Source organism: Ranitomeya variabilis, chromosome 3 (assembly GCF_051348905.1).
Source record: "Ranitomeya variabilis isolate aRanVar5 chromosome 3, aRanVar5.hap1, whole genome shotgun sequence".
Classification (NCBI taxonomy): domain Eukaryota; kingdom Metazoa; phylum Chordata; class Amphibia; order Anura; family Dendrobatidae; genus Ranitomeya; species Ranitomeya variabilis.
The window spans coordinates 245,034,144-245,106,232 of NC_135234.1; the positions used below are offsets into that span (position 1 = coordinate 245,034,144).

Consider the following 72,089-nt stretch of genomic DNA (forward strand, 5'->3'; position numbering starts at 1 on the left):
AAGGATTTTTACAGCAAGGCCTTTCCAGGCATTATGCAATATATCACAACAAAAGGATCTTCAGGGTGATCCCTATTGACCATGTCCCCCTTGATAATCCTAATCGAGTCCAGACTCTTAACAGAAAAGAGATCTTCTGGATTCACAAGCTGAACACTATAAATCCCCATGGACTCAACGAAACAACTGATTTGTTCAATTGATTTGGATATTTCTATGGATTCTGCTCTGTTCCCCCGTAGAACCTCATTATTCCTCTGCACGTTATAACGTTTGTTTTTATTTATTTTTTTAGGGGAAAAAAAAAATCTCAGGGATTTTTTTGGAGGTTTTTTTTTTGTTTGTTTTCCACTGTTATCTCTTTGATTTCACAGACTCTTGTGAAACTACCACCAAACAAAACAATCCAATCAAACCCACCCATGGCTCAATGGTTCAAAACGTCAGTAGCAGGGTCCTGACAAAGAATAAATGTTTTAGCACCGTAGGTTCTAGAACTCCCGCAGCTTGCAAAAGTTATTCATTTGCTTAACTACTCTTTTTAATGTGTTTTTTTGTATTTAGATTTTTACATGTATGAGCAATGGTTTTAAGTGCTATACTCGATTATATTTTATGATTGTTTCGTGTGTTTTATGATGTACATATGTGTTTGAATATGTGTTTGTCAGATTCCCCGCCCACTGGGTGTGGTGTTTTTTTAAAGAAGGCGTCTCCATGTGCCTTCTTTTGCTATAAATACAAGACCCTGTATGTGTATATGTATAGACTGTCCTGAGGAAGTGGTGTGATCACCACGAAACGCATAGAAATAAAGTCTATTCTCTATTACATCTACTTGGACTTCTCTGGTACATTATCCTGACAGGCGAGCAGCGCAGTCTGATGCCCCATTCTCTTCACCTAGCAAAGGAAAAAGGAATTAATAGCATTCTGAACCTGTCCTGTACCGGCACTTAGATCCCCACTGCAGGGAGGAAATTAACTTTATTCCGCCCTGTAACGTTTGGGTGTCAGTTACGGGGGGGTGGCGCCGTCTGTGTATATACAGAGTGGTGGCTGTAACTGCGACCCCCGTCACTGACCGACAGCAGCTCATCATTAGAGCCAGCTGCCAGTCAGGGGTCGCAGTTACAGCCGCCGCTCTCTATACACAGACGGCGCCACCCCCCGTAACCGACACCCAAACGTTACAGGGCGGAATAAAGTTAATTTCCTCCCAGCAGTGTGGGTCTAAGTGCCGATGCAGGGCACGTTCAGAATCCTATAAAGCTGCAGATTACCTCCGTATCTGCAGGTTAATAGCTTTTTTTCCTGTGACAGGGTCCCTTTAAAATCTTCTGCATCTTGCCCTGTATTTCAAGTTCAATTTAGTTTTGCAATTAAAAGACAGGGTACATAATTTATGCCATAAAGATGAAGCATGCTTTGATCTTTGGTAAGTCTATACAAACATATAAAATTCTGACTATGCTGACGAGCTGAACATGAGAGCCACAAACTATGTACGGTATAACTAACAGGTATTAAATTACTCAGGCGTAATATGATCTTTTTTAAGGTACAGATCACTGCTATTATGAATAATTAAACACTGCTTGCTTCATTTCTCATCTTTCAGAGCCATTCTAAAAAGTGAGCAGAAAGAAGAGTCCTGTAATGTACAGTCAATGTTCTTCTTCTGCAGTTACGACTTGTTATGTAGGTGGCCTTAGCTGTCTACTAATTCTTAGCTTTGTCTCCGCCGTTCCTTCTTCCGCCCTCCCTTACCCTGAGAACAAGTAACGAGTTGGAACGATTTCCATATATGGAAAATTGAAGCATAAAGTATCTTTGGCCTGTCGGACTGATTTGCAGAGCCAGAAAAACACATCACAGGGAAACTTGCAGGGCAAACTAAGTTCTCATGCATAGCAAGTTTATTAAGCTTTAAACAATCTGTTTCACAATAGATTTACAGTCAGTCAAAAAAATAGATCTGTGCGAATAAAGCATCTTAAATAAGAGTGATACTCAGTACCTATCTATATGTTCTCACACAGCTTTCGCGCCATGTATCTGTTAACCAGTTCACAATGGAGAGGGTAACAGAGGAAAGTGCTTCATGCACTAAGTGGCAGGGAAAATAGGTTTTTTTGTACAACAAATTATAATTTACCATTTACTGTGGGTGTTACAGTATATAAAAGAATGGCAAAGTCCAGGTTAAGACAACAGGGACTAGTTAATTACAAAAGAGACCTTCAAAATGGGCTTCAGTTATATGCAATAATCATACATACAGGAAGAGTTCTTGAAAAATTCCCATTCCTCACTAATCCCTTATTGATCCCAGTAAATTATTAGTTCTATTATCAAATTCCCAGTAGGTAAAATTGTGTCTTGTCACTGCAAAGGTTGATCTAGTGGACATGTAAACAGCCAATCAGTCACATTGAATGCTTTCATTTGGAATGTTGGCTATGGAGGATTGCAGTTGGACCCTTATGCAAGTGAAATTATTGCTGCAATAACAGACGTGGATGTAGAAGCATAAGACGAGTCTGCTTGTTGTTCAAGCATGAGCCTTTTTTTTACTTCAGCCATTTGGGCACTTCCACCTAAAAAAAAAAAAAAAAAATGTCAATAACATGTTGCGAACAACATTGGTCTGTTGCTAAGATTTTAAAAGGAAATTCATCTTGTTTTTAATTTCAGTTAATTAACTAAAAATAAGCGTGCAAATGGGGCAATTAATTAAGTCTGGAGAAACTCATGGAACACAGTGATCTGCATAATGATGTTGGGAGAGATAAGGACTGGGGAATTTAAAGGGGAAATTCTCTGATGGACAATTGCTCCCTAAATGCTAATTGTCCCAGATAAAATAAAAAAACACGTACTCACCTCTAGGACCAGAGCTGTTCCAGCAATATTAGGGCTGTGTCTCCCAGTGATCAAGTGACATTCATATGCCAAGTACCACTGCTGCCAACGAGCAGCCGCTAATCAGTTGCGGCCTTCACACTTCTGTGAAACAGTAACCATTCCATCTGACAGAAATGTGTAGGCTGCAGCCAATCAATGGCTTATGATTGGCTGTAGCCAGTGGTGTACTGCTAAGAGCAGCAGACCACTATGTACCATGGGATATGTGAGTTGGGGGCTCATTGTGGAAAGGCACTGCTCCCCCCTCATTTCACTTGGCATGTTGATTTCAATGGTCTCTGCATACACAGGAGGCAAATAGTATCTATATAATCATCTAAGGGGCACTTCTGTCTGTTTGTCTGTCTGTCACGGAAATCCCAAGTCGCTGATTGGTCGCGGCAAAACGGCCACGACCAATCAGCGACGGGCACAGTCCGGCGGCAAAATGGTCACTCCCTACTCCCCTGCAGTGAGTGCCCTCTCTGTACTCCCCTCCAGTCAGCGCTCACACAGAGTTAATGGCAGTGTTAACGGACCGCGTTATGCCGCACTCCGTTAATGCTGCTATTAACCCTGTGTGACCAACTTTTTACTATTGATGCTGCCTATGCAGCACCAATAGTTAAAAGATCTAATGTTAAATATAATAAAAAAAAAAAAAATCATTATATACTCACCTTCCGGCGCCTTTCCCGCTCCTCGCGACGGTCCGGTCCATGCATCGCGGTCTCGCGAGATGATGACGTAGCGGTCTCGGGAGACCGCTACGTCATCATCTCGCGAGACCGCAATGCACTCTTGGGACCGGAGCGTCGCGAGGAGCATCGGTAAACGCCTGAGCTGGATCCGGGGAGGTGACGGAGGGTGAGTATATAACTATTTTTCATTTTAATTCCAGGGATATGGTGCCCACATTGCTATATACTACGTGGGCTGTGTTATATACTACATCTCTGTGCTATATACTATGTGGGCTGTGCTATATTATATACTACGTGGCTGTGGTATATATTACGTGGATGGGCAATTGTTGTGAATTTGGTTTCTGGCAGGGTGGATTGATTTAAATCACGCCGATTTAAATCATGATTTAAATCACGATTTAAATCAAAAGATTTTTTTCTATTTAAATCGGATCGATTTAAATCATGATTTTAATCATGATTTAAATCACTGATTTAAATCAAAAGGTTTTTTTTAATATAAATCACGATTAAAATGAGAAGTGAGAGCAGTGCGCATGTGCGCCCATAGTTACACGGACGAAACTAGGGGCAACGATCTAACGCCAGGGTGAGGGGGGGACCCCAAAGTAAGTAAAAATCTTTTTTGTTTTACTATATGGCAATAGGTAGGTGTTTAAAAGCAGCATGTCTTAATTGTATAAACTATTAATAGCCTCCACATTTTGTTCATACTGCCCCTTTAATTCCACACTTCTAGCTTGGTTTCACTTTTGGTTTAGTTTCTTTTTCCATTCAGTTGACATGCCCAAACTTGTTGGATAGTCAGCATCCTACAGAAACCTCTGGAAGAGCATGGCATTGTGAATGTTACACATATACAGCCTTTATTCTACTGAGTTAAACAACTCAGCTTTATCTCATGATGGAAGAACCTTTGGATGGTAAAATATTTTCCTCAAAAAGCAGTTTATTGAAAAAAATCCGATTTAAATCAAAAAAATCTGATTTAAATCAAAAAAATCCGATTTTTTTGATTTTTTTAAAAAAACATTGATTTTTATCCACCCTGGTTTCTGGGCTCCCCCGGTGGTTTCTGGTGGTACTGCACTTGTGTGCTTCATCTCCTCTGTTCACCTGTTTCCATCAGGATGTGGGAGTTGTCTATTTAGCCTTGCTCCTCAGTCATTTCTATGCCGGCCAACAATGTTACCAGAAGCCTTTCTGTTGCATGTTCCTGCTCCTAGACTACTATTAGCTAAGTTGGACTTGTAGTCCTAAGATTGTTTTGCATTTTTGTTCCAGTTCTCTGTGTTTGAATATTTCTGAGGCTGGAAGCTCTTGTGAGCTGAAATTGCCACTCTGGTGTCATGAGTTGATATTAGAGTCTTAAAGTAATTTCAGGATGGTGTTTTGAGAGGGTTTTCAGCTGACTGTGAAATTCCCTTTTCTGTCTTCCTGCTGTCTAGTAAGCGGACCTCAATTTGCTAAACCTATCTTCATACTTCGTATGTCAATTTCCTCTAAAATCACCGACAATATATGTGGGGGCTACTGTCTGCCTTTTGGGGAAAATTTCTCTAGAGGTAAGCCAGGTCTGTATTTTCCTCTGCTAGGGTCAGTCAGTCCTCCGGCTGGCGCTGGGCGTCTAGGGATAAAACGTAGGCACGCTACCCGGCCACTGTTAGTTGTGCGGTAGGTTTAGCTCACAGTCAGCTCGAGTTCCCATCTTCCAAGAGCTAGTCTTTTTGTATGCTTTACTACGGTCTCTTGCCATTGAGAACCATGACAGGCAATATACTACATTGCTGTGCTCTATACTACGTGGCCTGGGTTATATACTGCATGGGCAGTGTTATATACTACGTCTCTGTGTTATATACTACGTGGCTGTGCTATATATGACGTGGCTGTGCAATATATTATGTGGCTGTGCAATATACTATGTGGCTGTGCAATATACTACGTGGCTGTGCAATATACTACGTGTCTGTGCTTTATATTACATGTCTGTGCTATATACTACGTGGCTGGACAATATAGTACATGGCTGGGCAATATACTACTTGTCTGTGCTATATACTACGTGTCTGTGCTATATACTACGTGTCTGTGCTATATACTATGTGTCTGTGCTATATACTATGTGGCTGTATTATATACTACGTGGCTGTGCTATATACGACGTGGCTGTGCAATATACTACGTGGCTGGGCAATATACTACGTGTCTGTGCTATTTACTACGTGGGCTGTGCTATATACTATGTGGCTGGGCAATATACTACGTGGCTGTGTTATATACTACATGGCTGTGCTATATACTACGTGGCTGTGCTATAAACTATGTGGGCTGTGTTATACGCTACTTGGCTGTGCTATATTTCTCTGCTGTATCTGTGCATCATGAATCGTGGTATGTGTTAAAGAGGAGGGCCCACTGAGACTCACCTGGGGCCCTCAAAATCCTGGGCTGTGCTATATACTACGTGGCTGGGCAATATACTACGTGGCTGTGTTATATGCTACGTGGCTGTGCTATATACTACGTGGGCTGTGTTATATACTACGTGGGCTGTGTTATACACTACTTGGCTGTGCTATATTTCTCTGCTGTACCTGTGCATCATGAATCGTGGTATGTGTTAAAGAGGAGGGCCCACTGAGACTCTTTTGCCAGGGGCCCTCAAAAACCTGGAGCTGGCCCTGGCTTCACTGATTGGTCACGCCCGGCCACGAACAATCAGCGACAGGTGCAGTCCGCCCGCGAATTGGCGCGGAATTTGAACCACGCTTCGCTAATTGGTCGCGGCCGGCTGGCCGAATCCTGTGTATAAATTGCATTATTCTGAAAACTTCATAAATAAACTACATACATATTCTAGAATACCCGATGCGTTAGAATCGGGCCACCATCTAGTTGAATATAATGGTGGAATAGGGAGTGATCATCTCCTTGCCTCATCAATCAGCCTGTGCGTCTGAGTCTCAGTGCAGCCAGGGCTGGTGTTAGGGGCAGGCAGACTAGGCAGCTGCCTAGGGCTCCCGCTCTCCCAAAGGCCACCAACTAGTGGCATGCAGCTAGCAGCGGTACACCGTGCAGCCGCTATGGGGCCCGTGAGTGAGGAGGCGCCGTTGCCCCTGCACTACGCATTCAACTTTATCAGCATCATAGATGCCGATACAGTTGAAAGCAATAATGGAGGAGAAAGTGCCAGATGATGCTCCCTCCCCCATCTTTCCCCTCTCCCTCTGACACAGCAGGTGCGCGTTGACATCACTTCATCGCGCACCCTCGGTGTACCGGCAGTGCAGCTGCTGAGATGCTCTGCAGAGCCTGGAGCAGCGAGGGAACAAGGAGGACAGATGAGTTTTGTGGCTTTTTTCATACAGTATATATACGTGGTGGCCATTATAATATAGGGGGGCTACATTATATCCTATTAGGGGCTGCATTATATTTTGTGAAGGGGGCTGCATTATATTAATAAGGGGGGGCTACATTATATTCTATGAGGGGGTTACATTATATTCTATGAGGGGGCTGCATTATACTATATGGGGCTGTATTATATTCGATGTGAGGGCTGCATTATACTATATGGGGGCTGCATTATATTCAATGAGGGGCTGCATTATACTATATGGGGTCTAGATTATATATTCTATGGGGGCTACATTATACTACATGAGGGGGCTGCATTATACTATATTGGGGATGCATTGTATTCTATGGGAGGGCTGCATTATACTATATATATGGGGGCTGCATTGCACTCTAAGGGGGGCTACATTATATTCTATGAAGGGCTGCATTATATTTTTTGAAGGGGGCTGCATTATATTCTATGGGAGGGCTGCATTTTACTCTGAGGGGGCTACATTATATTCTATGAGGGGCTGCATTATATTTTTTGAAGGGGGCTGCATTATATTATATGGGAGGGCTGCATTTTACTCTGAGGGGGCTACATTATATTCTACGAGAGGCTGCATTATATTTTATGAAGGGGGCTGCATTATATTTTATGGAGGGCTGCATTATACTATATGGGGGCTGTATTATATTCTATGGGAGGGCTGCATTATATTTGGGGGGCTGCATTATACTCAATCAGGGGGGCTACGTTATATTCAATGAGGGGGCTGCATTATATTCTATGAGGGGCTGCATTATACTATATGGTGGCTGCATTGCACTCTGAGGGGGGCTACTTTATATTCTATGAGGGGCTGCATTATATTTTATGAAGGGGGCTTCATTTTATTCTATGGGAGGGCTGCATTTTACTCTGAGGGGGGCTACATTATATTCTGTGAGAGGCTGCATTATATTTTATGAAGGGGGCTGCATTATACTATATGGGGGCTGTATTATATTCTATGGGAGGGCTGCATTATATTCTATGAGGGGGCTGCAATATATTCTATGAGGGGGCTGCATTATATTTTATGAAGGGGCTGCATTATATACTATGAAGGGGCTGCATTATAGTCTATGGGGGGCTGTATTATATTCTATAAGGAACTGCATTATACTATACGGGGGCTACATTATATTTTATAGGGGACTACATTATACTATAAGAGGGGGCTGCATTATACTACATGGGGGCTGCATTATATTCTATGGGAGGGCTGCATTATACTATAAGGGGGCTACATTATCTATATATAGAAAAATGAGTGTATGTGTGTGTATGTATGTGTGTGTGTATCAGTCACGCCCATTCCACTTAGCCTCAACCAATCACTAAGCGTGTGTGTGTGTGTCAGCCACGCCCACTCCACATAGCCCCAACCAATCACTAAGCATCTTTTATTTCACCAGAGCTGTTTAAAAGAAGCTGAGCTGTGATTGGTTGCTATGAGAAGCAGTTTTCCTGGCAAACAGTTGTGGTAACTGAGGCCTATTATTCTTATCATTTCTATGGTGTTATCGTCCTTCTGTAAAGTTGGAAATAACACAATTTATTACCGTGCCAACACAGACCACCCTCAGACACAAACTGCAGGGGGAGCCCAGAATCAGGAACTTCTCTTTGTCTGGCATGAAGCATCCTCATTAACTTAAAACTTCAAACACAGATTAAAAAAAGAAACCCAAGATGGATTTCTCCAACCCAGGTATCATTTTAATCGGTGTAACAGCGCCAACCTGACAATGTTGGCTCTGACGGGATGATGTGGGATATTAGGGGTAGTAGTCCGGTGGCTCTGGCTGATGGGATGATTTGGATAGTAGTCCGGTGGCTCTGGCTGACGGGATGATGTGGGAAATCTGTTCATCTTTGCATCGGAAGGAAAAACCAAAAATGTTGTTTACCAAAAGGCTTGAATGAGCTGAAAATAAAATACTATCAATATTTGGGTAATCATTTAGTTAATTTGTGCTGCAAATCTGTAGTGTTGAATATATGATGTGAAATGTTTTTATGTGCAATATAATCATTAAAATTTGTTACAACTAACCACAGTTTGTTACTATGTCTGGGCAACGCCAGGCTCTTCAGCTAGTATTCTATAAGGGGGACTACATTCCATGAGGGGGCAGGGCACATTATATTCTATGATGGCGGCAGCATTATATTCTATGCTGTGACTGCATTATACTCTGGGGTGGCTGCATCATACTCTATCGAGGACTATGGGCAGTGCATTATACCATGTGTACTATATGGGACCTGCATTATACTGTATTAAGGACTATGGGGAATGCATTATACTGTATTAAGGACTATGGGGAATGCATTATACTATATGAAGAACTATGGGGTGCATTACACTATGGGGAATGCATTGTACTATATGGAGGACTACGGGAGGTGCATTATACTATATGGAGGACTATGAGGTGTTTATTATACTATATGGAGGACCATGGGGAATGCAGAAAACTATATGAAGAACTATGAGGAGTGTATTATACTGTTTGAAGGACTGAGGAGTATATCGTAATATATGGAAGACTATGGAATACATTATACTATCGGGAGGACTATGGGGGTGCATTACACTATATGGAGGACTTTGGGGAATGTATTATTTTATATAGAGGACTATGGGGATTGTACTATACTATCAGTAGGACTATGGGAAGTGTATTATATTATATGGAGGACTATGGGGAGTGTATTATACTATATGGAGGACCTTGGAGTGTGTACTGTACTATATGGAGGACTGTAGTGCACATTATACTAGGTGGAGCACTATGGAGTGTGTATTATATTATGTGGAGGAATATGGGGTGCATTATTCCAGACAAGCAAAATGCTGCCTATTCATCAAGTGATTGAATTGGTTATGCCGGAACAAAAATCATTGTTTTCAGCAGCACATCGCCCAGAGAAAACTGAAGATATGCTGCTGATAACTTGATACCGTATGGGGACAGATTGATCTATTAGTGATCATTCTCTCTCCTTCATTGTTCCTCAGCCAGTGTAAAGAGGCTGGGAAACAAGTGTCGAATGACTTTAATATTGTTGATCACACTCGTTTAGCGGCCTGAGATCAGCGCATGTAAATATAACCGAAATGCTTATGTGTGATGTGCAATATGTTAGCATTCGGGGCCCCATTTAAAACTTTTGCCCAGGGCTCCACTTTGCCTAAAACCTGAGAGCAGCAAGTGTGATGAAAAGCCAAAATTGTGCCTGCTTTGCAGAGCCTCAGTCCACACATTGTATAGACCAGTGCAGCACATTGGGGATTGGGGCTAGGTGAATATTTTTTCATTTGGTCAGTCAGTACTTGTGGGAGAACTTGTAATGTGTGCAAGGAAACTGTGGCGGCATCATACTGTGGGAAGGGTCACTGTTGCCAAAATCATACTGAGTGGGGGGCTGTAAGGACTTCAAACTGTGGAAGGGCCTGTGCGGTCCATCATACTGTATCGGGAAGCCATGAGGTCATCATTTGGTATGGGGGTTGTGAGAGCCATCACATTGTGTGATGGTCTCATACTGTATTGGAGTCTGTGGGGTCATATTACAGAGTGGAGTGCCTGTAGGGGATTCATACTATATGTGATAAACACTGAGGCGTCATTGTGCGAGGGCCATCATACTTCAAGGAAGGTCTGTGGTGACATCTTACAGTGTTTGGAGGCCATCATACTGTGTGTAGGGGAACATCATACGGTGTTGGGGGCTGTGGGGTATTATACTGTGTTGGGGGCAGTGTGTGGGAATTATACTTTGTTGGGAGCACTCTGGGATTCGTTGTACTGTACGTGTAGAGGGGTACTATGGGGGCAATCAAATTGTCTGGGGGAACTGGAGGGGTATCCTCTTGTGTGTTGAGGGGTATTTTTTTGGCATCATAGTCTATGGGGGCCATGGAAGAGGTATTGTAGTGGATAAGAACATTAAGGGTCTCCAGTATTTCTGTGTACTTACCACGATACATGCCCCTCTCTGTGTCTTTAAAAATTGGGAGGTATGCCCTTCTCTGACTGTGGCGAGAGCCCACCTATTCCTTCAATTTATTTATTTTTTGGGGGGGAGGGGAAGGAGCCTAATTAAGACTTTTCCTATGGGGCTCCATGATTTCAAATGTGTTCTATGTACACCTTTGGCTGCAGTGGTTGGCTGCAATGCCTCAATTTCTGCTTTCTCATGGGAGATGAGCTACTTCTTGGCAGGTGCTTTCTTCTCTTTCCCTCTATAGTGCACTAACGCTCGGTCAATCATGCATGTACAGTGCCTAAAAGTAGTATTCAACCCCCTGCAGATTTAGCAGGTTTAATAAGATGCAAATAAGTTAGAGCCTTCAAACTTCAAACAAGAGCAGGATTTATTAACAGATGCATAAATCTTACAAACCAAAAAGTTTTGTTGCTCAGTTAAATTTTTATAAATTTTAAACATAAAAGTGTGGGTCAATTATTATTCAACCACTAGGTTTAATATTTTGTGGAATAACCTTTGTTTGCAATTACAGCTAATAATCGTCTTTTCTAAGACCTGATCAGGCCGGCACAGGTCTCTGGAGTTATCTTGGCCCACTCCTCCATGCAGATCTTCTCCAAGTTATCTAGGTTCTTTGGGTGTCTCATGTGGACTTTAATCTTGAGCTCCTTCCACAAGTTTTCAATTGGGTTAAGGTCAGGAGACTGACTAGGCCACTGCAACACCTTGATTTTTTGCCTCTTGAACCAGGCCTTGGTTTTCTTGGCTGTGTGCTTTGGGTCGTTGTCTTGTTGGAAGATGAAATGACGACCCATCTTAAGATCCTTGATGGAGGAGCGGAGGTTCTTGGCCAAAATCTCCAGGTAGGCCGTGCTATCCATCTTCCCATGGATGCGGACCAGATGGCCAGGCCCCTTGGCTGAGAAACAGCCCCACAGCATGATGCTGCCACAACCATGCTTGACTGTAGGGATGGTATTCTTGGGGTCGTATGCAGTGCCATCCAGTCTCCAAACGTCACGTGTGTGGTTGGCACCAAAGATCTCGATCTTGGTCTCATCAGACCAGAGAACCTTGAACCAGTCAGTCTCAGAGTCCTCCAAGTGATCATGAGCAAACTGTAGACGAGCCTTGACATGACGCTTTGAAAGTAAAGGTACCTTACGGGCTCGTCTGGAACGGAGACCATTGCGGTGGAGTACGTTACTTATGGTATTGACTGAAACCAATGTCCCCACTGCCATGAGATCTTCCCGGAGCTCCTTCCTTGTTGTCCTTGGGTTAGCCTTGATTCTTCGGACAAGCCTGGCCTCGGCATGGGAGGAAACTTTCAAAGGCTGTCCAGGCCGTGGAAGGCTAACAGTAGTTCCATAAGCCTTCCACTTCCGGATGATGCTCCCAACAGTGGAGACAGGTAGGCCCAACTCCTTGGAAAGGGTTTTGTACTCCTTGCCAGACTTGTGACCCTCCACGATCTTGTCTCTGATGGCCTTGGAATGCTCCTTTGTCTTTCCCATGTTGACCATGTATGAGTGCTGTTCACAAGTTTGGGGAGGGTCTTAAATAGTCAGAAAAGGCTGGAAAAAGAGATAATTAATCCAAACATGTGAAGCTCATTGTTCTTTGTGCCTGAACTACTTCTTAATACTTTAGGGGAACCAAACAGAATTCTGGTGGGTTGAGGGGTTGAATAATAAATGACCCTCTAAAAAGACTTTTCACAATTTAAAAAAAAAATAAACAAAGAATTAACATTCTTTTTTGCTGCAGTGCATTTCACACTTCCAGGCTGATCTACAGTCCAAATGTCACAATGCCAAGTTAATTCCAAATGTGTAAACCTGCTAAATCTGCAGGGGGTTGAATACTACTTGTAGGCACTGTATATGAGGGATATTGAGAAGAGATAGCTGTTGGTTTGTTCTGTCTTATGTGTATAATCAGCTTTACTGCTCTTATCCTAGTATTGAAAAGTGATAAAGTACAGTAGATGCACCAACAGCAAGTGTCAGGATTTCTTTTAACATGTAGTCACTAGTGTTGAGTGATACCGTCCGGTATCCAGAAGTATCGGTATCGGATTGGATCGGCCGATATCCAAAAAATATCGGATATCGCCGATACCGATACCTGATACCAATGCAAGTTAATGGGACACAAATATCGGAATGTAAATAAGCCCTTTCTGTGCTTCTACATCCTGTTCCAGAGGGGGGAAGAGTGTGGGCAGTGCGTGGGCGGACACTGTGCATGTCTGTGTGTGCGGGCGGGGTCTGTGCGTGCCTGCCGGGGCTCTGTACGGGCGTCTCGGGGCTCTGTGCGGGCTGCCGGGGCTCTGTGCTGTCTGCCAGGGCTCTGTACGGGGCTCTGTGCAGGCTGCCGGGGCTCTGTGCGGGCCTGCCGGGGCTCTGTGCTGCCTGCCGGGGCTCTGCGCGGGGCTCTGTGCAGCATGCCGGGGCTCTGTGCGGTGTGCCGGGGCTCTGTGCGGGCTGCCAGGGCTCTGTGCGGCGTGCCGGGGCTCTGTGCGAGCTGTCGGGGCTCTATGCAGGGCTCTGTGCGGCGTGCCGGGGCTCTGTGCGGGCTGCCGGGGCTCTGTGCTGCCTGCCAGGGCTCTGTACGGGGCTCTGTGCGGGCTGCCGGGGTTCTGTGCGGGCTGCCGGGGCTCTGTGTGGGCCTGCCGGGGCTCTGTGCTGCCTGCCGGGGCTCTGTGCTGCCTACCGGGGCTCTGTGCGGGGCTCTGTGCAGCATGCCGGGGCTCTGTGCGGCGTGCCGGGGCTCTGTGCGGGCTGCCGGGGCTCTGTGCGGGCTGCCGGGGCTCTGTGTGAGCTGTCGGGGCTCTATGCAGGGCTCTGTGCGGTGTGCCGGGGCTCTGTGCGGGCTGCCGGGGCTCGGTGCGGCGTGCCGGGGCTCTGTGTGGGCTGCTGGGGCTCTGTGCAGCGTTCCGGGGCTCTGTGCGGGCTGCCGGGGCTCTGAGCGGCGTGCCGGGGCTCTGAACGGGCTGCCGGGGCTCTGTGTGGGGCTCTGTGTGGTGTGCCGGGGCTCTGTGCGGGCTGCCGGGGCTCTGTGTGGCGTGCCGGGGCTCTGTGCGGGCTGCCGGGGCTCTATGCGGTGTGCCGGGGCTCTGTGCGGCGTGCCGGGGCTCTGTGCGGGCTGCCGGGGCTCTGTGCGGCGTGACGGGGCTCTATGCGGCGTGACGGGGCTCTGTGCGGGCTGCCAGGGCTCTGTGCGGCGTGCCGGGGCTCTGTGCGGGCTGCCGGGGCTCTGTGCGGGGCTCTGTGCGGCGAGCTGGGGCTCTGTGCGGGGCTCTGTGCGGCGTGCCGGGGCTCTGTTCGGGCTGCCGGGGCTCTGTGCGGTGTGCTGGGGCTCTGTGCGGGGCTCTGTGCGGCGTGCCGGGGCTCTGTGCGGCGTGCCGGGGCTCTGTGCGGGCTGCCGGGGCTCTGTGCGAGTGTGCAGGCATCGTCCGATGGAACTACAAGTCCCATCGGACGATGCCTGCTATAGTGACTGTGATTGACACATTAGCCAATGATGGGACAGTAGTAGTCCCATCATCCGGCTAATGTGTTAAATGTAAAAAAAAAAAATACTACATACATACATACTACATACATGCTACATACATGCTACATACATACTACTTACATACTACATGCTACATACATGCTACATACATGCTACATACATACTACATGCTACATACATGCCACATACATACAACATACATACTACATACATGCTACATACATACTACATGCTACATACATGCTACATACATACTACATACAATACATTCATACATTACATACAATACATACATATAGTCATACAGTACATTAAACATAGAGTTCATACTTACCATCACTTGTCACTTTGTTCCCCGAAGCCAGTGTCATCTGTAAAAAAGATTAAAATAACGAACAACCAATATACTCCCTGTCCGCAGAAATCCACGAGTGTCCCACGACGATCTCCCGTGGAGAACGACAGCATCAGCTGATGCGACCGCTCTCTAGGGGCTTCAGGAACACAATGGCGGGAGGAAGGTATCCTTCCACATTGTATTCCTCCGCCGCTGTAAAAAAAATAGTCCCTAGTCTCACTTTATGCCATTGCTGTGTGAGAAGTTTTCCCACAGCAATTGACATAAAGTAAGACTCAGAGGTTACTATAGTTCAGTGATGCACTGCAGGAGCCATTGTCTCCTGTCAGAGTGTCACTGAAGGTCCTATAGAGCAGTGACATCACCCGATGTCACTGTTCTATAGGGGAGATCGTCGTGGGACACTCGTTATTAATTGGACTACGGCGGACAGGTAGTATACGGTTTATTATTTTTTTGCAGGTGCTGAAGTATGGTAAGTATGGTAAAATGAAGAATATTAAAATACTTTTTCCTAATGTGTGCGTGTTTTATTAACCCTTTCTTACTATTGGATTAATAACGGATAGGCGTCTTATTGACTATTAATTGACACTTATTATAGCCTTTACTGGCTATTAAAATAGGGGGACCCCCCAAAAAAATGACGTGGGGTCCCCTTATATCTTATAGCCAGAAAGGCTATGCAAACAGCTGTGGGCTGATATTCATAGCCTAGAGAGGGGCCATGGATATTGGCCCCCCCCGGCTACAAATACCAGTCCGCAGCCACCCCGGAAATGGCGCATCTGTGAGATGCGCCAATTCCGGCACTTAGCCCTTCTCTTCCCACTCCCGTGTAGCGGTGGGATATGGGGTAATAAGGGGTTAATGTCACCTTGCTATCGTAAGGTGACATTAAGACGGGTTAATAACGGAGAGGCGTCAATAAGACGCCTATCCATTATTAATCCAATAATAATAAAGGGTTAATAAAACACACACACATTAGGAAAAAAGTATTTTAATATTCTTCATTTCACCATACTTAACATACTTCAGCGCCTGCAAAAAAAGTAAAATAATGAACTGCATACTACCTGTCCGCCGTAGTCCAATTAATAACGAGTGTCCCACGACAATCTCCCCTATAGAACAGTGACATCGGGTGATGTCACTGCTCTATAGGACCTTCAGTGACACACTGACAGGAGACAATGGCTCCTGCAGTGCATCACTGAACTAAGTAACCTCTGAGTCTTACTTTATGTCAATTGCTGCATGGGAAAATTTCTCACAAAGCAATGGCATAAAGTGAGACTAGGGACTATTTTTTTTACAGTGGCGGAGGAATACAGTGCGGAAGGATACCTTCCTCCCGTCATTGTGTTCCTGAAGCCCCTAGAGAGCGGTCGCATCAGCTGATGCTGCCGTTCTCCACGGGAGATCGTCGTGGGACACTCGTGGATTTCTGCGGACAGGGAATATATTGGTTGTTTGTTATTTTAATCTTTTTTACAGATGACACTGGCTTCGGGGAACAAATTGACAAGTAATGGTGAGTATGAACTCTGTTATATGTACTGTATGTATTGTATGTAATGTATGTAATATATGAATGTATTGTATGTAGTATGTATGTATGTATGTGTGTAGTATGTATGTTGTATGTATGTAGTATGTATGTTGTATGTATGTAGTATGTATGTATGTAATATGCATGTAGTATGTATGTAGTATGTATGTAGCATGTAGTATGTATGTAGTGTGTAACATGTATGTAGCATGTATGTAGCATGTATGTGGCATGTAGTATGTATGTAGCATGTATGTAGCATGTATGTGGCATGTAGCATGTATGTAGTATGTATGTAGCATGTATGTAGTATTTTTTTTTTTTACATTCAACACATTAGACGGATGATGGGACTACTACTGTCCCATCATTGGCTAATGTGTCAATCACAGTCACTATAGCAGGCATCGTCCGATGGGACTTGTAGTTCCATCGGACGATGCCTGCACACACGCACAGAGCCCCGGCACGCCGCACAGAGCCCCGCACAGAGCCCCAGCCACCGCACAGAGCCCCGGCAGCCCGAACAGAGCCCCGGCACGCCGCACAGAGCCCCGCACAGAGCCCCAGCTCGCCGCACAGAGCCCCGGCAGCCCGCACAGAGCCCCGGCACGCCGCACAGAGCCCTGGCAGCCCGCACAGAGCCCCGTCACGCCGCATAGAGCCCCGTCACGCCGCACAGAGCCCCGGCAGCCCGCACAGAGCCCCGGCACGCCGCACAGAGCCCCGGCACACCGCATAGAGCCCCGGCAGCCCGCACAGAGCCCCGGCACGCCACACAGAGCACCGGCAGCCCGCACAGAGCCCCGGCACACCACACAGAGCCCCACACAGAGCCCCGGCAGCCAGTTCAGAGCCCCGGCACGCGGCACAGAGCCCCACACAGAGCCCCGGCAGCCCAATACAGAGCCCCGGCAGCCCGCACAGAGCCCTGGCAGGCACACACATGTAAGAGAGTGGTGCTGTTATGGATAGTAAGGAACACGCTGTCACTTTTAGAGGCTGCACCCCCTTGTCTGGCTTGATGGAATGTTCTGCTTCTCTCCTGCAATAGTCCGTGTAATGAACTAGTCTGGCAGAGTGCAGGTGTGGATCTGGAGCAGGTGTGTGAGCTGAGGCTGCTGTTATGAACTATACTTTTGGGCTCCCTCTTGTGGTCACTCGCGGTATGGCTCTTGGATTCTCTTTCCTCAGTTTGGTAGTCACCTGTTCGTTAAGTGTCTGGGTGTTTCTATTTAAACTTCCTGGAATCTTAGTCCAGTGCCTGGCATCCATGTAATCAGTCCTAGTCTGTTGCTCTTGTCTGCTGGTCCTGATTTTGCAACATAAGCTAAGTCCTGCTTTCTTGTTTTTTTTTTGTTTGTTTGTATTATTCTGTTTTTTTGTCCAGCTTGTTCATAATGTGATTCCTGATTTTGCTGGAAGCTCTTGGGGTGCTGATATTCTCCCCCCATACCGTTAGTCGGTACGGGGTTCTTGGGTATTCAGCGTGGATATTTTTGCAGGGTTTTTCGCTGACCACATAAGTCCGCTTTTCTATATTTCTGCTATTATTTAGTGGGCCTCTCTTTGCTGAATCTAGTTCATACCTACGTTTGTCCTTTCCTCTTACCTCACCGTTATTATTTGTTGGGGGCTTGTATCTACTTTGGGGGTATTTCTCTGGAGGCAAGCGAGGTCTGTATTTCCTCTGAAAGGGTTAGTTAGATCTCCGGCTGGCGCGAGACGTCTAGAACCAACGTAGGCACGTTCCCCGGCTGCTATTATTTGTGGGCTAGGATCAGGTATGTGGTCAGCTCAGTTACCACCTCCCTAAGAGCTAGTTTTTATGTTTGCAGACTTTGCTTAAGACCCTGAGATCCTTTTGCCATTAGGATCACAACAGTATGCCAGGCCACTGAATAGTTAATGCATTGCAGAAGTGGGATTAAAAGAAAAGAAAGAAGTTCTGAGTTTTTTTTTTTTTTTTCTTCGTCCCCTTTACCTCTGAATGGCTTGAAACTCTGCTGCAGACATGAATTTGCAAACCTTGATTACTAGTGTGGATCAGCTTGCTGCTCGTGTGCAGGGCATTCAGGATTTTGTAATTGGCAGTCCTATGTCAGAACCTAAGATTCCTATTCCTGAGCTGTTCTCTGGAGATCGATTTAAATTTAGGAATTTTAGGAATAATTGTAAATAGTTTCTATCTTTGAGACCTCGTTCGTCTGGAGACTCAGCTCAGCAGGTTAAAATTGTTATCTCCTTCTTGCGGGGCGACCCTCAGGATTGGGCTTTCTCATTGGCGCCTGGAGATCCGGCATTGGCGAATATTGATGCGTTTTTTCTGGCACTCGGATTGCTTTATGAGGAGCCCAATCTTGAAATTCAGGCAGAGAAGGCTTTGCTGGCTATTTCTCAGGGCCAGGATGAAGCCGAAGTGTATTGCCAAAAATTTCGTAAATGGTCCGTGCTTACTCAGTGGAATGAGTGTGCTCTGGCCGCAAATTTCAGAAATGGCCTTTCTGAGACCATTAAGAATGTGATGGTGGGCTTTCCCATTCCTACAGGTCTAAATGATTCTATGACGCTGGCCATTCAGATTGATCGGCGTTTGCGGGAGCGCAAATCCGTTCAACCTTTGGCGGTGTTGTCTGAACAGACACCTGATTTAATGCAATGTGATAGAGTTCAGACTAGAGCTGAACGGCAAAATCATAGACGTCAGAATGGGTTGTGTTTTTACTGTGGTGATTCTACACATGTTATATCAGCATGCTCTAAACGCCTAACAAAGTTTGTTAGTCCTGTCGCCGTTGGTAACTTGCAGCCTAAATTTATTTTGTCTGTGACTTTAATTTGCTCATTGTCTTCTTACCCTGTTATGGCGTTTGTGGATTCAGGCGCTGCCCTGAGTCTTATGGACTTGTCATTTGCCAGGCGCTGTGGTTTTGTCCTGGAGCCTTTAGAAAATCCTATTCCTCTTAGAGGAATTGATGCTACGCCATTGGCAGAGAATAAACCGCAGTATTGGACACAAGTGACCATGTGCATGACTCCTGAACATCGGGAGGTGATTCGTTTTCTTGTTCTGCATAAAATGCATGATTTGGTCGTTTTGGGTCTGCCATGGTTGCAGGCTCATAATCCTGTTCTGGATTGGAGGGCTATGTCTGTGTCAAGTTGGGGTTGTCAGGGAATTCATTGCGATTCCCCGCTGGTGTCTATTGCTTCCTCTACTCCTTCAGAAGTTCCTGAGTTTTTGCTTGACTATCAGGATGTGTTCAGTGAGTCCAAGGCCAGTGCTCTTCCTCCTCATAGGGACTGTGACTGCGCTATAGATTTGATTCCTGGTAGCAAGTTTCCTAAGGGACGATTATTTAATCTGTCGGTACCTGAGCATGCTGCGATGCGGTCTTATATAAAGGAGTCTTTGGAGAAAGGACATATTCGTCCATCCTCTTCCCCTCTTGGTGCGGGATTCTTTTTTGTGGCCAAGAAAGACGGATCTTTGAGACCTTGTATAGACTATCGGCTTCTGAATAAAATCACGGTTAAATTTCAGTACCCTCTGCCACTATTGTCGGACTTGTTTGCTCGGATTAAGGGTGCCTGTTGGTTCATCAAGATAGATCTTCGTGGTGCGTACAACCTTGTGCGCATTAGGCAGGGAGATGAATGGAAAACTGCATTTAATACGCCCGAAGGTCATTTTGAGTACTTGGTGATGCCTTTTGGGCTCTCTAATGCCCCTTCAGTGTTTCAATCTTTTATGCATGACATCTTCCGGAAGTATCTAGATAAATTTGTGATTGTTTATCTGGATGACATTTTAGTTTTTTCTGATGATTGGGATTCTCATGTAAAGCAGGTCAGGATGGTGTTTCAGGTTTTGCGTGATAATGCTTTGTTTGTGAAGGGCTCAAAGTGTCTCTTTGGAGTGCAGAAGGTTTCCTTTTTGGGTTTTATCTTTTCCCCTTCTGCTGTGGAGATGGACCCAGTCAAGGTCCGAGCTATTCATGATTGGACTCAACCCACGTCTGTTAAGAGTCTTCAGAAGTTCTTGGGTTTTGCTAACTTCTACCGTCGTTTTATCGCTAACTTCTCTAGCGTTGTTAAACCTTTGACGGATATGACCAAGAAAGGTTCTGATGTTGCTAATTGGGCTCCTGCAGCCGTGAAGGCCTTCCAGGAGCTGAAGCGCCGGTTTACTTCGGCGCCTGTTTTGTGCCAGCCTGATGTCTCACTTCCCTTTCAGGTGGAAGTGGATGCTTCTGAGATTGGTGCAGGAGCTGTTTTGTCGCAGAGAGGCTCTGGTTGCTCTATGATGAAACCATGTGCTTTCTTTTCTAGGAAGTTTTCGCCGGCTGAGCGGAATTATGATGTTGGTAATCGGGAGTTGTTGGCCATGAAGTGGGCATTTGAGGAGTGGCGTCATTGGCTCGAGGGAGCTAGGCATCGTGTGGTGGTCTTGACTGATCACAAAAACCTGATGTATCTCGAGTCTGCTAAACGCCTGAATCCTAGACAGGCTCGTTGGTCATTGTTTTTCTCCCGTTTTGACTTTGTGGTCTCATACCTGCCTGGTTCGAAAAATGTGAAGGCGGATGCTCTCTCTAGGAGCTTTGTGCCTGATTCTCCTGGAGTCTCAGAGCCGGCTGGTATTCTTAAAGAGGGAGTGATTTTGTCAGCCATATCTCCTGATTTGCGACGTGTGTTGCAGAGATTTCAGGCTGGTAGACCTGACTCTTGTCCACCTGATAGACTGTTTGTTCCTGATAAATGGACCAGCAGAGTTATTTCCGAGGTTCATTCCTCGGTGTTGGCGGGGCATCCTGGGATTTTTGGTACCAGAGATTTGGTGGCTAGGTCCTTTTGGTGGCCTTCCTTGTCACGGGATGTGCATGCTTTTGTGCAGTCCTGTGGGACTTGTGCTCGGGCTAAGCCTTGCTGTTCTCGTGCCAGCGGGTTGCTTTTGCCCTTGCCCGTCCCGAAGAGGCCTTGGACACACATTTCCATGGATTTCATTTCAGATCTTCCGGTGTCTCAGGGAATGTCTGTTGTCTGGGTGGTGTGTGATCGTTTTTCCAAGATGGTCCATTTGGTGCCCTTGCCTAAGTTGCCTTCCTCTTCCGATCTGGTTCCTTTGTTTTTTCAGAATGTGGTTCGTTTGCACGGCATTCCTGAGCATATCGTGTCTGACAGAGGATCCCAGTTTGTGTCCAGATTCTGGCGATCTTTTTGTGCTAAGATGGGCATTGATCTGTCGTTCTCGTCTGCCTTTCATCCTCAGACTAATGGCCAAACGGAGCGAACTAATCAGACGCTGGAGGCTTATTTGAGATGTTTTGTTTCTGCGGATCAGGATGATTGGGTGACCTTCTTGCCATTGGCTGAGTTTGCCCTCAATAATCGGGCTAGTTCCGCCACCTTGGTTTCGCCATTTTTCTGCAACTCTGGTTTTCATCCTCGTTTCTCCTCGGGTCATGTTGAGCCTTCTGACTGTCCTGGGGTGGATTCTGTGGTTGATAGGTTGCAGCGGACTTGGAATCATGTGGTGGACAACTTGAAGTTGTCACAGGAGAAGGCCCAGCGTTTTGCCAACCGCCGCCGCGGTGTGGGTCCCCGACTTCGTGTTGGGGATTTGGTTTGGTTGTCTTCTCGGTTTGTCCCTCTGAAGGTTTCCTCTCCTAAGTTTAAGCCTCGCTTTATTGGTCCTTATAGAATTTTGGAGGTCCTTAATCCGGTCTCTTTTCGCTTGGATCTTCCTGCGTCGTTTGCCATTCACAATGTGTTCCATAGGTCTTTGTTGCGGCGGTACATTGTGCCTGTGGTCCCTGCTGTTGACCCTCCTGCTCCGGTCTTGGTTGAGGGCGAGTTGGAGTATGTGGTGGAGAAGATCTTAGATTCTCGTCTCTGTAGACGGAGGCTTCAGTATCTGGTCAAATGGAAGGGCTATGGTCAGGAGGATAATTCCTGGGTGGTCGCCTCTGATGTTCATGCGGCTGATTTGGTTCGTGCTTTTCACGCTGCCCATCCTGATCGCCCTGGTGGTCGTGGTGAGGGTTCGGTGACCCCTCCTTAAAGGGGGGGTACTGTTATGAACTATACTTTTGGGCTCCCTCTTGTGGTCACTCGCGGTATGGCTCTTGGATTCTCTTTCCTCAGTTTGGTAGTCACCTGTTCGTTAAGTGTCTGGGTGTTTCTATTTAAACTTCCTGGAATCTTAGTCCAGTGCCTGGCATCCATGTAATCAGTCCTAGTCTGTTGCTCTTGTCTGCTGGTCCTGATTTTGCAACATAAGCTAAGTCCTGCTTTCTTGTTTTTGTTTGTTTGTTTGTATTATTCTGTTTTTTTGTCCAGCTTGTTCATAATGTTATTCCTGATTTTGCTGGAAGCTCTTGGGGTGCTGATATTCTCCCCCCATACCGTTAGTCGGTACGGGGGTTCTTGGGTATTCAGCGTGGATATTTTTGCAGGGTTTTTCACTGACCACATAAGTCTGCTTTTCTATATTTCTTCTATTATTTAGTGGGCCTCTCTTTGCTGAATCTAGTTCATACCTACGTTTGTCCTTTCCTCTTACCTCACCGTTATTATTTGTTGGGGGCTTGTATCTACTTTGGGGGTATTTCTCTGGAGGCAAGCGAGGTCTGTATTTCCTCTGAAAGGGTTAGTTAGATCTCCGGCTGGCGCGAGATGTCTAGAACCAATGTAGGCACGTTCCCCGGCTGCTATTATTTGTGCGCTAGGATCAGGTATGTGGTCAGCTCAGTTACCACCTCCCTAAGAGCTAGTTTTTATGTTTGCAGACTTTGCTTAAGACCCTGAGATCCTTTTGCCATTAGGATCACAACAGGCTGCTGCAGAGAGGACTTTTTGTGCTGATAGCTGAAAGAGAGAGGAACTGTGTCCTGATATAGCTGCAAGAGAGCCATGAAGATACAGAGGAAGGGATTTACAGTTTCCAGGAGCATCCCTAGGATCCAGAAGCTAGGAGAAGACCACGTTTCACAGAGCTGACAGAAAGCCGTGCACACCACCATATTAGACTGCTGGGGCCCCACCTGGGACTGGATCTGATTCTCTAACATCACCGTGAGTTTGTTCCTGTTTGGTGCACCTGTTAGGGCCCAGTGTAGGCTTCAATAGTCAGTACACGGGAGCCGTGTGGCCTGCTTAGTAAAGGCCAGGGAGGTTATATGTAGAGTAGCATCATCACTTGTTTATTGTTTACATTTGCTGATTAGACATATTTTGAGTCTGTAATAGTTGTAGCAGCGTGCTATTTTACGGGAAAGATAACGTTTATAACTCTTGTAAATTGTCTTTTGCCATTGTACCATTGTATACCCCTGTTTGCATCTTCCTCATTCACTTCATCCCTTGCCTTCCAATAAATCTACCCTTTGTTGTTTGCACCTCATCTTGTGTACAGTGGCCTTCCTGCACCGTGGTGGTCCCCCGGCCATCGCTTCACACAGACCCCCCCACGGTCCCGCACAGACCCCGCCCGCACAGAGATATGCAGTCTCCGCCCACGCACCGTCCACACTCCATTATAGTGCATTATTGCACTATGGGAACTTCCGATTCCGATATCGCAAAAATATCAGAACTCGGTATCGGAATTCCGATACAGCGAATATCGGTGATACCCGATATTTGCAGTATCAGAATGCTCAACACTAGTAGTCACATAGAAAGCACCACCAAAATTTGCAATGAAAATGGAAACAAAAAATATTTTCACATTGTTAGTTCTTCTTAGGCCGGAGTCACACTTATCGTATGAAAAATCGGTCCGATTTTTTCAGCCGAGAGTCGCCGGAGTGTTCTCCTGTGTAATGCGTTTGCAATGCGATTATGCCATTTTCTCGCATCTATGTATACGTATGACATCCGTATGGCTTTACATTTCTCACTGCTTTTCCTCATTGAATTTAATGGTTCAATGGGCTGAAATGAGGAAAATGTGTGCGTATTTCTCGCAAGTCACACGGATGGTCCGTGTGGTGTGCAATTTTTTTCTTGCATACATAGACTTGCATTGACGATACTCGGCCAATATACATGTAAAATCGCAGCATGCTGAATACGCCCGAGAAAAAAAATGGTGGTGAGCTGCCCCATAGATTAACAGTGGTTCGAGTGGTGCTATGTAATGTTTTCTCGCATAGCACTTGTCCGTACTCAACGCTAGTGTGACCCCGGCCGTAGATTGAGATTTTAATTTACATTTTTCAAAGATACAACATTCATTACTCTTTAACCCCTTTCCTCACCTTGGGTTTTTCAGTTTATGAGTTTTTGATTTTTGCTCCCCTTCTTCCCAGAGCCATAACTTTTTTATTTTTCCATCAAAATGGCCACGTGAGGGCTTTTTTTTTTGTGGGACGAGTTGTAGTTTTAATCAAAATAATTGGTTTTATTATTTATTATTATTTATTATTATTTATTTATATAGCACCATTAATTCCATGGTGCTGTACATGAGAAAGGGGTTACATACAGGGTTATAGCTTTCATTTACAGTAAACAGGTTTACAGTGACACACTGGTACAGAGGGGAGAGAACCCTGTCCTTGCGGACTTACATTCTATGGGATAGTGGGGAAGATACAGAAGGTAGGGGTTTTACCATATTTACCATACCAATATACCATATTTTACTATATGGTTTTACCATATAGTGTACTGGAAAAAAAATCAATGTACGGTGAAATTGCACAATAAGTGCAATTTCACAATTGTTTTTTCTTGTTTTACCATGTTCACTAAATGCTATAACTGACATTATGATTCTCCCGGTCATTTTGAGTTTGGAGATACCAAACACTTATAGGTTCTTTTTTATTTATGTGGTGAAAAAGAAACCCAAAGTTTGTGAAAAAATAAATTAAAAAATAGCATCTCCATATTTTGTGATCTGGGGCGGCGCTCATAGCAGTCTGGCAATGACAACCACAGGGGTCTCCTGCAGATCCCAGGTTGTCATGACAACCCATCGGCAACTCGCGCTCATGTGACATGGGCAACGATGGGCAAAGCTAATGACGCGCTTCCAGAGCCATCACGTTAAATGCCGCTGTCAGAGATTGAAACCTATGACATACCAATACGTCATAGTTCGTAAAGGGGTTAAAATAGTTGTCCGGTACCTATAATGCCCTTTATAAACATCTATCTTTAAGCCCTAACCACTTTTGTAATTATTTTTATTGTAACATTCCATACTATTCTCTCTATATCTGTTTTTTTTACTTTTTTACTTATTTTTGCATTTCATTGAGGGGATTATCAAAAGAGAGATTACAGGAGGATGGACCTATAGTCACTTCTCTGCAGCCTTTGTCACCTCTCCACTAAAACTGGACATCATCAGGGGGTGGCACTGCAGTTACGTATTACAGCTTCCGTCCTCATCGTCCACTGATGGCATCCTCTTTCAGAGGGGGTGATTGAGAAGTGACCGCAGCTTCTGTCCCCGCCGCCCACATTTTCAGTGGCCGCCTCCACACTTCTGTTATCACTAACACAGTCCTTGCTTCTGTTACCATCGCAACTCTATCCCTGAAATGTATTGTTATTAGGGTGCGGTGATAAAGCAATGTGAGTGACAGTAGTGTCACCCCTTGATGACGATTCATTTCAGAGCAGCGAAAACTGTGGGGTGGTCACTAACTCTGCTTCTATCAAAGACCCCCTGACGACTATTCATTTCAGTGTAAGAGGTGGTGGTGTCAGAGGCAGGGACTGTGACAGGGGCCACTGATGTGGGTGGCAGGGACAGAAGCTGCAGTCACTTCTCCATCACTGCCCCGAAATAGGATTTCATCAGGGGATAGAAGTGACAGAAACCGTTGTAAGTAACTGCAGCGCTGCCCCATGATGACGTCCTGTCTTAGTGTTTGTGTGAGAAAAGTTGCAGAGAAGTGAGTGAAGCGCCATCCACTTCTGACATTCATCACAAGAAGTAAAGAAGAAAATCTATTATTATTAGATTAGGCGGGCTGCCCAGCACTCTATAAGTGCATCCAGGTACGGACTGGGGCTGAAATTCAGTTCTGGCATTTGTTCATCAATCATGAACCAGATGGGATATATTATTAATATTACCCTGGATGGAGGAAAGGAAGATTTACTACAAGACCAATATTTCTAATGATACCCGTGGCCTGCTGGGGTAAGTGACGGAGTCAGCAACTTTGTGCTCCATCACAACTATTAACAGCATGAGTGTCTTGAGAACACCGATTCTGTTAACAATGTAGCAGACAAGGCAGCTCACGACCAGAGAGGCCCTTCTGGCATTTGCCAGAATTGCCAGATGCCCAGTCTGGCCCTGAGTGCATCCCACTGGGAGAGTGCATTAGTATTGTGATCAGGTATTGGCAAGTATGCCTGCTGTTTTTGCTTACTGTGCTGTCTTTTAGTCAGCAGATTTACAGAATGAATGGGAAGACCTTAGTATTGAAAGCTATAAAAAAAAGCTAGCAGGTTTTAATTAATGTAATATCTTGTCTTGCGACATACCTCATTAAATAGTACCTATCACCAGAATAAACGCCATTTTATATTCATTCCGTAATTAAAAAATAATAAGCATTGTAAATATAATAAATAAATAAAATAGATTAGAATAGATTAGATTATGTAAATTGCTGACTCTGTTGAAAATTGCCGCCAGTCACCCGAGCTGGAAGATCCCGGCGTGCCTAGCAGTACTACATGACTCTCCTACACTGAACACTCTTTTCTCTGCCCTAAACAGAAAGGCCAACATGCTCGTCAAACACTTTACACACTGTCTTCCATTTAGTTGATTAACAAAAAGATTGTGAAGACATCAAGACTAAAATCCATCCAAAATAGGTAGCAGTTTTTACTGAATGTCTTATATTTTCAGAGCCTTATGTCATGTAACGTACCTTTTTAAGCTGCTTAATATTACTGGACCTAATTGATTCAAGAAGCTGATCTCTTGAGTTCTTCTCAGCAGGCCCAGTCTTGTCTACTATTCTCCTCTGTGAAGCAGGGGACAATGAGTTTCGAATGTTCTCTGTAAACAGTGGTGGAGCCAGAGGAGCCATTGGTGGAGGAGGTGGTGGAGGGGCAGGTGGTCCTAATTTTTTGGAAGTGCCCTTTTGGAGATTGTTGGTGACTGGCTTTACCAAAGATTTGCTGGGCTCTTTTGGAGGAGGAATTACTTTGGGAACTTCTAAACATTTCTTCTTGTTTTCTGCTTCTTTTAATGCTTTCTGTTCTGCCATCCTCCGTTGCCTTTGTTTGTCCATGTTGCGACTTAGCAAGTTAGTAACAGTCATGCGGGGCCCTGCAAGTTCAAAGTGGTATCCAAGTTTTAAGAGAGTGGTGTTTTCTTTTAATATCTTCGCTATTTCCATCTCAGTTTTCCCACCACATATGTGACGTTGATTATGGAAGCGAAGTTCAGTAAGCGTGTCATTGTGTTGCAGAGCTCTGAATATGGCTAATATGCCCTTTCCAGTGATGTGGTTGGAGTCCAGATTGATACTAATAATAATCTTATTGGACTTCAACATGGCAGCAATAGCCAATGCAATATGGTCATCAGCTCGTGTGTTGGCCAAGGAAAAGATCTTAACCACAGTGTTGAACTCTAAGGCCTCTGTAAAACTCATCAGTGTTTCAATGGTAATACAGTCTGAATTGTTCAGGTTGAGCTCTGTTAGCTCGGCTTCGTTATTTTTCACTTTTTCTAGAAGTTCATCAAAAATACTTGATGATTCATCATCTTTGTTCTCCTCTGCTGCATTTTTAGATCCATTTTCATTTCGCTGTAGCTCCGGGCTTTGCAAATTTTTATTTTCTTGTTCACTCACTTGTTTTTCCTTTGTAAGGTCTTTGCTACCTTGGGTGCTCTCTAGTTTCTCTTTTTTCTCAAGGGTCTTGTCGGAACTTTTTTTATTCTCCAGTTTGTTTTCAGTTTGTACACCTGCAGCTTCTTTCTTTTCTGCAATCTTCTCTACGTTATCATCAACAGCTATTTTTTCGAATTTATCCTTCCCTATTTGTTTTGGACCTTTTTCTCCATCTAGCTTTTTAGATGCAGTTTTTTCTAATTTCTCTTTATCAACCACACTACTGTTTTTCTCTTGCCGGAATCTTTCCCTCATTTTGCTGACTCTTTCATCCTTTGGTTTCTCTGTATCTCTATTTGCCTTTATTTTGGTGTCTTTTGTATCCTCCAGTTTTTTATTTGAAACAGCTTCTTTTCCAGGAATCTCCTTTACTTTGTCTTCTTTTTGTGATTGTTCTTTCGCCTTTACTGAAGATTTTCCACTCTGAAAAAGTTATTTGAAGTCAGTTAAATTTTAGCTTAGTTTTAGAATTTATACATTTTATAGGTATAGTGAGATTATAGGGAATCTATCACCACATTTGACCTATCTAAACTATTAATATGGCCATACAGGTTATAGAATGCTAATAAAAGTCCTCCCTGTGTGTCGCATGTTAGCTGTGTTGTTGCTGAGAAATCTTTTATCACTTTATATAAATGACCCCTTCCAGGCTCTGGGGAGGATGATGTCTGGAGATAACTCTGCCTCCGGAGCTTGTTTTACCTGAAGGAGGAGTTACCAGTGTGATGTGTAATGGTTATCAGTGTTACCAGTGTGATGTGTAATGGTTACCAGTGTGATGTGTAATTGTTACCACTGCTCCCAGTGTGATGTGTAATGGTTACCAGTGTGATGTGTAATAGTTACCACTCCTCCCAGTGTGATGTGTAATGGTTATCAATGTTACCAGTGTGATGTGTAATGGTTACCAGTGTGATGTGTAATAGTTATCACTGCTACCAGTGTGATGTGTAATGGTTATCAGTGTTACCAGTGTGATGTGTAATGGTTACCGGTGTGATGTGTAATAGTTACCACTGCTACCAGTGTGATGTGTAATGGTTATCAGTGTTACCAGTGTGATGTGTAATGGTTACCAGTGCTACAAGTGTGATGTGTAATGGTTATCAATGTTATCAGTACGATGTGTAATGGTTATCAATGTTAACAGTGTGATGTGTAATGGTTACCAGTGTGATGTGTAATGGTTACCAGTGTTTCCAGTTTGATGTGTAATGGTTGCCAGTGTTACCAGTGTGAAGTGACATGGTTACCACTATTACCAGTGTGATGTATAATGATTACCAGTGTTACCAGTGTGATGTGTAATGGTTTCCAGTGCTACAAGTGTGATGTGTAATGGTTATCAATGTTATCAGTATGATGTGTAATAGTTATCAATGTTAACAGTGTGATGTGTAATGGTTACCAGCATGATGTGTAATGGTTACCAGTGTTTCCAGTTTGATGTGTAATGGTTGCCAGTGTTACCAGTGTGAAGTGACATGGTTACCACTATTACCAGTGTGATGTGTAATGGTTACCGGTGTTACCAGTGTGATGTGTAATGGTTACCAATGTGATGTATAATGATTACCAGTGTTACCAGTGTGATGTGTAATGGTTACCAGTGCTACAAGTGTGATGTGTAATGGTTATCAATGTTATCAGTATGATGTGTAATGGTTATCAATGTTAACAGTGTGATGTGTAATGGTTACCAGCATGATGTGTAATGGTTACCAGTGTTTCCAGTTTGATGTGTAATGGTTGCCAGTGTTACCAGTGTGAAGTGACATGGTTACCACTATTACCAGTGTGATGTGTAATGGTTACCGGTGTTACCAGTGTGATGTGTAATGGTTACCGGTGTTGCCAGAGTGATATGAAATAGCCGCTCTCTGCTCTCCTGATAACTGACACATCTGCAGGTTCCTCTCAGCTCCAGCTTTCAGTTCCCAGGAGACAGGGTAGCAATATTGTTGCAATACAGCAGAGCTAAGAGAGAAGCAAAAATGTGTTTGCAAGAAGACAAAGTTCATTTCTCCTGTTCTGTGTTGGTTACTTGTCTCACACTGGTAACTCCCCATTCATGTAAAATAAGCTCTGGGGGCAGAGTTATCTCCAGACACCATCCGTCCCAGAGCCTGGAAGAGGTCACTTACATAAAGTGATAAAAGATGATTTTTCAGCAGCAACACAGCTGATATGAAACACACAGGTAGGACTGTTCTCAGCATTCTATAACCTGTATGGCCATATTAATAGTTTTAGAAACATCAAATGTGGTGACAGATTCACTTTAAACAATTTACAAATGAGAGAAATAAAAAAGAAGCTATTATTATGAACACTTATTTTTTATTAGTAACAATAATAAAAAGCTAATTAACAAAACAATATAAATTACATAATATGGGGGCTAATTTGTCAAAGTGTTTTTTTGCCAGAAAATTGTTGTAAAACACTGTGAAAAGTCAAAAAATGTTGTGATTTTTAGTGTTTTCATTCAGTTTGAATCAACTCTGCCAAAATGGGAAGGAGCCTGGGCAGGACATGGCTTGGCTATGCCCAAACGTCAAGTTCATTAAAAGTGCCGGCATTTCTTATATTAGAAAAACAACTTGAGCACCAACTATAGCATGTTTGCTGAGGTGCACAGAGGTGCATGCCACAGAGAATATGTACCAATATAATTAAGTGCCGTGAATTCAGTGCATCATATTCCAGCAATCCCTTAATTAAGACTGGTGCCTGGTTTTCTTAACCCCTTCACGACATGCGCTGTATTATTACTGCGCATGTCGTGTCTCCCCCTTTGATGTGGGCTCCGGCGCTGAGCCCTCATCAAAGTCGCGACATGTCAGCTGTTTTGTACAGCTGACATGTGCGCGCAATAGCGGCGGGTGAAATCGCGATTCACCCGCCGCTATTAACCTGTTAAATGCCACTGTCAAACGCAGACAGCGGCACTTAACCGGCGCTTCCGGCCGGGCGGCCGGAAATGACCTCATCACCGACCCCCGTCACATGATCGGGGGTCGGAGATGCATCAGGATGGTAACCATAGAGGTCCTTGAGACGTCTATGGTTACTAATGCCGGCCTGCTGTGAGCGCCCCCCTGTGGTCGGCGCTCACAGCACACCTGCATTTCTGCTCTATAGCAGCGAACATCAGATCGCTGCTATGTAGCAGAGCCGATCGGGTTGTGCCTGCTTCTAGCCTCCCATGGAGGCTATTGAAGCATGGCAAAAGTAAAAAAAATTGTAAAAATATGAAAAAAATAAAAAAAATATGAAAGTTTAAATCACCCCCCTTTCGCCACATCCAAAGTAAAACAATAAAAAAAAAATCAAATCTACACATATTTGGTATCGCCGCATTCAGAATCGCCCAAACTATCAATAAAAAAAGCATTAACCTGATCGCTAAACAGCGTAGCGAGAAAAAAATTTGAAACGCCAGAATTACGTTTTTTTGGTTGCCGCGACATTGCATTAAAATGCAATAACGGGCGATCATTAAAAAACGTCAGCTCGGCACACAAAAAATAAGCCCTCACTCGACCCCAGATCACGAAAAATGGAGACGCTACGGGTATCAGAAAATGGCGCTTTTTTTTTAGCAAAGTTTGGAATTTTTTTTCACCACTTAGATAAAAAATAACCTAGACATCTTTGGTGTCTATGAACTCGTAATGACCTGGACCAGTTTTAGCATTTAGTGAACCTAGCAAAAAAGCCAAACAAAAAACAAGTGTGGGATTGCACTTTTTTTGCAATTTCACCACACTTGGAATTTTTTTCCCATTTTCTAGTACAAGACATGGTAAAACCAATGATGACTTTCAAAAGTACAACTCGTCCCACAAAAAACAAGCCCTCACATGGCCATATTGACGGAAAAATAAAAAAGTTATGGCTCTGGGAAGGAGGGGAGCGAAAAACGAAAACACAAAAACGAAAAAGGGCCGCGGCCTTAAAGGGCCATAAAGGAAAGGTTTCCAAAGTCACTTCTACACTAAAGAGGCACTCCCACCAAAAATTGTATCCACTTAAAATATTGCAATCATCATATTGTATAGCACTGTGGACTTGCAATTGCTCATTTTGCCTTTCTACCCAGCTAATTCTTCTCTTTTCCATTAGGTCTATGACATCACATGATTAAAAACTGACTAGCTGAATCATTTTAAGCTTTGTGTAGAAACAGGAGGTCAATTTTCCCAGTATGAGTCATCACTGCAAAAGTCCCTGACAGAGGGAGAAGCGGAGCAGCTGGGTCAGGTGTTGGAAGAAGGGAATGATAAATGCAGGGACAAGAGACTTCCTGCTTCTACACAGAGAAAAGTGAAGAAATAGCTGGATAGAAAGGAAAATGAGCAATTGTAAATACACAGTGCTATATAATATGATGATTGCAATATATTAAGAGGATAAAAACTTTGATGGGGAGTTAACTACACAGTTTTTAACAAAACAAAACGCAAACATCCAGTGAATTGCAAGACAGTTACAGAAACCAACTATTATGTCAGTGAAGATAACATGGAATGGACTATAAAATTACTCAACATTATATATACAGGTGCATCTCACAAAATTAGAATATCGTAAAAAAGTTAATTTATTTCAGTTCTTCAATAGAAAAAGTGAAACTCATATATTACATAGTCATTACAAACAGAGGGATCTATTTCAAGTGTTTATTTCTGTTAATGTTGATTGCAGCGCCCCAGAGTCCTGGTCGTTGCAGTAATGTCGCTCTTCCACTAGGGGGAGTGATGTTACGTCTGATGGTACTAAAGGAGTTCACCTTGCCAGGTATCACAGTCACACACTACACTTTACACTCCAGTCCACCAGGGGGAGCAAAGTTTCTATCTACTAGGGCACTCCTCACACACGGGTAAAACTGGTGGGTTGGATAGGAAGTTAGAGAGAAGCAGACCGGGCTTTGACCAGATAACATCGAGGGAGAAGCAGCCTGGGTTTGACCCAGATAGGTCCTGTCAGGGGTGGGATCCTGACAGAAGCCTAGCAAGAGATAGAACGTTACGGAGCTGCGCCTGCACATCATTGCAGCAGCATCCTAAGAAAGGACACGAAGCGAAGTATATTGTGGAGAGTGAGAACCGAAGTCACAGCACAAGGAGAAATACCGGGAGGAGTCCTGCCCCGAGATCAGCAGCCTCCTTCCGAGGTGCGTAGCCGGTGGCCGGAACACCGAGGGAGTACTGACTCTACGCATTACTCCAGACAACGGCAGGACAGTCAATTCCAAGTTGGTTGCCCAATCTAAATACCTAAGAAGACACGGAGGCAACTGTGGGAGAGGGGCATCTCTAGGGTCCCTATAAATTAACTCCAGGCCTACCCCGTCATACGGGTTGTCCTATCCATATCATCTGGGGGACAGAGAGAGAGAACATCAGAAACATCTACAAAGGTTGTGAGGACTTTCGCGTGGTGCTCAGCAGGGAGGTACAACAATACACAGGCGCTAGTAGGAAGGCTACTGATTTCCTCCTGGCTAAGGGAACTCTGAATGTGCCTTCGGACCGGCCGGACTCAGCCAGCCCTGTGAGCGGTACTCTGGACTGCGGACGCTGAAGTCTTCAGTAAAAGGTAAAGAGACTGCAACCTTTGTGTCCTCGTTATTCATCGCGCCTTACGACGTCCACTATCACCATCCGCACACCTTGGGAAGCCCTGGGGACATACTTCACCTGTGGGAAGGTATACCATCTAGCTGCCATTCCATCACCCCAGCGGACCCCTAGCAGCATCGGTCATCCTGACCGAACACCACAGGTAGCGTCACGAACACTTGACAAACTATCACCTTTAATTGGGCGCCCCTCAGCAGGGCCACGGACCGGGTCGGGCCACCGTGACATCCCCAGAACCGAGACAGAGGGACCTGGTGCCGAGTGCCCCATTGCCCTGTGCGTGGGGGCGATCCATTGATGATTATGTCTTACAGCCAATGAAAACCCAAAAGTCATTATCTCAGTAAATTATAATACTTCATAACACCAGCTTTAAAAAATGATTTTAAAATCTGAAATGTTGGTCTAATGAATTGTATGTTCAGTAAATGCACTCAATACTTGGTTGGGGCTCCTTTGGCATCAATTACTGCATCAATGCAGCGTGGCATGGAGGCGATCAGCCTGTGGCACTGCTGAGGTGTTATGGAAGCCCAGGTTGCTTTGATAGCAGTCTTCAGCTCATCTGCATTGTTGGGTCTGGTGTCTCTCATCTTCTTCTTGACAATACTTTCTATGGGGTTAAGGTCAGGCAGGTTTGCTAACCAATCAAGCACAGTGATACTGAGGTATTTAAACCAGGTATTGGTACTTTTGGCAGTGTGGACAGGTGCCATCTCCTGCTGGAGAGTGAAATTTCCATCTCCAAAAAGCTTGTTGGCAGAGGGAAGCATGAAGTGCTCTAAAATTTCCTTGTAGATGGCTGTGCTGACTTTGGTCTTGATAAAACACAGTGGACCTACACCAGAAGATGACCTGGCTCCTCAAACCATCACTGATTGTAGAAACTTCACACTAGACCTCAAGCAGCTTGGATTGTGTGCCTCTCCACTCTTCCTCCAGACTCTGGGACCTTGCTTTCCAAGCTGCGTTTTACAGTACCAGTAAAAGCTTTGAGATTTCAGAAATCTCGTGTACACATATTGGTGTATTTTCCTAACTGAATTGGAAAGCTGCTGTGTTTTTGCAAAATGCATCATGTGTGTCACTTCTTTCATCATTTTTGCAGCGTTTTTAAACCCATAGAAAGAAATGAGTAAGACGTAGCGAAAAACGCAAGTATCAGGTCTTGCTGCGTTTTTGGTGCAAAAACCTAAGGAAGAGTTGCATCTTGTTTTTTTGGGGCACTAAACTATATCAGCATACACAAGAGACAACAAAAACGTAGCAATTGCACAGTAAAAAATACTGCAAAAACACAGCAAACCCTGATTTTTCTAAGCAGCTACTTTACTGCTGTAAGGGGCTCTAAGGACTGGTACCCGCCCGTACCCCTTTAAGAACCTTCCCGTTTCTTGTCGTAACATGTGGATGTTTTATATTATTGTATATGCTGTTATGTCCCTGTATGCTGCTATATATATTTATTGTATAATGTTATGTATTATAGGGACAGTGTAGTACCGGAGTTTGGTGATTAGATGGAAACACTTCAGGACTTAATAGAAGGTCAGGAATAGATAATAATTAGTTAACATAGGAGGGGCCACTGTGGGGTAAGATAGGAGGATTTCCTGGTTGGAGTTCAGTGGAGCCAGGGAGCTGAGATAGGTCAAGAGGACCAGAGTGCCCATGCAGTCCCGGAGGGCTTTGGAGCCCGGGGCAACACAGTGGGCCCCGCAATGTTAAAGCAAGGGACCCAACCGTCCAAAGCCACCAGGCCAAAAGTGCAGCAGTAAAAAGAAGCAGTGACAGCGGTAGTCAGAGCAGGAGATACCTCAGGAGTCACAGCAGGACAGTACGCAGGTCGATCCAAAAATGTGGCAGCTTACTACTTGGGCTGATGCCCTCATGCCTGTTGCAAAACAGAGAAGGGAACTCCTAAAGGTAGTCAAGCTGGACAGGGAGGATGCTGCGATATTGTGTGGGACGGAACATCCTAGATATGAAGTGAAGGACATAGGAAAAAGCATAGGGAAAGCAAAGGATGCGAACAGTGCCGTACTCTGTGTTGATGCTGTAACTGATGTGGACGTGCTGCGATTGAAACCAAGTAAAGTTCTACGTTTAAAGTTTGAATTGGACTCTGTCTCTTTGTGCGTAACACTGCCAGCAGCGGAACTTCAGCAGCCCCGATGGGACCCTGAGAGTGCAGAGGGTTAAGCAGAAGGTATGCAAGAAAAGGGACATTGTTTATATGTGGCGAGAGGCCAGAGCACGTAACTAGATATGCTCAGCCACAATTACAGCCCTGGTCCTCCCTCATACTGCCAAGAGAGCAGGTTTTGCCTGCAAAAAAAAAAAACGCAACATGTGAATATACTCTAGTCAAGCATGTTTCAGGATTATTAACTTGAGTGCTCTAAAGTGTCCTAAAACAATGCTCTATGTTAGGTAGCACTAAATGCATGGACATAAGCATAGGCATCATAAGTAGTGATGAGCGAGTGTGCACGGATAAGGTGATACTTATCGTTTGTTAATAGAGTATCTTTGGCATGCTCGAATACTATGTTCCAGTTGCCGCGGCTGCATGTCCCACGGCTGTTCAACAGCATCAACACATGCAGGGATTGCTTAACAAACAGGCAATCCCTGCATGTGTTGCGGCGAGACATGCAGTGGCGGCGACTTGAAAATAGTATTCGAACACGCCGAAGATTCTTTATTATCACCTTATTTGAGCACGCTTGCTCATCACTAATCATAAGCATCAAGGATCTATAGAAATTCTATCCATTATCAGCAGAATGTTTAGCTAGTGCTATTTTACGTTTTATTTGGGGTCCATAAAGCGGTTGTCCACTTTCTTAAACGAATCTACCTGATGTGCCCCCTCACAATTCACTGCAAGGTCTAGTTGAGGTGATTATGGAGGAGCCCACCTTGCCTGAAATGCTGTTACCAGAAGTTCAAATATATGCTTTACCACGGTCACATAGATAACCGGAAACAGAACATTAGAAATGTCCATTGACTCACTTGGAAGAGTTTTTAGTGTTCATTCTCTAAGCATGTTCTGTAACATGAACATAGCTAACTGAACAGAAAGTGAAGGTGTAGAGTTGTAACAATGTGAGCATCAATTACATCATACCTCCCAACTTTTGAAGAATAGAAAGATGACAGATGATGCGGTGCGTATAGCATGCCACGGTAAATTTTGACCACGCCCCTGGCCACACCCAATCGACGGCCATCTACCATTTCTTTCTCCCCTGGCAGGTGGAGATGTCAGAGGGGCGCTGGCAGTGAGGGACATTCGGCAGAGGCCTGAAACTGCAGGAAGTAGACCCAAATCCAGGACTGTCCGCTGAGCGGATGGATTCACAGGTCTCTGGTCCAGCGTCCAGGTCAGTGCTACCTAGCAGCTTGGTGGTAGGCCACAAATCTCTAACCTTCCGGCGTCCCTGGCCTTTTGTTTTCATTAGCCAGGGCTGGTGTGACGTCATCTGTGCGTCTTGCTCATCTCTATTTGGGACCTGTGGATTTATTTTTAGGTCAGACAGTCATATTTAAGTCACATGCTGTCCATTTCCTTGTGATCCTCCTTGAGATGGCTCTACTCCTTCATTGGAGTCCAGCTGTGTTTAATTAAACTGACAGGACTTGATTTGGAAAGGCAATTTCTACATTTCTGTTTTTTTTTTCAGTCAAGATAGGGTGCAGAGTGTTCATTAATGTGAAAATAATAAACTTTTTTAAATTTACCAAATGGCTGCAATGAAACAAAGAGTGAAAAATTTAAAGGGGTCTGAATGCTTTCCGTACCCACTGTATAATCTGCTCCTGAATTCATTGCCTGCAATAGAGGTCAAAATGAACAAATTCTCCTATCTACAGCATTTGAAGCTGTGGCTCATTGGTAGAGCTGCAGCTTGCAAACATGGAGATATGAGTTTGTGTCCTGGGGAGACCAAACACAGAAGGGAGAAGCAATGAATATATAATGTAATTTAGTCACTGAAAAGAGAGATGAGGGCCCCCCAAGGAGGAGCTACAGAGCAATGAAGACTTCAAGAGAGGTGAATATAGAAGCCGGGAAAAAAGCTCTGACCTGACAGGATGCCCGCGGGACAGTCCTGTTGAATCTGGGACAGTTGGGAGCTATGGCTACTTTGAATGTCCATCGTGTGTATATATTTACAGTACTGAACAAAAATTTTAGGCAGCTGTTGATTTTTGCTGGCAGAGGATTTTGTTGATGCGGTTATGAAACTGTCCATTGGGTATATCTATACAGTATATATACATATACTGTATGTGTGTATGTACAGTATAGTGCAACAGTTTTGGGTAGGTATCAAAAAAATGCTGCACAGTAAGGCTATGTGCACACGTTCAGGAAAGTGTGCAGAATTTTCCTGAACAAAACCGGACTTTTTCTGCAGGAAATCCGCATGCGTTTTTATCGTGTTTTTATCACGTTTTTTGTGCATTTTCTTTTGCGGATTTTACGTGTTTTTTCCGGAGCTTCCCAATGCAATAAATAGTGTCAAAAACGCGAAAAAGCCGCAAAATTAATGAACATGCTTGCTTTTTTTACCGTGATGCGTTTTTTTTTGCCGAAAAAATGCAGCAGGTGCACAAAAATTGCGGAATGCATTAAAAATGATGGGATGCTTATGTATGCTTTTCTTAGCGTTTTTTTCCGTGGAAAACGGCCGAAAAAAACGTGAAAAATCCTGAACGTGTGCACATAGCCTAAGAATGCTTTAAAATGCTTTTGTTATCAATTAACAAAACGCAAAGTGAGTGATCAAAAGAGAACGCTAAATCAAATCAATATTTGTTGTTATCACCCTTTGCCTTCAAAACAGCATCAAAGCATCAATTAGTCTAGGTACACATGCACACAGTTTGGAGGATCTTGGCAGGGAAGATGTTCCAGACATCTTGGAGAAAGAACGGCAGATCTCCTGTGGTTGTAGGCTTGTTCAAATCCTTAGAATCAGAACTTTGTGGAATCAATACCAACACTTCCAGGATTCCTTGCTCATTATACTCAAAATAGTTCTTAATGATATGACTGTATGTTTGTGTTTTTTTCCTGCTGTATAGTTAATTTCGAGTCAATCAGAGGCCTCCCTGATAGTATTTCATGATGGTTAAGTATTGACCTGAATTTCTCAGTATTGAGGACACTATTAATCATGACCAAATTACCAACTCTATTTGCTGAAATGCAGGCCCAAACTTGCAAGGAACTTCCACTATGCTTCTGTTTTACTGATGACACTCATTATTCTTCCATCTATCCCGCACCCCCTGAAGATGGCTGGACCATCATTGTAAATACACACCTGAACTTTGTATCTCCCCCACCTCATTGTAGATTGTAAGCTCTCACGAGCAGGGGCGTCTTATTTTACTTTAATTATTGTATTGTTAACGTTGTTACTTATGACTGTTGTGTTTGAAACGGTAAAGCGCTGCAGAATATGTTGGCGCTATATAAATAAAGATTATTATTATTATTATTGTACTCGTCTCTAGGCCTTCCATGTACAAACTGCCTTTTGTTAAAGACAGATAACGTGGTGGCCAATTTTCTGCAGCACAGTTCTTATATTTTCATAAATGATTGGGCTGCTTGGCTTTGTTTCCATGTTGAAGGCATGAAGAGCAGATATACAGTGGGTATTCAGACCCCTTTACATTTTTCACTCTTTGTTTCATTGCAGCCATTTGGTAAATTCAAAAAAGTACATTTTTTTCTCATTAATGTACGCTCGGCACCCCATCTTGACTGAAAAAAACACAGAAATGTAGTAATTTTTGCAAATTTATTAAAAAAGAAAAACTGAAATATCAGATGGTCATAAGTATTCAGACCCTTTGCTCACACACTTATATTTAAGTCACATGCTGCCCATTTCCTTGTGATCCTCCTTGAGATGGTTCTGCAGCGCCCCAGAGTCCTGGTCGTTGCAGTACTGTGGCTCCGCCACTCTGGGGAGCTGCGGTGCGTCCGATGGCACTGAAGGAGTTCATCTGATCAGGTATCACAGACACCAATACATTTCACAGCTGGGCCTCCGGGGGGAGCTAAGGGTGCTATTCATTAGGCCACTCCCCACCATAGTGGGTAAACTGGGGGTCAGGCAGGAAGTTAGATCAGAAAGCTGACTGGATTGGACGAAGCAACACCCGGTGGCAGAGGGTGTTGTGGAGGAAGAGACAGTAGGGTCTCTGTCAGGGGTGGGATCCTGACAGAGGCTTGGCATTGAAAAGAACGTAACGGGTCCGCGCCAGCTCCGGGAAGCGGCGGGACCCAAGAAAGGATTAGAAGCGAGATAGATTGTGCTGAGTGAGAAACGGGATCACGCAAAGGAGAAATACCAGTAGGAGTCGTGCTGTAAGACCGAAGCAACATCCTACTGAGGCGCACTACCGGTGGCCGGAACGCCGAGGGAGTAGAATAACATTCAGCTTCAAGCAATACTCCAAACAGCGGCAGGGCAGTCAGTCTCAGGCGGGCTGTCTAACTCAAATCACCTATGAAGTCTTGGGAGGCAATTGCGGGAGAGGGGCGTCTCTAGGGTCCCGGAAGAACTCCAGGCCTACCCGACAAACGGGTGCTGTTCCTACCCGAACCTCAGGGAGGGACGGAGGATTAGCAGAACATCATCTAGTCGAGTTGTGAGGGAACATCAGAAACAGACACAACAGTTGTGGGGTACTTTCCGTAAGCACAGCAGGGAAGGACTACAACACATAGCGCTAGGGGGAAGGCACAGATTTCCTCCTGTGAAGAGAACTCTGGAAGTGTCATTGGACCGGCCGGACTTGCGTAGCCTGGTGAGCCGTATTCTGGATTGAGGACTCAGAGATCTTCAGTAAAGAGGTAAAGAGACTGCAACCTGGTGTCCTCGATATTTACCGCGACCTGCACCTCACAACTGCACCGTTACAACACCACTTATTGCACCGGACGTCCCCCACTGACAGACAGGGCCACGGACCGGGTCTAGCCACCGTGACAACCCCAGGACTGAGACCCAGAGGCCCGGCTCCGGGTATCCCTCGGCCCTGCGGCGGTGTGGGGGCGCTCCAAACTTGGCGTCACGAACAGGATCTACTTAAGCCTGAAGAATCGGGTCATGTGTGCCTTGGAACTGTGATTTATTGTGCTTTGACTGTGCTTTATTACGAAGACTGTGTTGCGCCATTTACCGCCAAAAGTTCCCGCCAAAAACCGCCGCCATTGCTACGCCAGAGAAGCAGGAGGGCGTGCCATAGGAGGAGACTACCAAAGTGGCGCCAGAAACGGTGATCGCCCCCTGCGCCTCTTGTTACAAAGCGATGACCTGCCTCAAAGCAGAGAACCGCCCCCTGACTTGCAATGGCGGGAACGAGGTGAAGGAGGACCCCGACCTTGGAGAAATGGCAGAGTCAGATGCATGCATTGCCGCCGAATGCCGGACAGCGACGATGAACAGCAGGTGCCCGAACAACGGCGAGGTGATCCCGGTTTGTCCTCACCCATCAGAAGAGGACTCGCGTCCACCGCCGGTGAGGGACCTGGACTCCTTGCAGAACCCAGTGGAGGAGCCGAGCCTGCCTATCCTAGTCACGGAATCATGGAGGGCGGAGTTACGTCAAGAGATGACTCCGGAGGAGCCGCGGTCCGGGCTGCAGCCGATTCCAGTGTCCTTGTCAACGGACCTGAGCGACATCGGTGGAATCACATCAGGCGCAGGTATGGACGACATCCCTACTCCCCTGGCCGATTCTGCTCTCCCGACCGATCCGGCTCCCCTGATCGATCCCACTCCCGTGACCGCTCCCCACCCCGGCAATGATCGTTCCTTCTTGGTGGAGCGGGTTATCCTCACCTCCAACGCGATGGGGAAGCTAGTGCCGCCGCTACCAACCAAGGTGGGAGAACCCATAGGTGTGGGCCTAGACGGGGTGATCCTTCGGTGGGACACCCCCTGGACAGGGCCGGATGGGACCCGGGAGGATGGCCTCACCCTTGCGGTACTTACCTGGGAGCAGTATAAGCAATGTCTGATCCAACACTGGAAAGATCGGGACGAGACCGAACCACCTGACACGCAACGTAAGAAGTCTGCTCCCGGCAGGAAAGACGTGGTAAAGCGGGGAACTGTACTGGCCTACCACCCGAAGAGGGGATGGGGCTCCATACAGGAACCGGGGCTACCAACTGATGTCTTTGTCACCAGCTATAATGTGAAGACCCCCTGCTGCAGTCGAAATGGTGATCCGTTACAAAGAGGGGATCAGGTGACTTACACCCGCCATCGGAGTGCACAAGGATGGTGTGCCCGGAACGTTCGACGGTGTGAGCCTGAGAGAGCGCCCCCTGTTGTCCCGATCATGACTGATCCCGATTTGCCGGACCTCGTCCCCATCACCACGGTATGTCTTGTAGCGGCTACCGAGCTCGCAAGCAGGATTAGCCTTCAAATCCAGGCACCGGCTGATCTGATGGCATCTGAGAGACCAACTACCAGTACGGGTGCCACGTTGGCTGGGGGACAAAGACCGCCTCCAGCTTTAGAAGAATAAACCTCGATACCCTGAATCTGTAAATAGTTACTGTTCCACTACTTTGTTGCTATACCCGTAAAGGGTTAACTCTTAAAGGGATCCCTTTGTTTACCCGGGATCCCTATTGTTTTTGGTTATTTTTCTATTTTTCTATGTTCTTCAAAAACTGCTGAAATCATGAACAGTGCATGATCCGAACTTCTTGTAAATAGTTGCACCTTTTTAAAGGCGCTCCCTACTGGTTTTACTTAAAGACTCTTTGCGAAGATACCGCATTGGAACCTTTGCTGAGTATGGACTGGTAGCTTGGGAAGACACGCTACCTCACAGAGACTTGGTCCCCTCTTAAAGGGGATGTTCATTTATCGCATTTCAATAGTAAAATTGCTTAAGATAAATAGCAATAATGTCAATGAGAGAAAAGTGATGATAATGTTTGTACAAGAGAGTTATATGTGTTTGATTAGTTAAATGTGAAGGAATACTGATGATGTGCTCTGAGAAGTAAAAGGTGAAAGATAGAAGAAGGATGCAGTGGGCCCGTAGAAATAGATGTGGTGTCCAGCATGCAAGAAAGGAAGAAAGATAATGAGAAGGCTTAATGTTCGATAGACAATGTTTAGATAATGCTGATAGAAAGTTAGGATAGAAGGTAAACCCTGAGTCCTGATAGGAGTCATGTAGGGATGACTCGGTGCTCTTAAACTGAAAGTAATGTTATGTTCTATACTGTGTATAGTAGTTGAAAAGGCAGTAGGCCCTGGCTGAACGGGGCGGTCCTGTAAAAGAAAGGAGAGGCAGTAGGTCTGGTGCCGATAGGACAGGCGGTCCTGCAGAATTAAAGAAGGAGAATGAGAAAGTTAAAGTGCCTTATAATGTGATTATAGGAAGGTCTTTAGTGGATTTAGAGTGTGAGTCCTTAAAGGCAATGTTAAATTATTGTTCAACAATTTTACACTTAAGTAGCATGCCCGGTTGGGTAACAGGAGTTATTTATAGCCTGTAATTTATAATGTTAACCATGTTTGTAACGTTCAAGTGTCCTCACCTCCCATAAAGGGAAGCTCTGTTCAAATATGCTTATTGTTATTGCACTCAACAAAATTGTATGTCTTTTTGCTAACTTGTATTGTTGTTTTCTTCCCAGTCCCGGAGTACTGTGTTTAACCAGGGGGGAGTGCAGCGCCCCAGAGTCCTGGTCGTTGCAGTACTGTGGCTCCGCCACTCTGGGGAGCTGCGGTGCGTCCGATGGCACTGAAGGAGTTCATCTGATCAGGTATCACAGACACCAATACATTTCACAGCTGGGCCTCCGGGGGGAGCTAAGGGTGCTATTCATTAGGCCACTCCCCACCATAGTGGGTAAACTGGGGGTCAGGCAGGAAGTTAGATCAGAAAGCTGACTGGATTGGACGAAGCAACACCCGGTGGCAGAGGGTGTTGTGGAGGAAGAGACAGTAGGGTCTCTGTCAGGGGTGGGATCCTGACAGAGGCTTGGCATTGAAAAGAACGTAATGGGTCCGCGCCAGCTCCGGGAAGCGGCAGGACCCAAGAAAGGATTAGAAGCGAGATAGATTGTGCTGAGTGAGAAACGGGATCACGCAAAGGAGAAATACCAGTAGGAGTCGTGCTGTAAGACCGAAGCAACATCCTACTGAGGCGCACTACCGGTGGCCGGAACGCCGAGGGAGTAGAATAACATTCAGCTTCAAGCAATACTCCAAACAGCGGCAGGGCAGTCAGTCTCAGGCGGGCTGTCTAACTCAAATCACCTATGAAGTCTTGGGAGGCAATTGCGGGAGAGGGGCGTCTCTAGGGTCCCGGAAGAACTCCAGGCCTACCCGACAAACGGGTGCCGTTCCTACCCGAACCTCAGGGAGGGACGGAGGATTAGCAGAACATCATCTAGTCGAGTTGTGAGGGAACATCAGAAACAGACACAACAGTTGTGGGGTACTTTCCGTAAGCACAGCAGGGAAGGACTACAACACATAGCGCTAGGGGGAAGGCACAGATTTCCTCCTGTGAAGAGAACTCTGGAAGTGTCATTGGACCGGCCGGACTTGCGTAGCCTGGTGAGCCGTATTCTGGATTGAGGACTCAGAGATCTTCAGTAAAGAGGTAAAGAGACTGCAACCTGGTGTCCTCGTTATTTACCGCGACCTGCACCTCACAACTGCACCGTTACAACACCACTTATTGCACCGGACGTCCCCCACTGACAGACAGGGCCACGGACCGGGTCTAGCCACCGTGACAACCCCAGGACTGAGACCCAGAGGCCCGGCTCCGGGTACCCCTCGGCCCTGCGGCGGTGTGGGGGCGCTCCAGTTCTACTCCTTAATTGGAGTCCAGCTGTGTTTAATTAACCCCTTCATGATCTTGGGATTTTCCGTTTTTCCGTGTTCGTTTTTTCGCTCCCCCTCCTTCCCAGAGCCATAACTTTTTTATTTTTCCGTCAATATGGCCATGTGAGGGCTTATTTTTTGCGAAACAAGTTGTACTTTTGAACGACATCATTGGTTTTAGCATCTCGTGTACTAGAAAACGGGGAAAAAATTCCAAGTGCGGTGAAATTGCAAAAAAAGTGCAATCCCACACTTGTTTTTTGTTTGTCTTTTTTGCTAGGTTCACTAAATGCTAAAACTGCCACTATGATTCTCCAGGTCATTACGAGTTCAAAGACACCTAACATGACTAGGTTATTTTTTATCAAAGTGGTGAAAAAAAATTCCAAACTTTGCTAAAAAAAAAATTAAAATTGCGCCATATTCCGGGGTCGGTTGAGGGCTTATTTTTTGCGTGCCGAGCTGGCGTTTTTAATGATACCATTTCGGTGCAGATATAATCTTTTGATCGCCCATTATTGCATTTTAATGCAATGTCGCCGCTACCAAAAAAACGTAATTCTGGCGTTTTGAATTTTTTTCTCGCTACGCTATTTAGCGATCAGGTTAATGCTTTTTTTTATTGATAGATTGGACAAACTGTGCCATCTTCTGGGGCCTTCAAGCCTCAGTCACCTCCATGTGTCATGTATACACACGTGGTCAAAATTGTTGGTACCCCTCGTTTAATGACACAAAAACCCACAATGGTCACAGAAATAACTTGAATCTGACAAAAGTAATAATAAATAAAAAATCTCTGAAAATGAACAAATGAAAGTCAGACATTGCTTTCAGCCATGCTTCCACCAAAATTAAAAAAAAAACAAAACTCATGAAATAGACCTGGACAGAAATGATGGTACCCCTGAAAATAATGTGACAAAAGGGACATGATAAATCAAGGTGTGTCCACTAACTAGCATCACAGGTATCTACAATCTTGGAATCAGTGAGTTGGCCTGTATATAGGGCTACAGATACTGACTGTGCTGTTTGGTGACATGGTGTGTATCACACTCAACATGGACAAGAGGAAGCGAAGGAAAGAGTTGTCTCAGGACTCAGATAAGAAAGAAAATTATAGACAAACATGTTAAAGGTAAAAGTTATAAGACCATCTCCTAGCAGCTTAATGTTCTTGTGAATACAGTTGCACATATTATTCAGAAATGTAAGATCCATGGGACTGTAGCCAACCTCCCTGGACGTGGCCGCAGGAGGAAAATTGATGACAAATCAAAGAGACGGAGGAGGCTTTGTTCTGTTCTGGGGCTGCTTTGCTGCATCTGGCACAGGGTGTCTAGAATCTGTGCAGGGTACAATGAAATATCAAGACTATCAAGGGATTCAAGAGAGAAATGTTATGCCCAGTGTTAGAAAGCTTGGTCTCAGTCGCAGGTCATGGGTCTTGCAACGGGATAATGACCCAAAACACACAGCTAAAAACACCCAAGAATGGCTAAGAGGAAAACGTAGGACTATTCTGAAGTGGCCTTCTATGAGCCCTGACCTAAATCCTATTGAGTTTCATTGGAAAGAGCTGAAACATGTCGTCTGAAAAAGGCAACCTTCAAACACAAGACAACTGGAGCAGTTTGCTCTTCAGGAGTGGGCCAAAATACCTGACGAGAGGTGCAGAAGTCTCATTGACAGTTACAGGAATTGTTTGATTGCCTCAAAAGGTTGTGCAACAAAATATTAAGGGGTACCATCATTTCTGTCCAGGCCTATTTCATGAGTTTTATTTTTTTTCTTTCTGTGGAAGCATTGTTGAATAGCAATGTGTGACTTTCATTTGTTCAGTTTCATAGATTTTTTTATTTATTATTACTTTTGTCAGATTTAAGTTATTTTTGTGACCATTGTGGATTTTTCTGTAATTAAACGAGGGGTACCAACAATTTTGACCACGTGTGTATGTTCTATCTATGTTTTCATGGATCAAACTCACACCCATTCAGGCTTGGACTGGCCCATAGGGTCCCCTGGTGGGCCCCTGTGCAGATCTGGGCTTCCAACCCCAATTAGTACTTCTTATAATTCACTTGATTAACTCTGTACAGAAAAAAGCAGCATATCATCACTCAATAACCAAACTAACCAGTTTATTATTTTATTGAAGCATAGGTAATTTAGTGAATGAGGGAAGTGTACTATTTGTATGCTGGTGAAAAGTCCCTCCCCCCCCCCCCAAAGTCAATGTCACTGGTGGGCCCTTGACACCCAAGTCCGACACTGCACCCATTGTAGTCTATCTGCATATTCAGATCAATTTTTGATCTAATTTGTAAATCAATCTTACCCGTTTGAGTGAAAGATTGATTAAAAAAACAAATGGCACTCTGATGCCGTGTATTGTCCAATTTTAACTCTTTAGTGGGTAGGAGAAGTTTGGAGTTTTTTTTCTTGCGTATGAGAAAAACAGGTGCCACACTGCTGGAAAAAAATGGACACATGAACAAAAATGGATGAAATTCAAAATCAACACAATGATGAAAAATGCTTTTTTTTTCTTTTTATCATACATGAATAATAATAAAAAAAAACTCACAAAACCTGAAGACTGAGGCATTACTGACACAAATGAAAAGGATGCTACAGATTTAGTGGAGCATAATACATCATGTACCACAATACGGCTTACACAAGAACGGCACTATACAAGAAGCACTTTTTACTTAGTTTGGTAATCTTGTCAACTGGTCACACATAGATGAACATGAAAACTGCGCCATATTCTAAAAATGTCCTAAGTCATTTATGAGTTATGGTGAGAGATTGATAAATAGCTCGTTAACTTTGAGATATTTTATTTTTCAAGCAAACACAGCCATTTATGAGGTTGATCTGTGTCACGTCTACAGTCTATGTAAACCATTATGTGTAAAATATTACCTCAGATGCTGCTTGTGCCTGTGCCAGTCTCCTGCTCTCCCTCTCCGCCTCCCTTTGACTTGATGCTCTCTCGGTCTGGTCCCTTCGAAGACCTGCAGATACCCCAGCGTCAGGGTCTCCGGCATCCAGCTCCTTCTGCAGCTGCTCCATCTCCTCCGGGGACAAGGTGGACAACAAGTTGTCTATGTCTGGGTCTTCGCTTACCTGCCGCCTGTACCTGGCCACCCTGGACATGATGGCTGATTATTATAGTTAGAGCACAAGGTTGAGATGGAAAAAGAACAATAAAGAGTAGTTATTGTCCACGGATAAATGACCCTGTGCTCCTTAAAAACTTTTTCAGCACAAAATGAAGCCAAAGGAATTGTATGGAGACCAGGTGAATGAAATCCCTCTGCAGTTCTAGAGCCAGGAGCCCCTCAGGTGCCTGCTCTCCACCAGTGGATACTGTGCTGCTCTAGTCACTGTCTTCTGCCTCTCCTCCTGAACTCCCCCTCCTCCTCTCCCTCCCAAGGGCGCAGATTCAAGACATTCTTGTGAATGTTCCACTCATGCCCAAATTTAGTGAGAGGATACATCGCTTTTTATGGAAATCACTGAGGGCTTGGAGTCAATAAACTTAACATGTCACTTGGTCAGGGATCCCTGTACCTATGGCGGATGTGCATACACATAATGGGCTATATAGTCCATTATTGAGTAACTTCTGTTTGGATATATTGATCCATGGTTAGTTACAGCGAAGGTATACACAATGCGCACATATTAATACTGAGGAGCAATGCTACCATGCAGACCATGCACATAAAGCAGATACAACTACTGTACCTTAGTGAAAGGTGGCAATGGGATATTCCCTGTGATGAACATTTGTATGTAAGATACTGATTAATTAAGAAATCCTTATTTGGTAAAGAAAATATCTCTGTTTACAGTCCGCTTGCTGTGGAATTAACTGCAGCTCCACAAGTTATTACTACACATGCCAGGAATGTGAGTGTAGGACCACAGAGAACAGAACAGTGCACATGCCCTATGCCACCTGCACTGGTGCCATGGGAAACATCGCCGAGCTTACGTGGGCATAAACCAGAGTGTATGTGTTCTATCTGCAAAACAGCAAACATAGAGAAAAATCATAGGGTCCTAGAGCAATACAGTGTGGAACCCTCCTCTTTGACGACTGCCCACAAATATACAAATTTTATAATTAGATTTATGATCACTATAATTTTTCAACGGATCTTTATATGTAAGCATCTCAGCCCTGTGCAGTATATATCATATTTATTAGCAGGGCGCACAACCTGTTGATGATCAAGCTTAAAGCCGTAATCTCAAGTTGTGAAATTGCTTTGGTTATATAACATGAGCATAAGCAAGTGTACAATTGACTTGCTTTTTCTATCTGCTGTCATTCTCCTGCAATAAGAGCTTTCATAGTGCACAGCTGGTTGCCATGGAGCTCGACCACCAGTGCCTGCCCAGACATGTGGATCGCCCCCAGTAGGGCAATGGGGTACTCGGTAAAGGGTCCTTCGGTTTTCGGCGGGGATGTCACGGTGGCTGACCCGGTCGGTGGCCCTAGGGACGTCCGATGTAAATGGGGGAAAGGTTTTTAAAGGGATAATGTTTGTGACGCCACCTGTGGTATTCGGTCAGGGTGACCGACGCTGCTTAGGGGTCCGCTGGGGTGATGTGATGGCAGTTAGATGGTATACCTTCCCACAGGTGAAGTGTATCCCCAGGGCTTCCCAGAGTGTAGATGGTGAATGGTGTGAGGGGCAGTGAAGAACGAGGAGACAAGGTTGTAGTCTCTTTACCTTTACTGAAGGCTTCAGCATCCACAGTCCACGGTACGGACCACAGGGTAGGCAGAGTCCGGCCAGTCTGAAGGCAAATCCAGAGTCCCCTTATCCAGGTGGAAATCAATAGCCTTCCTCTAGCGCCTGGGTGTTGTAGTACCTCCCTGCTGAGCTTCTCGGTAAGGTCCTCACAACTATTGTAGATGTTATATCTCTTTCTCTCTGTCCCCCTGATGGATAGGATAGGACAAATCCGTATGACTGATGGCCTGAGGCTTTTTACAGGGACTCTATCACCACAAGTTGCCACCGTGCCTCCTGGGTATAAGGTCAGGCAGCTAACGTGGAATTAACTGTCCTGCCAGTCTCTGAAGTAAAGTGTAGAGATTCTTACTCCCTCGGTGTTCTGGCTACCGGATTCCTGCGCCTCAGAAAGGAGGCATCCTTTTGCAGGGCAGAACTCCTTCTGGTTTTCCTCTCCTTTTGCTATGACTTCGTTTCTCACTCTCTCTGCAATACAATTCCCTTCCAATGTCTCTTCCTTAGGATGCTGCCGCACGTGAGGCAGGCGCAGCTCCGTGGCCTTCTGTCTAGGCCTCTGACAGGATCCCACCCCTGTCAGGGACCCACTACCTGAGAGGAGCTCAGATAGCAGCTCACTGGGTGAAGCCCAGCTCGCTTCTGCCTAACTTCCTGTCCAGACTACCAGTTTTACCTAATTGTGAGGAGTGCCCTAATAGATAGGAGCGTAGCTCCCCCTGGCGGCCTGGAGTGTGAAGTGTGTTGTGTGGTTTGTGATACCTGGTAAAGAGATCTCCTTTATTGCCTTCAGGCGTAACATCACTCCCCCTGGTGGAAGAATGACGTTACTGCAACGACCAGGACTCTGGGGCGCTGCACATGCTGCGGAATAAACAACGCTACGCTCCTGCACGTTTTTTTCCGCAGCATGAGCACTGCAGATTTTGTTTTCAATAGGTTTACATGGTACTGTAAACTCATGGAAAACTGCTGCAAATCTGCAGCAAAATCCGCAACGTGTGCACATACCCTAAAGGTGCTGGCCACTACTTAGATAACCCCTTCTCAATTACCATATTCATGTAAATTAAAAGCCTGTAGTCAACTCTTGTGACGGGGTCAGGCCTCCTGGGGATCGCGTGATGTTATGTCACATGAGCCATGCAGCCAATCAGCGCCACTTCACTCTCACTTCCTATGGATGTGACTAACATCTGGAGGAAGTAAGAGAGCAATAGCAGCTCTCACTTCTTCCGTATATTAGTTTTGTCCTAAGGAAGTGAAAGTGAAGCAGCTCATTAGCGACCGCTCATGTGACAGGGAGGCGAGTACAGGCTGTTTTTATTTTACATAGGGAAATATAGTAATTGAGAATAGGTTATTTGTGGATAACCCCTTTAACTTCTAACATACCAGCCACCTCTTTCCAGCCCATTGATTTCTATACAACAGTAGCTGCTTACCTCCCTCCCTTTCAGCTTCTGAGGAGCTGCTGTTATAAATCTTGCAAAATCACCAGCCCAGCAGCTTTCAAAGCAGTCCTAATCATAGATCTCACTGCCTGGATCGGTGTGCTTGTTCACATGCCCTGTTATCTCTATATGTAAACATACGGATAGCAAAGCACACTCTAAAACAAACCACTGATGTATTACAGCAGAACTTGTGCTGAGCTGTTCTACTAATGCTACTACAACTCTGCTTCTCACCAGAACTGTCACTCAAGAAGGAGTGCCACCCTACCAGACACTAAGGGTACGTGCAAACGTAGATTTGAGCTCTGCGGATTTTTCCGCAGCGGATTTGATAAATCCTCAGGGCAAAAATACTGCGTTTTTCCTGCAGATTGATCGCGGATTTACTGCAGATTTACCGCGGTTTTCGTGCGGATTCCACTGCGGTTTTACACCTGCGGTTTTCTATTATGAAGCAGGTGTAAAACCACTGCGGATTCCGCACAAAGAATGGACATGCTGCGGAATGTAAACCGCTGCGTTTCCACGTGTTTTTTTCCACAGCATGGGTACAGCGTTTTTGGTTTCCCATAGGTTTACATTGTACTGTAAACTCATGGGAAACTGCTGCGGACCCGCAGCTGCGGATCCGCTGCAGATCCGCAGCAAAATCTGCATCGTGTGCACAGAGCCTTAGAAGTAAGGAGAGTGTAAGGAGACTGCATAGCTCTCAGCTGCTCAAGAGACAATTTGAGCGTACCCTTTTAAAGGCTATAGATACCTGTGACATGGAAATTATTTTTTCACATATGTTAGTGGTTTTCTTTAGTTCATAAAGTTGCACTAAGTTTTAGTCAGCATCCGTCATTTATCTTCAGACCACCTTATTTGCTGCTTGCAGTATGAATACACCGTATAGATTCTTTTCTTGTGGGTGTCTAATAGTAATTTAATATGTAAATTTTGTGTTAATCTTATATGCTGCTCTCTTCATGAGCTTATATATCTGCACAGCTGCAATCTTGTACTTATTTCCTTTTCATACACTTTCCTCTTCCTCTGGCCGGCGTCACACTAGCGAGTTTTACGGACGTATGAGCGCATAAACTACGTCCGTAAAATATGCATTACACACGGCCCAATGATTCCCTATGGCCCAGCTCCTATCTGCCGTATATTACGCATCCGTAATATACGGTCTTGTACGGCCGTAGAAAATCGCAGCATGCTGCGTTTGTCACCATATTGCGCAAAAAAAATCGCCAATGAAAGTCTATGGGGGCGAGAAAAATACGGATTCCACACGGACCAGCAGTGTGACTTGCGAGAAATACGCAGCGGTGTTAGTGAAAAGCCGGTAATTCAATTGCCGGCTTTTCATTTCTCCTTCACAAACCCGACAGGATATGAGACATGGTTTACATACAGTAAACCATCTCATATCCCTTTTTTTTTTGCATATTCCACACTACTAATGTTAGTAGTGTGTATGTGCAAAATTTGGGCGCTGTAGCTTGTAAAATAAAGGGTTAAATGTTGGAAAAAATTGGCGTGGGCTCCCGCGCAATTTTCTCCGCCAGAGTGGTAAAGCCAGTGACTGAGGGCAGATATTAATAGCCTAGAGAGGGTCCATGGTTATTGGCCCCCCCTGGCTACAAAGATCTGCCCCCAGCCACCCCAGAAAAGGCACATCTGGAAGATGCACCTATTCTGGCACTTGGCCACTCTCTTCCCATTCCCGTGTAGCGGTGGGATATGGGGTAATGAAGGGTTAATGTCACCTTGCTATTGTAAGGTGACATTAAGCCAGATTAATAATGGAGAGGCGTCAATTATGACACCTATCCATTATTAATCCAATAGTACTAAATGGTTAATAAAACACACACACATGATTACAAAGTATTTTAATGAAATAAAGACACATGTTGTTGTAATATTTTATTAGACTCTAATCAATCCATTCTGTGCCAGAATAGGTGCACCTTCCAGATGTGCCTTTTCTGGGGTGGCTGGGGGCTTTATCGTGGCTATATCGTGCTGAATTAAATATAAATACAGAATATATATATATATGTGTGTCTCAATGACATATATATATATATATATATATATATATATACTGTATATATGTTTTAACGAACATTTGAGCACATAAATCCATTAGATGTCGGTTTTGCAAGCCTGCGAGAAAATATCGCAGTACGGATGCCATACGGATTACATACGGAGGATGCCATGCGCAAAATACGCTGACACACCCTGCCTACGGATGACATACGTATCACTATTTTGGGGACTTTTCTGCATATTACGGCCGTATTACGGCCGTGAAAAACGGACCGTATTGTCTTATGCCCAGTGTGACGCCGGCCTCTATCTGTAGCTTGTTTTCTCTGCCCTGCCTGAGACTGTAAATACTTTCTCTCTCCACTCTTTGTCACAGCTGATACCACATCGAAGAGAAGAGAGAAGAGCTATCAGAACTGAAAATCAACACTGACATATTTATAACATTTCGTAAAGCACTCAGCAGCAAAATGGAAGAAAATAGTTAATAAATACTGTTTAGGCCCTCAGTGTGGTTGCTGCAGAGTGTCAGAACGCTATTAACCTGCAGATTAACCCCATATCTGCAAGTTAATAACCTTATGTCACATGACAAGTTCCTTTTAAATACAAAAAGTTTTGCAAACTTCAAAAGAGTATTAACAATTAACTTATTTATTTCTCCTTCAGCATAGCCACGTGAGGGATTGTTTTTATGGAATGAGCTGTAATTTTTGATTACTCCATTTTACCATGTATTGTACTGAAAAACAATAGGGTGAAACTGAATTGAATCTGAATTTACATTGAATCCACCAAAACAGCCATTGTTTTTTTGGACTTTGCCTTTACGCTAAAAATAACATGGAAGTGTGGTGACCCAGGGTCCTGGTCATCACAGTAGCATTGCTTTCCTCACGGGGAGAGTGATGTTACGTTTGGAAGCGATGAAGGATATCTTTTATCAGGTAATCACAATGCACACAACATGTTCATATTCCAGGCCACAAGGGGGGCTTTTGATCCTATTTCTAGGTGACTCCCCTATATATATTGTGGTTTGGAGGGAAAGAGCGGACAGATTGTCAGAGAGACAGAAGAGAGCAGACCGACATAGAGTATCAGAAGGTCTGAAGGGGCCGTGTAGTCTGAAGTACTACAGCCCCTGGAGAAAGGAACATACAGAAGGAAAGGACATCGTTCAGTGAGAGCGAAGGAGAGAGAAGCACAGGAGAGTGACATCAGGGGAGACCAGCTGTGAATGAACTATCCCCCTCTGAAGCACAGATCACCGGTAGCCGGAACACGGAGACTTTTGTGGGACTCTAATACACATAGCAGAAACCGGCAGGACAGCTGAATTGCAAGTTACCTGTCCACCACACACCTGAAGACACAGTAACACATAGAGCCCGGGGCGTGAGAGTCCCTGTAAAACGGCTCGAGTTACCTGTCAGACAGGTATTGTCCTATCCTATATGGGGGACAGAGAGAAGAACTGTGAGGACCTTATCTGAAGCCATAGGCAGTAAGGGACTCCACACCACCACGCTACAGGAAGGCTTTTAACTCCACCTGGTAAAGGGGACTCGATGGATTCGCTTCCAAGCCGGCCGGGATCTGGTACCCTGGACTGTGGCTGCCTGAAGTCTTCAGTAAACCATGTTAAGAGAATGCAAACCTGTGTCCTCGTTCTTTACTGCACCATTCACCATCTTCCATCTACACACCGGGAGCCCTGGGGACATACTTCACCTGTGGGAAGGTATACTATCTAGCTGCCATAACATCACCCCAGAGGACCCCTTAAAGCAGCGGCGGTCCCCACTGACCGAATACCACAGGTGGCGTCATGAACATAAACTTTATTCAAATTATCCCTTTTACATGGGCACCCAGGGCCACAGACCGGGTCGCCACCGTGACATCCCCCTGTGAACACCGGACCTGGTACAGGGTACCCCACGGCCACGGCCCTGGCGGGCGACTCAGAAGCATGATTCTCCAGGTCATTATGATAACAGTGTTGCCCAGACTTGTAATTATTTTTTAATATACATATATATATACACAACTTGTCACACTGATGACTGTAGCCCTGAAAATAACAAGGTCACATATATTGAGTACATACATTTGTCTCCTGAATAAAAAATGCTCATGCTGTGATTTGAATACAAATATGTACCTGACCATTAGTATAATGCTAGCCACACAGTCAAAATATAAATTGATAAACCAGAGTTGTGTCCCCAATTAGCTACAATCTCTGCTGCTCAATAAATATAGATTAATCAATCTCTGCAGTGGCGTAGGAAGGGGGGTACGGGGGGGGCGGGCCGCCCCGGGCGACACAATGCGGGGGTGGGTCACCGGGCCGCGGCCGGCGCTGCAGGCTGCAGCTGTTTAACGCTATTGACGCGCGGGCCCGCGCCCGCACGTCAATAGTTAACAGCCACCAGCCAATCTGAGGCTGGCAGCTGACGTCAGTCCCAGCGTGCATGCTTCAGCTGTGTGGAGAGAGCAGGAGCGCGGTCAGGTAAGCAGAACTTGTTTTTTTTCCTGAGGGTGCATTGAGCCGGGGGGGGGGGGGGGGGGGTTGTTGCGCCAAACTCAGGAGCAGCCCCGGGCGGCAAAAGCTCTAGCTATGCCCCTGAGTCTCTGTGACTCTCCCCAGATATCATCCAAAGGCTATATGCACATGTTGCGTTTCTGTTTGCATTTTTTTTTACGCACAGAACTGTTGTGAAAGATATTCAAATGCCTTTCTTTGCTTTCCAGATTTGCAGCAACAAAGACGCATGGAAAAAAACCAAGGCAAAAACGTGTATTTTACGTAGCGTTCTTCCTGCCAACACATCAGTATTTACAGCAGAATTTTTTGCTACAAATCCTGCTTGTGTGCACATAGCCTTAGTCCTTGTCCTGTGCCCCCTCCCTCACACATATTAATAATAAGTCCCTAATAGTGTCATTATGAGATAGAGGATGGGAGAAGACGTTATCAAGGTCTTATAATGAAATGTAGGGGTGGGTGAGGATGCTATCAGGTACTTAGCAAAATTTGGCCCTGGGCCCCCACGTGCATGTTGGTCAGAATTATTAGCCCTTTTAGCATTCTAGATTCTATAAAGACATATATGTTTGCCCTCTATATAATTATGTCCCCTATCCTGGCCCCTACCAGGTATAATGTCCCCCATCCTGGGCGCCTTTCAGTAATAATGTCCTCCATCTTGGGCTTTTTCTTGGTATAATGTCCCTCATCCTGAGCCTTTTCCAGAAATAATTTGGCCCTTCTGGGGATAAGGTCTCACAACCTGGGCTTCTTCTTGGTATAACGTACCCCTTCCTGGTCCCCTACTGATACAATGTCACTCATACTTAGTCCCTTCCTGGGATGTCTCCCAACCAGGGCCCTTTCTTTGAATAATGTGACTCATTCTGGTTCCCTTCCTGGGATAATGGACCCCGTCCTGGTATAATGTTCCCTGTACTTCTCCAACACATTAAAAAATGATTCTTCTCACCTTCTCCAGCCATGCAGAGTCCTCTTCTGGAGCCGGCAGCTCACTTAGGCATGCCAGTGATGGGAATCACATCAGGTCACGTCACAATACATTTCAGCTGAATGTGCGCCCTCGGTCACACATACAGATGATATAGTCGCTGTTGGCCCCCTCCGTTTCTGGGCCCCAGTGCAGCTAATCCGGCTGCACTGACGCTGTGTCTACCCCTGCCTGGACAGACTAGAAGATTATTGGGACAATGTTTTGTGAACAGATAATACCAACATAGAGCTTTATGTTTGGAAAAGGAACAACACAGCATAAAGACATCGATGTGAGTACTTTTCTGCCCAATGATGACAGAAGTATTCTAGGAGTGATACCTTTATTGGCTAACCTAGAATACTTCTGTCATCATTGGGCAGAAAAGTATTCACATCGATTTTTCTGGCTAACACGGTACCACAATACAATTTGTTATTGTACATCATAAAAACATCAAAAGTCAATGACCCAAAGCACACAAGTCATTCTACAAAAAAGACAATGTGAGCAGTTTATGGGAGAAAATCCACCGACATAACAGAGTTAAAGTAGTTTGTAGTGATTAAAGGGCTAAAATTCCTCCAAGCCGATGTGCAGAACTAATCAACAATTATTGGAAATGTTAAAATGCAGTTATTACTGCACAAGGGGGTCACACCAGATACTGAAAGCTAAGGTTCATACATTTACATGCACATATATGTGATATTTTTGACTCATTTGATTGCTTAGATTCTTTTTCTCTGCCTTGAGAACTTGTTCAAAAATCCATTGTATTTTTTAATTAGATTATTTTTACATATACAGAAAGGCCGCATATACAGTACACTAGTAAATCTGATGTGCCTTTAGAGGGAATCTGACAGCAGGTTTTTGCTACCTCATCCGAGAGCAGCATTATATAGGCAAAGAGAAGATAAAATCAACGATGTATCACTTACATTATTACATTATTGGGTGCAACCGTTCTGACACAATCAGAGCCCACACCAGGCTCTCCATGTACAAAGTCCATAGACAGTGAGCTGCCTATCACAGGAGGGGGCGTGTTGGACCAGGCCTCACAGATCAGCTAGTCACTGCAACGATAAGCTACTGGAGGTAAAACAATCAATGTAAGCAAGCAAGTGAGGCATCACTGAAATCTGTGTTTTAACCCCTAGCAAAAACAAGCAGACAGATTCCATTTAAGTCTGGAAAATTCTGGAGGGTTCACAGACTTTCAAGCACGCTTGTACAGTATATTACAAAAAAAATGTAAGAAATATCTTTTACTCTTTAAAGGGGCATTCAGATTCCTATTTTGTAAGTCACGCAGCATAGGAAAACATTAAATTTTGTACTATCCAAGTTTTCAGGATACTGTGGACATACCACACCAGATGACTCCTGTCTCTGCATAATATAGTCCAAGGATCAGTCCTGCATGGTGCAAACATGGAATAACTGAACGGGCCTAAACATGGCATCATTCCCATGACTCTGGGCATTTGGTTACCAGCAGGGATATACGATATAGGGCACGTGACTAGGGCAGGGTCTCTTTGTTAACTGTGGTTAATATAGGTGACTGTCCAGGTGTGTATGGATAGTGTTTTTTTTCCAGAGTAGAACTTATAAAGTATTTATACTTGCAGTCACACGTCTTACTATGTTTCTCCATCCTTAGGCAGGAACAATTATTGCATTGTTCTCCCTATATATTGTGTGTGTGGAGTTTTTTGTTAAATGGAATCTCTCACAACTCACACCAGCGTATTAGCAGTCCAATATTAGTGTATGGGGTCACGTGCATGTACTAATTCTTCCTTGGACCAAGCTGGTCAGAGGGAAAATTCGCTGCATGTCCAAGTTTGATACAACATTCGGATCCTACTGGACATGCAAGTAAGTCAATGAGTGCGTGTAATTCATTGGACTGCACTCAGATGATATCTGAGTGCAAACCGATTTTTGCTCACTGACACAATGTAGAAGAGGGAGAATTTTTTTTCTCTATCTTCTCCTCACAGTGTGCTGATTCTTTCAGCCAAGATAGTCAGACTGCACTATGCTGACACTGAGAAAACGCTGATCAGAGTGTAATTTAGGGAATCGTCCCAACTCTCTCAGATGAGAGAAATTGCAGAGTCGTTTGACCCTAGCCTCATACACAGTGTTTTGGATCGGATTACTTGGGTAGTGATACATCATCTTGAAAGCATATTAGTTCTTGTTTCATTCAGGGAGCTGCTGTCACTGGAGGTTGTCATCACAAAATCCAAACACAGAGGTGTGAAGAAGTAGAGAATGGCTCTTAGAAGAGAATGGCACTTAAGGTACCTTCACACTAAGCGACGCTGCAGAGATATCGACAACGATGCCGATCGCTGCAGCGTCGCTGTGTGGTCGCTGGAGAGCTGTCACACAGACCGCTCTCCAGCGACCAACGATGCCGAAGTCCCCGGGTAACCAGGGTAAACATCGGGTTACTAAGCGCAGGGCCGCGCTTAGTAACCCGATGTTTACCCTGGTTACCAGTGTAAAATGTAAAAAAACAAACACTACATACTTACATTCGCGTCCCCCGGCGTCCGCTTCCCTGCACTGTGTAAGCGCCGGCCCTAAAGCACAGCGGTGACGTCACCGCTGTGCTTTGCTTTCCGTCCGGCACTGACACACTCAGTGCAGGAAGCTCTGAGCAGCAGCGCGGACGCCGGGGGACGTGACAGACATCTGAGGGTGAGTATGTACTGGTTTTTTTTTTACTTTTACAATGGTAACCAGGGTAAATATCGGGTTACTAAGCGCGGCCCTGCGCTTAGTAACCCGATATTTACCCTGGTTACCATTGTAAAACATCGCTGGCATCGTTGCTTTTGCTGTCAAACACAACGATACACGCCGATCTGACGACCAAATAAAGTTCTGAACTTTCAGCAACGCCCAGCGATATCACAGCAGGATCCAGACCGCTGCTGCGTGTCAAACACAACGATATCGCTATCCAGGACGCTGCAACGTCACGGATCGCTATCGTTATCGCTGCAAAGTCGTTTAGTGTGAAGGTACCTTAAACCACAGAAAAAAATCCCCAGGCTATTGTGCTTTTCCTAAAGATCCAATATACAAAGCTTGTGTAGTTAATAAATCTTTATTATCATAAGGATAACGCATATCAGGGTGTAGATGCCCTTCTTCAGATCCAGAAAGACATGGTAACAATATAACAAGAAATTGTCAATTTATACACTCACTAATTCTAACAATGACGCCAAATTCACAAAGCACCAAAGGTCAGCGAACAGTGTGGCAAAATCACAAAGTTTATGAACAAAAATATGTATACTGTGACAGAGTCACTGGTAATATAATAGAGGGGAGATATGTTTCACTAGGCTTGCAGTGTTTTTGATGTGGGCAACGTTCCAGGAACACGTGTAGCAGCGGTGAATAAACCGTATGTCCTGAGTGAAGGCGGCTACAGGGATGGAACAGCTTTCGGATAAAATGCAGAAGCTACTAAAGCACCTTATCCTGAGCCAACAGCAGCAGCACCAGGTACAGCAGGAGACTAATAAACTCTTAATACAACAGATTCAACAACAACAAAGGCAGATGGAACTCCTGGTGGGAGATGTCCGCAGCAGAGAATCCGCCCCTCCCCCACATCAAGGTGATGTGGGGGTACAGCAGGAGACTAATAAACTCCTAATACAACAGATTCAAGGACAACAAAGGCAGATGGAACTCCTGGCGGGAGATGTCCGCAGCAGAGAAACCTCCCTTCCCCCACATCAAGGTGATGTCTCCTGTGTCCGGAAAGCGGTAAGACAAGCCATGCAAAAGATTACCCCAAGGGGTGATATACAGGCATTTTTGACTGTGTTCGAGCGGGAGGTGAAGCGTGAGTCTCTACCACCAGAGCAGTGGGCAGAGGTACTGGCCCCCTATTTGACTGATGAGGTCCAGAAGGCCCCATATGATGTGGCATTACAGGATGCACAGGAGTATGCCAAGTTAAAAACTGAAATTTTGGCACGCACGGGAATGACTATGTCAGTGAGAGCACAAATGGTTCACCACGGGGCATATTGTGGGGATAAACCGCTTCAGTCCCAAGTGTTTGACCTACTGCATCTGGTGCAGAAATAACTGCAGAATCCTCCACTCCAGCCCAGATGTTCCAGCGGGTTGTCATGGATTCGTGCACTCCCTTTCTAGGCTGGTGCAGACCTGGGTTGCCCAGGGAGATCCTCGAAATGCGGACAAACTGGTAGATCTAGCGGAACAGTTCCAGGTGGTCGAAAGGTCCCTAAGGAAACCAGGGGGTGGTGCATCCCCATACTGGGGTACCCAGCGGGAACCCAAGCCCCAAAAGAGAGGTAGTAGAGCCAGATGCCAAGGGGTCGCTGAGGGGTTGTCAAAGGCCATGGGGAGAAACTTGCTTTGCTGGAGATGTCACAGTCCAGGACATATAGCTGCCCGTGTCCCTTGTCCCCCAAAGAGATGGACTGCAGCTTAGGGAGGCGCTGCTCCTCCTTTGCATATATCACAAATCAGTCCGTATCACTAAATTCCCTCAACCTGGGGAAGGTGAACAGAAAAAGCACATTCCTCCAAAATGAATAAAAAGTATTGTTTTTATTACAAATTTCTAAAATACATACAACAATAAATGCAAATCACCGGAGCTACATATGAATGCACTGGAACCAAATAGCCATCCTAGCCTGCTAAAGTGCACCGTGTGTCCCTCCACCCTGACAAGCGTTTCGTCAACACTTCTTCAGGGGATGACGGCATTGAATCCACACATTTAGTAAGTGTCTAGACAGAGTTTGATTTAGCCTTACAGGCATTGTTTGCTTATCACGTAGTCACCTCCAGTGACTTATGGCAGTAACACACGATGCACTTTAGTAGGCTAGGATGGCTATTTGGCTCCAGTGCATTCATATGTAGCTCCGGTCAGGGTCGGTTTTAGACAAAGTGGGGCCCTAGTCAAAAATTTAAAGTGGGGCCCCAAATGCTAATATTGTAAAATCACACAAACATTTAGGTTACATTACATGAGCAGTATTCGGATACAGTTGGTGGAGGGGCCTGGAGCCAGTGCTCACACTGTGGCCCCCATATTTAGGGGCCTTATATTGGCCAACAGGTCTGCCACTATTAGCTGTATGCAGGGGCGTTGCTAGGGTCAGAAAAGATTGGGGCCCAAGACAAAGAGTTGCCCCCAACTCCCTCTTAATTTTTTTTAACACCACAGATAATACAGTGATAACTCTCTAAGAACAGATAATGTAGTAGATGTCACCTGCAGTCCTATGTAACACCAGAGACAGCAGTGATAACTCTCTGAGTACAGATAATTTAGGAGATGTCACCTGCAGTCCTATGTAACACCACAGATAGACATAGCGTTTCAGAGTAAGACTATGTTCACATGCAGCATTTTTTTCAGTAGCCAAAACCTTTTCTATTAGCAGTAAAAATGTTGCGTTCAAAGCACCTGTTTTTCAGCTTGTTTTGTGGTGTCCTTCACGCTTTTTTCAGCTTTTTTTTTTTAGGAGGGAGGATGTTTGCTTTGTCTACAGTATGTTTAAGACCACATTCACATAGCTCCCAACTTTTGAAGGTGGGAAAGAGGGACAAAGTTTGCAGCGCGCCGCGGCAAATTTTAGGCCACGCCTCTGACCACACCCATTCATAATTAGTCACACCCATATCCACATCCCAACCACACCCATTTAGCACTGCTGATCACACTGTTTCATATACAATAATTATAAACAAAAAAATATGGCCACACAGTGCTCCATACCGTATAATGGCCACACATGATGCTCCATATTGTATAATGACCGCACATGATGCTCCATACTGTATAATGGCCACACATGATGCTCCATACTGTATAATGACCGCACATGATGCTCCATACTGTATAATGACCACACATGATGCTCCATACTGTATGACCCCACATGATGCTCAATACTGTATAATAACCGTACATGATGCTCCATTCTGTATAATGACCACACATGATGCTCCATACTGTATAATGACCGCACATGATGCTCCATACTGTATAATGACCGCACATGATGCTCCATACTGTATAATGACCGCACATGCTCCATACTGTATAATGACCGCACATGATGCTCCATACTGTATATTGGCCGCACATGATACTTCGTACCATATAATGGCCACACATAGCTACTCCTACACACGCGGCTGCGCTCCGTACACTTTGCACACACGACTCCACTCCGTACACACGCGCTCCGCTCCATACACCTCATACACACGTGGCTCCACTCCGTACACCTCGTACACACGCGGCTCCGCTCCGTACACCTTATACACATTTAGCTCCGCTCCGTACACCTCATACACACAAGGCTCCGCTCCATACACCTCGTACACATACGGCTCCGCTCCATACACCTCGTACACACACGGCTCCGCTCCATACACCTCGTACACACACGGCTCCGCTCCATACTCCTCGTACACACACGGCTCCGCTCCATACACCTCATACACACACGGCTCCGCTCCATACACCTCACACACACGGCTCCGCTCCATACACCTCGTACACACACGGCTCCGCTCCGTACACCTCGTAGACACACGGCTCCGCTCCGTACACCTCGTACACACACGGCTCCGCTCCGTACACCTCGCACACACACGGCTCCGCTCCGTACACCTCGTACACACACGGCTCCGCTCCGTACACCTCGTACACACACGGCTCCACTCCGTACACCTCGTACACACACGGCTCCGCTCCGTACACCTCATACACACTCGGCTCCGCTCCGTACACCTTGTACACACACGGATCAGCTCCGTACACCTAGTACACACATGGCTCAGCTCCGTACACCTAGTACACACATGGCTCAGCTCCGTACACCTTGTACACACACGGCTCCGCTCCATACACCTCATACACACACGGCTCCACTCCGTACACCTCGTACACATTCAGCTCCGCTCCGTACACCTCGTACACACACGGCTCTGCTCCGTACACCTAGTACACACACGGCTCCGCTCCGTACACCTCGTACACACACGGCTCCGCTCTGTACACCTCATACACACACGGCTCCGCTCTGTAAACCTCATACACACACGGCTAACTGCACAGACTTCTCCATACCTGATACGTCAATCTGCAATCACAGCAGCAGAGGCAAGTAACAGAGGAGGCTGTCAGTGTCCATCCCACCCTGCTCAGCCCCACTCATTCCATGCACGATTAGTTTACTAGCCAGGCATGATTAGCTCAGCAGTCCACTGGTCTGCTGCTTATTGCGGCACCAAGGGCTGTGTTCGGCAGATAAGCCCTGGAGGTGGTGACTGACTGTGTTGTAACTTATGTACCTCAAAGAACAGAAGTGTCCCCTCTCAGTGTCTCCCTCTCTGAAGTTCTGTACCGCACACACACAGGAGACTCACTCACTAACATACCCGAAGGGGAAGGGGCGTGGCCTAACACAAGGGGGCATGACACGTACCTCAAACATGTCCCCTCTCTCTCCCTCTGAGCTGTACCACGCACACTGGAAGATAAACAGACTGCAGGGGAAGGGGCGTGGCTTAACACACGGGGGCGTGTCGGTTGCTTCTCCTGCTGTCTGCGGGATCAGAGCGTCCCGTGCTGGACAGCGGGGCAAAGCATCAAAACCGGGACAGTCCCGCACAATGAGGGACGGTTGGGAGCTATGCATTCATATGATCAGTATTTGGTCAGTATTTCACATCAGTATGTGTAAGCCAAAACCAGGAGGGCGAGAAATACAGAAGTGGTGACGTGTTTCTCAGGGTATGTGCACACGCTGTGGATTTTGCTGTGGATCTGCAGCAGTTTTCCATGCGCTGTACAGCACCATGTAAACCTATGGAAAACAAAATCCGCCATACACATGCTGTGGAAAATACCGTGCGGAAACGCTGCGTTTTACACCTGCGCCATAATAGGAATCTGCAGGTGTAAAAACGCTGTTGAAAACCGCACAAAAACCATGGTAATTCTGCCGTAAATCTGCAGGTAAAACGCAGGTCGTCTTACCTGCAGATTTTTAGGAATCTGCGTGGAAAATCCACAGCAGATTCCACAACGTGTGTACATAGGCTCATTGTTCCACTGCTGTTTCTGCATTACAAATACTGACCTAATAGCTTAATTCACCAATACCACTTAAAAAATTGCAGTAAAAAATGCCATTGCAATATCTTCAGCTTTTTTATTCTTTCATTGCTTTCTACAGGTGAAAACACACTGAAAGAAGTGACACGCTACAGATTTAAAAAGTGCTACAGTTCTGAAATCCAATCAGAAAAAAAACAACATGCAGGAGATTTCGGAAATCTCCTATGTTTTGCTGGCACTTTGAAAAGCAGCTTTTCGCCATGTTCATATGCAGAATTTTTGCAGCTTTTTCTTCTGCAAATAAGAAGTTTACAGCATTTTACAGCACAAGCAAAAACTGTGATTTTCAGAAATCTCCTGCACACCCTTTTATTTTCCCCTGTCTGAATTTCACAACTGCAGCCTTTTTTAAATCTGCATCGTGTCGCTTTCAGCAATTTTTTTCACCCATAGAAAGCAATAAAAAGTTTAAAAAATGCTGCAAATGTTGCAACGTTGTTTTTCGCTGCGTTTTTTGTGAATAAAACTAACTTTATTAAACATGTACTGTAGACAAAATGCATACTGTAAAAAACAAACAGCAAAAACTCTATGGGTGTGTGTCCACAATCAGTAAACGCTGCGGGTCGGCTGCTGTGTACTTGTGCAGCGTCCAACCCGCAGCGGCCAGATGTTACAATATAGTGGATGGGATTTCAAGAAATTCCATCTCTACTGTGCGTGCACTATCACCTGCACCCCACCTGCGGAGACGGACATGTTGCGCGTCTCTCCAGACCCCAGCATGTCAATTTATATGGCGTAGACGCGAGTCTCCACAAGAGAAATCTCACCCCTGCAATGTATAGGACGCGGTGATTCCGCACAGATCAATGAACACATGCAGAATCATCTGCGTTCAAAATATGGCAGCACTTTGGACACCACACATGTCCACTGCGTCCAAGGTGCTGCCATTTCCGGATCCTCTGGACATACCCTAAAAAATGGGTGCTTTGAAAGCAGTGTTTTTACTGCCAAGAGAGCAGACTTTGGCTGCAAAAAAAATGCACCAAAAATGCTGATTCCTATGCACACCTGTACTATATATGTGTATAGCTTACCCTTATTGTTTCACATGGGAATTCATTTATTTCTATATAATAAATGCCCTGATTCAGCAGACAGTATTCCTGCCTTGTGTCATCCAGACAGTAGTGACAGCAGGTCGCCCTGTCAGATTACAGGCAGTGACTGTGGTGAGAGCCCATGCTGATCCCTGCTGTTTGTGACTGTGAAATCTGATCCTACAGCAAAAAGCACAGAGCTCTGGGACCACATGAGTAAATCACTGCACTGGGGGGGTCTCAAGGGGGGTTTAGGAGAGACGCTCTGGGACTGCTGCTTCAGTGCTGTACACCCTCTGGGCACTTCATACAGGGGTTGCAGATGCAGGGGGCCCCCTTTGTAGGTGGGGGCCCCAGGCATCTGCCTGGTCTGCCTGTGCCAAACATCGGCCCTGGCTCCGGTGTTAGCTATTCAACCCAGGACAATTGATGTGCCTGTATTATCATATATAGAGTGTCAGGACTCTGAACATTTTTTACCTTTTGTGCATTACTGCCCTTTTCCAACATGGCGTCTTTGGTCTCATGTGCGCTTGTCTTCCTGCTATAAAACTCCACCCCAGCCTTCAGTCTGTGCTAGATTATTCTGCTTTGCATCCAGCTCCTGATTACTCCCTGGCCTTGCACCTGCACCTGCTCCTATAAACCTGTGTTGGAGATCCTGCCACTCTGCTCTGAGTTCCTGCTGCGTACACCAGTGTTCAGTAATCCTCCTTCATCTGCTGCTCGTGTTACTTCCATCTGCATTTGCTGGACATGTAAGCTGTTTGCTGCTCTGCATAACCTGAGACTATTAACCAGGCCTCCCTGGTGGAGCTAAGATATGATTTGAACTGCCTTATAGCATATCTATCTTTGTCTGGACTAAGTCAAGGATCTACAGGTCCTTCTCAAAAAATTAGCATATAGTGTTAAATTTCATTATTTACCATAATGTAATGATTACAATTAAACTTTCATATATTATAGATTCATTATCCACCAACTGAAATTTGTCAGGTCTTTTATTGTTTTAATACTGATGATTTTGGCATACAACTCCTGATACCCCAAAAAACCTGTCTCAATAAATTAGCATATCAAGAAAAGGTTCTCTAAACGACCTATTACCCTAATCTTCTGAATCAACTAATTAACTCTAAACACATGCAAAAGATACCTGAGGCTTTTAAAAACTCCCTGCCTGGTTCATTACTCAAAACCCCCATCATGGGTAAGACTAGCGACCTGACAGATGTCAAGAAGGCCATCATTGACACCCTCAAGCAAGAGAATAAGACCCAGAAAGAAATTTCTCAACAAATAGGCTGTTCCCAGAGTGCTGTATCAAGGCACCTCAATGGTAAGTCTGTTGGAAGGCAAAAATGTGGCAGAAAACGCTGTACAACGAGAAGAGGTGACTGGACCCTGAGGAAGATTGTGGAGAAGGACCGATTCCAGACCTTGGGGAACCTGAGGAAGCAGTGGACTGAGTCTGGTGTGGAAACATCCAGAGCCACCGTGCACAGGCGTGTGCAGGAAATGGGCTACAGGTGCCGCATTCCCCAGGTAAAGCCACTTTTGAACCATAAACAGCGGCAGAAGCGCCTGACCTGGGCTACAGAGAAGCAGCACTGGACTGTTGCTAAGTGGTCCCAAGTACTTTTTTCTGATGAAAGCAAATTTTGCATGTCATTCGGAAATCAAGGTGCCAGAGTCTGGAGGAAGACTGGGGAGAAGGAAATGCCAAAATGCCTGAAGTCCAGTGTCAAGTACCCACAGTCAGTGATGGTGTGGGGTGCCATGTCAGCTGCTGGTGTTGGTCCACTGTGTTTCATCAAGGGCAGGGTCAATGCAGCTAGCTATCAGGAGATTTTGGAGCACTTCATGCTTCCATCGGCTGAAATGCTTTATGGAGATGAAGATTTCATTTTTCAGCACGACCTGGCACCTGCTCACAGTGCCAAAACCACTGGTAAATGGTTTACTGACCATGGTATTACTGTGCTCAATTGGCCTGCCAACTCTCCTGACCTGAACCCCATAGAGAATCTGTGGGATATTGTGAAGAGAAAGTTGAGAGACGCAAGACCCAACACTCTGGATGAGCTTAAGGCCGCTATTGAAGCATCCTGGGCCTCCATAACATCTCAGCAGTGTCACAGGCTGATTGCCTCCATGCCACGCCGCATTGAAGCAGTCATTTCTGCCAAAGGATTCCCGACCAAGTATTGAGTGCATAACTGAACATTATTATTTGATGTTTTTTTTGTTTGTTATTAAAAAACACTTTTATTTGATTGGACGGGTGAAATATGCTAATTTATTGAGACAGGTTTTTTGGGTTATCAGGAGTTGTATGCCAAAATCATCAGTATTAAAACAATAAAAGACCTGACAAATTTCAGTTGGTGGATAATGAATCTATAATATATGAAAGTTTAATTGTAATCATTACATTATGGCAAATAATGAAATTTAACACTATATGCTAATTTTTTGAGAAGGACCTGTATTCGTGTCAAGTTTCCTCAAGTATAACTGTACTTCATAGACTTTCTGTTTGTTTGCATCTACCTCTGAAGTTTCCTATTGACTGCTAAGCTGCGTTCATTATTTGCACCAAGTGTTGTGGACTTGAGTTTCTCTCTGCACCTGTTTGAATCACCGTGTGATAATATAAACATTACCACTTATAAAACTGTGTCCTGTTGTCTTGTTCCACGCAAAGAGTCACCTGAATTATCCCCTATAATTATTACAGGATAATCTAGCCATAAAAAAAAAGGAGACTGCTGGAACAATGACTGCAGAGAGCAGATTAGAGCAGGTGTTTTCCATAATTAGATCACTGCAGAAAGATGTGGAAGGTCTGCAAAAGAAGTTTGGAAGCTTTGAACACAATCAACAAGTGTTTGGACAAACTTTGCAGGACTTAAGCAATCGCATGGCAGCCCAGGAAAACAAACTTGCTGGCATAGAGTCCCAGTATGGATGGGATTTTCAGGATATAAGCACGCAAATAGCTGCACAAGTGACTTTACCCTCTGGGCAACCGCCACCAGCTAGCCCTCCTAAGTTGTCCCCATTCAGATTTAATGGTGATCGCGACAAATTTTGTGGCTTTGTGAATCAATGTATGCTATATTTTGATGTGCATGCTGACCGTTTTCCTACTGATAGATCCAAAGTATTGTGTGTAATACTGCTACTGACCTCACGAGCGCTCGCCTGGGCGAATCCGATGATTGAGTCTCGTGACCCACGTTTAAATGACTTGGATGATTTCTTGGCCGCTGTGGCATTAATGTTTGATGACCCTAATCGCCATGCAACCGCTGAATCTGCTCTGTTGTCTTTACGCCAGGCTAAACGTTCTGTTATTGAGTATGCCACTGAATTCAGGAGATTGGCGGTAGATACCAATTGGGACAGTTATGCACAATTGCCTATTTTTAAAAGGGGTCTGTCTAGTATTATAAAAGATGAACTAGCTCGCTCGGAGTCACCACAAGAACTAGAGACATTTATACAGCATTGTGTGCGCATAGACAATCGCCTTACTGAGTGTAGGCAGGAGAAATTTGCTGCATATAACCGTATTTCTAACTTTTCCCTTCCTTCCAAAGAGCCTGCAGGTAAAACATCTCGGGAAGTGGAGGAGGTGCCCATGCAGATTGATTCTGTTCAGAGACGCAGGATCAATGAGCGCCGGGAGCATCGCCTTTGTGAAAGTCTATGTTTCTACTGCGGCCAGTCTGACCACTTCTTGATCAATTGTCCTAAGTGTCCTAGACGGCCTAACAAGGTGCTAGCAGCAATAGGGTAGTATGACAACTGTGATGATGAATCTGACATCTCTGAATGTAGCCTGCCTTTAAACGCTGTATTCCATTCACTTTCTATGACTTCACCCCCCAAGGAGCTGAAGGAAAAGAACTCTCACTGTTCTCTCCCTATTAAGATCCTGTGTTCAGGACAGTGGATTTCCAGTTCAGCTATGATTGACTCTGGTGCAGGTGGCAATTTCATGGATATCGCATTTGCCAAGGAACATGGTATTAAAATTCAGCAAAGAGCCTCTCCAATTACCATGGAAACAGTGGATGGGTCACCTTTAATCTCTGGGCCTGTGGATCAGGAGACCGTACCCCTTGAAATTTTGTTGGAGCCTAATCATCAGGAGCAACTTTCTTTCTTGCTAATTTCTTCTCCTCATTTTCCTGTGATTTTAGGCATTCCTTGGTTGCGTTCTCAGAACCCAATTATCAACTGGGAGACAAAGGAGATTATCTTTCCAACAAGGAGCAACTCAGCGTTAACAGAAGCTGTCCCTGAGTCCACGGCTACGGAACCACATGTACAGGTATTTTCTTTACCTCCAGCACATAAAGAGTTCTCTGACCTCTGTAACAAGAAGAATGCAGATCAGCTTCCTCCACACAGGCATTATGACTGTTCCATTGAGTTGCTTCCTGGGGCAGATATTCCTTTTGGTCACGTATACCCTTTGGCAGCACCTGAGCTTCAAGCCTTAAAGGAGTATATTGATGAAAATCTGGCCAAAGGCTTCATACGTCCTTCTTCCTTACCAGCAGGGGCACCCATTTTTTTTGTAAAGAAGAAGGATGGGACCCTGAGACCCTGTGTTGACTATTGGGAACTCAATAAGGTAACCGTACGAAACCGTTACCCTTTGCCTCTGATTCCCGAATTACTGGAAAGAGTCCGCCATGCTAAGGTGTTCTCTAAGCTGGATCTTCGTGGGGCTTATAATTTGGTGCATATTCGTCCAGGGGATGAGTGGAAGACAGCATTCAGATGCCGGTATGGACACTTTGAATCTCTTGTGATGCCCTTCGGGCTTTGTAACGCCCCTGCAGCATTTCAACACCTTGTTAATGACATCTTCAGAGATTTGTTGGACCAGTTTGTGGTGATCTATTTGGACGATATACTAATCTTTTCTGACTCTCTACAGGAACATGAAGAACATGTCAAAACTGTTTTACGACATCTGAAAGAGAACCAACTGTATATTAAGCCGGAGAAATACGAGTTCCATCATTCTGAGATACAGTTCTTGGGTTATATCATCTCTCCCCAGGGGCTGAACGTGGAATCTGGAAAGATTCAGGCTATCCTTGACTGGCCGGCACCCAAGAACGTTAAGGAGGTCCAACGTTTTATTGGTTTTGCAAATTTCTACAGACGCTTCATTCAAAATGTTTCTGATATTGTCCGTCCCATTACTTCCTTGACAAAGAAGGAAAAGCCCTTTAAGTGGTCATCACAGGCTCAAGAAGCTTTTGATCGGCTGAAGATCTGTTTCACATCAGCACCGCTGTGGATACACCCAGATCCAACACATCCTTTCATTGTGGAGGTTGACGCTTCTGATAATGCTTTGGGGGCTATTCTCTCCCAAAGAACTGTAGAGAAGGGTCTGCTACATCCTTGTGCTTTCTTTTCCCGTAGACTAACCTCAGCAGAGAAGAATTACGACGTGGGAAACAAGGAATTGCTGGCTATTATTGCGGCTTTCAAAGAATGGAGGCATCATCTGCAAGGAGCTGCACAACAGATCATAGTGCTAACTGACCATCGCAATCTAGAGTTCCTTAGATCCGCTAGATGTCTTTCTCCTCGTCAGGCTCATTGGAACTTATTCTTAAATCAATTTAACTTTGTTATCTCGTACCGTCCAGGTTCTCGTAATGGGAAGGCTGATGCTTTATCCTGAATCCATGCTGCGGATTCCGTACCTGGAGCCACGTCCAAGACCATTCTATCTGATGCCAATTTCATTGGAGTTATCCACGATCAGGACTTGTGGAAGGAGTGCAGGGAGGCCTATGACGGTGATGTATTTCTGGCCAACCCACCTGTGGATATTAATCTTGTCTTTAAGGGTGGCATGTGGTTCAGAGATCGACGTATTTACGTCCCGGAGGTCGTCCATCTGCAGATCCTCAAGTTGGTACATGACTCCAAGTTGGCTGGTCACAGGGGGGTACAGAAGACACACGAGTTCCTGAGCCGATTCTTCTGGTGGCCAACTTGCCTGAAGGATACCAAGGACTATGTTCTCTCTTGCGAGGTATGTGCCCGTTACAAGACTCCTCATGTGGCACCTTCGGG

General features: G+C 45.1%; 1 protein-coding gene across 1 annotated transcript; it reads right to left on the reverse strand.

Moving 5' to 3' along the window:
* Positions 1-1,886: 1,886 nt before the first annotated feature.
* On the reverse strand, positions 1,887-48,282 carry LMOD1 (leiomodin 1). Its single transcript, XM_077295323.1, has 3 exons — positions 47,820-48,282; positions 27,353-28,747; positions 1,887-2,600 (listed from the first exon to the last, which is right to left on the reverse strand). Exons 1-3 carry the CDS (start codon positions 48,051-48,053, stop codon positions 2,574-2,576), a joined length of 1,656 nt encoding a protein of 551 aa, XP_077151438.1. The 5' UTR covers positions 48,054-48,282; the 3' UTR covers positions 1,887-2,573.
* Between the last annotated feature and the right edge of the window lie 23,807 nt (positions 48,283-72,089).

Bases quoted from the DNA above. Each gene is read 5' to 3' on its own strand.
- LMOD1 (XM_077295323.1), bottom strand. From the start codon at position 48,053: ATGTCCAGGGTGGCCAGGTACAGGCGGCAGGTAAGCGAAGACCCAGAC. The intron at 28,748-47,819 runs GTAATATTTTAC...TAACTTTTTCAG, and splicing joins AGGCACAAGCAGCATCTGAG to AGTGGAAAATCTTCAGTAAA. The intron at 2,601-27,352 runs GTACGTTACATG...TTTTTTTTTTAG, and splicing joins ATATTAAGCAGCTTAAAAAG to GTGGAAGTGCCCAAATGGCT.